Consider the following 71,723-nt stretch of genomic DNA (forward strand, 5'->3'; position numbering starts at 1 on the left):
ATGCCAGCAGGTTTACCCAATTCCCGGGTTTCTCACACAAGACACACCTTAAATACTGCTTAATAGTCCTATTAAGACTCTCTGTTTGACCATCTATTTGTGGATGGTATGCAGTACTCTTATGCAATTTAGTGCCCTGTAAAGTAAAGAATGGCTCCCAGAATAAACTAAAAACATAGGGTCCCTGTCAGATACAATGGTTTTGGGCATACCATGAAGTCGAAATATCTCTTTTATGAATAACTCAGCCACTATTTGTGCAAAATAAGGGAGAGGTAGAAGAATAAAATGAGCATATTTCGTTAGTCGATGAACAACTACCCATATAACTGACTTACCTTTAGAGTTGGGCAATCCTTCGATGAAATACATGGAAATATCCAACTAGGCTCCATCCGGTATTGGTAAGGGCTGCAGCAAACCGGGTGGTGAAATGGACTCGTAATGAGTTCTTTGGCACACATCACATTCCTCCACAAACTTCTTCACAAATTTTTTTGATACCTGGCCACATGAAGCTTCTTGAGACACGTTTGTAGGTCTTTAGATATCCAGAATGTCCCCCATAAACTCTAGCGTGCAACTCAGTTAATATTCTCTGTCTCCAATTACTCAATTCAGGAACAAATATTCTACCCTTATAGCACAACACATCTTCTACCACTGAATATTATTTCTTTGTTGACTATCCTGATTTAACTTCTAGCAACAGCTCTCTTGTATGTTGATAGTGCAAACAATCTTGGTGGAGTTCTAATAGAAAGTCATGGACAGGAGAAGAGATAGCAGCTATTGTCCTCAACTCAGCCTTTTTGGATAGTGCATCTAGTACCACATTATTAACTCCAGCCTTGTAATGCACAGAATAATCATATCCAATTAATTTCACCAACCATTTCTGTTGAATTGGTGTAGTGATCCTTTGATTCAAGAAGTGTTGAATAGTACGATGATCTATCACTATTCGAAAGTGATGAGCTATCAAGTAGGCCCTCCATAATTGCACTACATATATGACCGCTAACTTTTCTTTGTCATAGACCGATAAACCTATGTGTCGCTGAGATAATGTCTTGCTCATGAAAGAAATTGGATGACCCTCTTGAGATAAGACTCAGCCAATTCCAACACTAGAAGCATCACATTTGACAGTAAATTCCTTGGAAAAGTCTAGTAATGCTAGCACTGGGGTGCTAATCAATGCCCTTTTGAGTTCTTCAAATGCCTTGTCAGCTTCCTTACTCCACTTAAAATTGTCTTTTTTGAGCATATTGGTGAGGGGCTTGGCAATTATCCCAAAGTTTCGAACAAACTTTCTATAGTATCCTGCAAACCCCAAGAAACCTCGTAGTCCTTTCAAAGTAGTTGGTTTCTGCCACTGTGAAATGCTTTCAATTTTACTCGGATCCACAGCCACTCCCTTGCTTGACACCACATGACCTAAATATTCAACATGAGCAGCTCCAAAAATACATTTGCTAAGCTTAACCCTTCACTGATGCAACTGCAGTTTTTGAAGCACCAATGTAAGATGATGACCATGCTCCTCCATAGATGAACTGTAAATCAAAATATCGTCAAAAAACACAAGAACAAATTTTCTCAAATATTCTTTGAAAACATCATTCATTAAAGCTTGAAAGGTCGAGGGTGCGTTTGTAAGGCCGAATGGCATGACAAGGAATTTGTAATGGCCCTCATGCGTCCGAAAAGCAGTTTTCTCTATGTCTTCTGGTCTCATCCTAATTTGATGATAACCAGATCTAAGATCCAGTTTGGAAAATACTATTGCACCATGCACTTCATCGAGTAATTTGTCAACCATAGGTATGGAAAAGTTGTCCTTTATAGTTGCTGCGTTCAAGGAGCGATAATCAGCACACAAACGCCATATTCCATCCTTCTTTTTGACTAGTAACACTGGTGAAGAGAAAGGATTGTTACTAGGCCGCACTACCCCAGACTCCTGCAAATCCTTGACAATCTTATCAATTTCATTCTTTTGATAATGTACATACATATAAGGTCTAAAATTTATGGGAGCTGTTCCAAAAGCCAACACAATTCTGTGGTCATGAGACCTGTGAGGAGGTAATGAAGTAGGAATTGAAAAAACCTGCTCAAATTGCTTGAGAACTGGTGTCAACTCTGCAGGGATATTCTGAGGTGTATCATTTGATGCCAAACACTCTACCTACAATATCATAGCCTCAACATCCTTTTCCAGGATTCTCCTCATGACCTTACACGAGACAACACAAGATTCCTCTTGAAGTAACCCTCGTAAAGTATAACGAGTGCCCCCTTGTCAAACTTCATAGTAAGATCTTCAAAATTCCAAAGAATATCCCCTAAACTTTGTAGCCAAGAAGCCCCCAAAGTAACTTCACAACTTGAGACTGGCAGGACATAAAACTCAGCTTGAAAAGTGTACCCTTGCAATGTCATTTGGAAGCTAGGTAGATGTCCCATAGTTTGCATGATAGCACCACTGGCCACTTTCACATTCAATGGAGACTTTGAACCATAAAGCAACTTACCCTTTTTTAAAACTGAAGGGTGAATGAAGTAATGACTTGCTCTCGAATCTATCAGAACATGTACTTGCCTCTTGTGGCCAATTTCTCCCTTTAGCTGCATTGTTTCAGAATGTTCACCTAACATAGCATGCAATTGAATCAAGGGCTCATCCAATTTGTTGAGATCAGAGACTAACTCATCCGTAACATCAATTGCATTGTTATCCTTATTTACTTCATCTCCTGAACATACTTCAATGAGAAATGCTCTTCCCTTCCGACAATTATGACTAGGCTTAAAAGGTTCTTCACAAAAGAAACATATGTTCTTAGCTCTTCTTTCTTGATTCTCGGCTTGAGTTAATTTATTATGTCCCAACTCATTTTTGTTGACCACTAAGGGGGTTCTTGTACTCGACTTAGGGGTAAGAGAAGTGCTATTGGCAGGTCTGCTGATATTTGGTATCGATTTTGCAGCAGCTGAAATGAACTGATGCTTGTGACCAACATATTTTTCTTCATAGATTTTTGCCAATTCATAAGCTTCCAATAATGTTTTTGGATTCAAATCTCGCACATCCACCCTTATATCCTCCTTGAGACCACCAATGAAACAAGCTAACAAAGCTCCTGGGGAAAATCTGGGTGCCCTGCAAGAAAGCTTAGTGAACCGTGCCTTATAATCAGCTACGCTACCCACTTGCTGGAGCTTAGCTAGTGTCACTTGATAATCCACACTGTTGTAAGAACCAAATTGTCACATCATCAAGTCAGCAAACCCCGCCCAATTCTTGGGATAATCATCCTTAAATAAATGCCATATGTCTGCCGCTTCTCCCATAAGATGCATCGCTGCAATTGTCACCTTCCTATCCTCTGGAATTTGATAGAGAGCAAAATATTGCTATGCTTTATTCAACCAGTCCACATGATCACCCCCATCAAATGTTGTGAAATCAAGATGCATTTGCTTCATAGTAGGAAGCTGAGGATTATGTGCATTATGGGCATCAGGTGAATTGAGAACCATTTGGGCATACTAGGGACCTGGAGGAATGTTAGGTGACTGATTGTAAAACTGAGGGTATTGGGTTGTAGTAACAACATATGTTGGATGAGATGACAATGAGTTGATAGGCTATTTGGATCGAAGGTGGCTCACATTAGGGAAGTAGGGCGGGGCTTGGGAGCACAGTTGTGATGTAGTAGGCATAAAGTCAATATAAGACACAGGGTAAGGTCCAGAATATGTCAAATTGAATGAGCTTTGATGACTTTGTGGGTGTGGCAATGGAATATTATGAGCAACATAGTGTGGCTGTGAACTTATATTAGGCATATGAAAGTATTGTGGTGCTGAATAAAATTGAGAAACAGGTTCCATCATCAATGGTCCACTACTCAAAGTCATGCCAGTCGAGTAGCCCATCGGCAAAGAGACCATTGAACCAAGCAAATTAGGTAATTCCATACTCATCATATGTGTATTTGGGACACCATTCATAGAACCAGTCATAAACGAGCTATATAAAGGTAATATTGATAGGTCAGGAATTGTAGTATGAAAGTTACCCAAAGCTGAGCTCACGAGGGAAACTGGGGGGAGTACCAATGCTGGTGGTGACAAAGACGACGTCTTCGGAAATGACGACAATCTCAGTGATGGCAAACCTCCTACTTGAGAAGTACCAGCAACCTCACATGGGTTCTTAGGACCCACTCGCAGTTGACGAATTTCTTCGAGCAATTTTGAACGTAAAGCAAAATTCTGAAAGTGCATATACTCCAAGGACTCCTTGATGTCTTGAAAATTTGCCGACGTTTGATCGCGATGTAGCTGAAAATCCAACTCCAGTGGGTTAAGATCTTGATGAAGCGAAGAGGAAGAAGAACGAGGATGTGACGGCAGCGGAGGAAACTCTAAGCTACTGGAAGGTGGTGGTGGAGGTGAAGGTGGTCGTGGTGGCGGTGGACCACCCTTCTTCTGCCCCATGGAAGGGCTCTGATACCATTTAATAGGAGTCCCTGGGTTGAAAAAGTAAAAATGCAGAAGAATTGTGAAAGAAGAAAAACGACATAAGCAAATTAATTGATTATTACAGCAAGGGAAACATGGCTTATATAGTCCAAGAGTTCACAGCACCGTCATCCACAAAAGAGACAGTTGTCCTCACCTACAACATACATCAGTAACTAACTAAATGCACACTACACCAATAACTTAAACACACAACACTTTTTGCGCAACGAAAAAAACAAAAATCATTGTGTGATGAGAGAAAGTGAATCATACAACACGTTTAAAAAACTTGCATTGTATAAGGTTATTAAAATTCAAAAAAATTTAGCAAGAAGGTAATTGTACCACACTTACAAGAATGATCCATTGTGTGAATGAAAAAAAAAAAGAGCGGCAGATTTCCCTCACCATGACTGAGATTTGGCATTAAATTTGTACTATATTGTACAATAGAATAGTTATATCTGTTGTATGAGTGTAGCTTGCAAAATGTCATACAATAGTTCCTGTTTTTGTGTTGTCTGATCAAGGAAGATATATTGGAGGTTTGGATGTGCCTCCAAAAACCACTCATTCCCCCCTTAAAATTGAAACTTTGATTGCATAGAGCGGGAACTTCCCCTCCTTGCTGCCTCAGCTCAAACTTAAAGTGTGCAGAATCAGACAACATAACTTTATTTATGTGTTGTGTGATTCATGAATACAAAATAACAAGAGCCAACTGCCCGGTGTTTGACAACTTAAGTTAGGGCTAGCAACTTGTGTCTCCTACTTCATTTATTTCCAACGCCATACAAAACACCATGAAAACACAATTTCTTCATCAATCTCCTTCTCTCCCCGAAACACAGATACCTTCCTCTTCATCCACAACCAACCTTTGCATCCAACTCAAAAGAAAATCTCTCATCCAATCGAAGCGCGCCCAGCTCCTCACCTAAGTGCCCAGTGGATTTCACCCTCTCTCGACTGAAACCCATCCCTCAGATCCCTAATCATCAATTGGAGAACAATGGTGAAGCAATCTAAAGTCAAGAAATCGGAGAATTTGGGAAAGGGTAGGCTCACACCCATCTAGATCGCCTTCCTCGTCAACCAGTTTCTCTTTGATAACAGCTACACCGAAGCCTGCATCATTTTCTGAACTGAAGCCTCCTCACTTATCTCTACGCCTCCGATTCAAGAGGTACCCACATCTTTTTCTCCATCAATTTGGACTGAAATCTTCTAATATTTTTCTAATTTAGGGTTTTAATTTTTTTTTAGGTGCCGAAGAGCTTGCTAAGTTTTTTTGAGATTCTGAAGAGTCCAAAGCTATAGGGAGCAGAAGATGCTTCGCAAAGCCAACGGTGACCCAGACAAGCCTAACGAGCTTATGAGCTCCTCATCGAGCTTCATCTCTTCCCTTTAGTTTTTGTTCTTCCGACTATTATACGCAGATTGCTTTCGCTATTCAAGTGCTGTCTTTCTCCTTGTTATTTTTTTTTCTGTTGGGATTTGATTGTTTTGGTTATCACAGATTGATTGCATATATATATATATATATATATATATATATATGTTTACTTCCTGATTTGATTTTATTGATATGAGTTATCAGCCTATAATCTCTATTTTTACACAAAGTTGAGCATTGAGATTTCCCCATTTCTTTTGCCGCTTCATAATTTAAAGGGTTTTGTGCATTTTGTATAAGATTTATTCTTTATGGAGTTGGGTCATGGTGAATTGATAGGAGCACAATGTGCGACGATATTAATGAGTATATGCCCCATTTTAGCCTTGTTTCTCCCTTAAGTTTCGTGTTTTGAGTCATCGAGTCATTTTAAGAGTCTTGTAGAGTGTTTGGCGTGAAATAGGCAAAAAACGCAAAATTCATGAAGAATCCTAGCTCGATCAGGATCCCCACAGTTATGCTAAACTGTGGGCCTTAAGAGAGAATTTATGGGAGTATTTTTATGAAATTAAATTTTTTCAATTCCTTTTATTTTCTCTAAAAGAATTTAATTTTGTGCCCTTTATTAAATTAGGTTGCCCAAGCAATGAAGAAGGGAAATAAAGAGAAAGACGTTTTCAGTTGGGGAATAAATAAGAGAAAGACGTTTCAGCTTGGAAATTAAAGGAATTGCCCCATTATGAGAGGAGTTAAGGGCATAAAGGAGACGTTTCAGTTGGGAAATTAAAGGAATTATGATACAATCTCATACGTCCAATGATGAAGGGTATGATCGACAAAAGCCAACCAATGCTCCCCTATAAATAGGCAACGTCCAGAACAGAATTGGCATCACTTCCTGGCCAAAAAAATTTCCGAGACTCTGCCCAATTCACTCCTCAAACTTCCATCATCAACAAGACCGTGACCACCACCCATCCATCAATCCACGAAACTCCTAGGCGCTAAGTCAAGGATGCTCCACCACCATAGCAGAGACGAGTTCATCACCTTGTTGCCAAGCCGCTAAGGAAAACACTTCAAAGTGTAACTATGACTCTACTTACAATTTTTGTTTCGGTTTTGTGGGTTTGGATTTGTGAGTTATGTAATTGGAGACACGAAATTTTCAGAATATTATTATTAATATTTTTGAGATTTTCTGTTTATTATTGAGTTAATTTCGAGAATTCTTTTATAATGCATGTTACAATCTTATGCCTTTTTATGTGTTTAGGTAATTTTTAGCGTTAGGTTCATAAGTTTGCATGCTAGAATAATGGTGAGAGTTCTTGTGTGTTTGCTTAATTTTTCAAGAGTAATTGTTATTTGTTAAGACACTAAGTTAAACAAATAGCAATTAGTTCTAAAAAGTGGTAAAAACCATGTTCAATGGTTAGATGATTCTGAAAATTACGTGTTAAATTCTATGTGTAATGGTTAATTTACACGTGTGAGTTGATTCGAGGGTTAGATAATACTACTAGTTAAGAGAATTACGCTAAGTGTTTTTGAAAATTAGTAGTATTAGGCTTGGTAAGGACTTTTCCGATCCAATCCTACATTAGAACAAATTAGATAAATGGATTGATCCGCTAAGGCTTTTCATTTGGGATCTTATCTAGGCATTTAAGATGGACACATTTTTGTAGCATGTTGAAATGGATTTTCTGTTTTTACACTTAGTAATTTCCGAGTGGTATTGGTCTAGGTTAGGGAAGTCGATCATTGTATATAGGTTTATTTGTTTTGTTTTTATTTTAAGTAGATTAGAAACCAAATTTCAAAACCCCCCATTTTATTCTTTTATTTGTTAATTGACTTTTTTGTGTAGCTGTACCCTACAATCCCCGGACTGAACAATCCCTGCTTATCCTATACTGACAACTACATTTTGCAGGGTTAAATTGTGAGGCTAGTTTAGCCGCATCAATTTTTGGCGCCGTTGCCGAGGATTGTTAAAATCTCTTGCACGTAAAGTGTCATCGATTTTGTTGTTTATATAGAATGCATGCTAAAGTTTTGTTTTACACTTGTGGAATGGTGAAAAATTGCGATTTATGTTCGGCCAAGCTATAATTGTGATTTAGTTTAAGTTTTATGAGTGTTACGAAATTAAGCATGTCTTTTATAATTGTTGTACAATATGTAGAAGTATTTTTTGTTAGCATGTTGTAAATTGTATGTGTTTCACTTTGTCACACCCCGAATTCTGAAATAAGGATTCAAATCCGGAACATGACTAATAACAATACAAATAACGTTCTGAATTTTTCTCTCAGAAACAACCACTAGTTACACCTCTTGATATTACATAAACCAAATCCTCAAGCTACTTATTACAGCACACTCTCACCAAATCAAATTGTAAAACTCAAATGAGTATAATTCTCCTCACAAAACAAATGCTGTAAATCTAATACTAGTACTCTAAACTGCACGATCACTGCCTGATTCTCCTGACCTGTGAGATTACCCGCTACACAATTTGAATAGTGTACCGGGAATTGCAACAACACAAAACCCGGTAAGCTTTTGACAGCTCGTGAGTAAACAAGAAAGAACTATTGATTTATTATGTTACAATTCTTATAACTCAAGTAAACAATCAACAAACATTGCAGCATTAATATGTGAAATAACATTTGAGCAACACATGCTTGATCACAACTAACAAATATTGCAACATTAATATGTGAAATAACATTAAAGCAACACATGCTTGATCACAACTAACAAATATTGCAACATTAATATGTGAAATAACATTAAAGCAATACATGCTTGATTTTCTTTTCACAAACACCTTCACATATTCAAAATATATCATAGATAGATATTTGATCAAAATAACACAAGTACACTTCTCTTTTTAGTGAATTTTCAGATTAACTGGTAACAAATCACAAATCCACGTGTTAGGGACCGACGTACTATTCCCAAAACACGGGACAACCAGGTTGACTGGTATCAAATCACAAATCCACGTACTAGGGACCGACGTACTATTCCCAAAGTACGGGTAAGCCGCAGCATACCAAAGACACAACTAAGGTACGTATACCCAAAGTAGGCACACTTCCTAAGAGTATAATAGTGCACTATCTGAAGGGACTAGGGCCCACAACTTAACGTCATCATAACATCAAAACACATTTACCAGTAATTCACTTAAGCACGGGGTTGTTGTAATCACCCGGCTTCATAATTGTACTTTTCAGACATAATCAATTTCACAACATACAATCTTTATAATTTTTAGATTGTATAAATGTATATGTACACCCATATAACGAGTCATATTATTTCAAGACAAATCTTTACTTCTTAAAATAATTTCCACATATTCACAATTGGGCATATAAAATAGCTTTCACAGCACATGATCAACATTTCATTATTCAACAATTAAATGGGAGATTAATAGCTTGAATAATATCCAATCCATTCTCAATCATTTCATCATACCAATCACACATCAACCAAAATATATATTCCACGTAAATATATATATACGTAATCATCCGCTCAGGAATGACTACTAATACCAACTATAGTTCAAGTATAAAAACCGTGAAATTCATTTGTATAATAAAATCATTTTACTTACCTATGGACCGTAGTTGATCAAGTCCATATGATTTAAAACAAATATTTATTCCACAAATATTTTCACATAATTGAGATATTTTCACACAATTGCGACAAAAATAAAGTAATTAAATTTATTCGGTTCGTAATATGAACCATGTGAGGTTTACTCACCTCTAATCCAGCTGCGTCTTCTAAAAAGTCGAATATATCAATATTCCAAACGCTCGTCAACTCAAACCATCAAGTACCTAATCAAGTACGGTCTTTGCTTAGTACACGAAACACGAAATAAACTTAAACGACGATCCAATGGTCAGATTCTAAAATAAAGACGATCCAACGGTCGGATTCAAAAACAAAGACGATCCAACGGTCGGATTCGAAAATAAAGGTGATCCAACGGTCGGATCCTAATTATATGATGATCCAACGGTCGGATCCTCACGGATAGCCCTTAGGATCATCCTCCAAAATTATCACGAAGATCCAACGGTCGGATCTTCCTGAATCTTCCTTATAAACATCTCCACAAAATTATACGAAAATCCGACGGTCAGATTCTCACGAATCGCCTTCCGAATCACTGTTTCACAATTATACGAAGATCCAACGGTCGGATCTTCGCCCGTGACCTCACAAAGTCATCGGGACAGTCATACGATCAACATATTAAAATTTGAAGTAAAACCGATGGTCTGATCTTCACAGATCGTAAACCGAAGATAAAACGTAAAAACGTTAAATAGTAACGTCAAAACGTAAATCCACTATTTATCAACTTTTTCTAAAATAACCTTGTAATATATCAAAACGCTCGTATGGATGCGTAGATCATCGTCCAGATAATATAAACTCAAAATATGGTCCGACGCGCCGCCACAAGCGGTGGTCAGACGGCGGTCAACACGGCGGTCAACCAGCTCCGATGCAAAAGTTGTCAACTACAAACTTCTTCAAAATGAAGGGTTGATGAACTTTCATACCTGGAGCTAAGTCTGGTTCGGCCTAGATCGTCCTAGATCAAACTTTGAAGTTGGATTAAATCTCGGACGCACGATCAGATCCTAGATCAAATCAGGGATGTCGAAAAAGTCAAACCTTGATCTAGCGTTCTACACACAAAATCTTGATGAAAGACTTACATGGGGATGATCAGGGGGAGGAGGAGATCACGAAAATGGGAAGGATCGGCCCATGCATCGCCGGAAAAGTAGTTTTCCGGCCGGGTCCGATCGCATGAACTGAGCTTCTTCGATCCGGCTTTCGGGGCAGCGGCGGAGCAAAGCGACACCAGAGGGAGGTTGGGCTTGGAGCGGCGATCACGGAGAGGTCCGGGTCGTGGCCGGAGGAGAAGCAACGGCGACGCTGGGGCCGGGTCGGGTCTGCGAAAACCCGAGGGTTCTGAAGAGAGAGAACGGAGAGAACCGGGGGCCAAAATGCAAAAATCTGATTTTTTCGTCCTTAATGAAATAAATCCGAATTTTCTGATATTTATAGAAAATTTCCAAATTTCAAATATTCATAACTTATTCATACGAACTCCGAATATTGCGTTCCACATATGCACGCGATCATATCGACGAGCTCTACAACTTTCATGAAGGAAATTTTCCCAAATTCCATACGTATAAAAAGTCACTTTTTGAGATCCCCTAAATAACGTTCGATTTCGAAAATAAAATCGTTCGAACTACTTCCACAACTTCTCCAAGCTTCGTACTCGCTCCTAATACCGAGAAATCAATTCTAAAAATCCACGGAATTTAATTTGGATTTTTCGGGGTATTACACACTTAGATTAATATACTTAGGTTATGAATTTAGCTAAATACTTAATTGTTGTAAGTGTGTAAAATCGTATAAGTAGACAAGGGCCCTTTTGTTAATATTGGCCTAAACCCTTCATTAGTACCTTGCTAAGGTCTCTTGAGGTTGAGGGCGGCCTTTATTAGCACTTGGAGAACGGTCTAACACATAAGTTAATTTCTCAGCTGAGTAAGGGGCGCATACGGATGGTGTCTTAGGTTGGGACCCTGGGTGATGGGTTCAATTGGATCTCAGAGATACTATAGAATGAGCCTAAACCACTATGTGGGAGTAGCCAATAGGGGCCTAAACCTCAATGAGGGAGTAGCCTCCGTAGTATCACTAAAATGAGTCCTCCCTCTCACTTACCTCTTAATCTGGCCATTCGGCCTTCTGAAACAAAGGAAAGAGACTTATGTCTGGGCGACTATCCCTATATCGTATCTCACCAATAGTAGTGGTTTCTATTGGGCTCGACTTACAACTTGGAATCAATTGAGATATTAACTATGTTTATAATAAACTAAAAAAAAAGAAAATGTTGTGTGACCTGCTTAAGGTATATTGGATTAAACAGGACCTTGTCGAGGGTAGCTGTTCTATAGTCCCATTGCACACTGAGGTCCTCTATTCTAGTACCTAAGTATGTTACTAACACTTGATTTGGTCTTAAAGGTCCATGAATGTCCACTGTCTCTGATAAGACTAAGGAGCTCTTTGAAAAATTGGAACGTGCTAGGCAAAGGGCAGAACTCACTTTTTCAGACCGCCCTCCTCTAGAAAGGAGGGATTCTCAGGACTCTAGCTATTCAGGTTATAACTCCTAAACTATATCAACCGAGGAGACCAACAAACCTGACCATTCTGAAGAAGGAGAAGAACAAGTCTTTGAAGAGGAAGAAGAGGAGGTAACTGAAGAGGACGTTGCGTACACAGAAGAGGAAGAGCACGCCCGTGTTGAGCAAGTACCGGCACCAATGGCTGAGACTATTAGGCAACTGTCTAATCCTACAGGTGGGGATGCTGTGCCCTTATGTATTGCCTATCCAGAACCAGGAGAGGGGCTTAATGATGATTTTGAGTTAAAGAGTGGGTTTCTGCATCACCTACCCAAGTTTCATGGGATGAGTAGTGAAGACACCAACAAGCTTCTCAAGGATTTCGAGTTTGTCTGTGGGAAGATGTGCCCTAGAGGAGCTGATATCAATATCTTGAAGATGAAGGCATTCCCTTTTACTTTGAGGACAAGGCCAAGAGTTGGCTATTTGAGCTGCCTGCTGGGACTATCAACACTTGGGATAGGATGAAGGACTAGTTCTTTACTAAGTACTTTCCTGCCTCAAAGGTCACTGTTTTGAGGAAGCAGATTAGTGGAATTACGCAAGGACATGAGGACAATCTCTGCAATTATTGGGACAGGTTTAAGAGCCTTGTAGCATCATACCCTAACCATGGGATGAGTGAGGGGTCCCTCCTTACCTATTTTTATGAAGGACTCACCGCTAATGAGCGTGGTCTATTAGATGCTGCTGCTGGAGGATCCTTTATGGATAAGAGACCTGCTGATGACAAGGAACTACTTACTAATCGTGCACTAAACTATCAGCAATATGAGGGGGTGCTTTCCTCTCAAAGGAGGGTACATGAGGTGTCCACTAACTCTGCTCTTGAAGACAAGTTCAACAAGATGTCTACTCTGCTATCTCAAGTCTTAAACATTACTGAAGGAGGAGCAATGGCTCAAGTGTGTGGGATATGATCGACTCAAGGGCACCCCACTGATAAATGTCCCCAGCTTCCCTCTCCAGAAGGATGGGAATCTGTTAACGCCCTGGGGTATCAAGGAGGTCAAGGAGGCCTGAGGTACAACCCTTACTCCAATACGTACAATCCTGGGCTCAGAGACCACCCCAACTTTCGTTGGGCTAACAATGATAAACCTTGAGACCACCTCAAGGCCCAGGTCAGAATTCTCAGCGCCCACCAGGTTTGTTTTTTAGGCCTCAGGTACCTCAAACTTTTGGTAATCCCAATTCTATCCCTCTACCTCTTGTTTCTAATAATTTGAGTGCCCCTAATTATTATGAACTGTTGAAGTCCCTTGCTGCGGGGCAACAACAACTTAACACAGCTACTCAAGCTTTGGTTGTAGGACAGGCGACTCATTCAAAGGATATTGCAGAGCTCAAGAATCAAATGGGTCAAGTGGTGGATTTTATGCGTCGGATTGCTGAAACAGGGAAGCTACCAAGCAACACGGTACCTAACCCAAGGAATGAGCAAGCCCAAGCCATCATCACTAGGAGTGGACGCGTGCTAGTAGACCCTCCCAGAGCCCACAAGAAGGCCCAAGTGGTCCATAATGAAGAAGAAGACGTTGTGGAGGTGTCTAAGAAGGATGTTGAGAAGGACCCAACTACATCAAGGGTGGAAGTTGACTTGCCCCAAGCTGAGGCACCCAAAGATACAATTCCTAACTCTAGTGGTTTAGTTAAGACTAACCCAGTTGTTTCTATACCTTTCCCAAGTAGGTTTGCCAAGACAAAGAAAGATAAATCTGATCAAGAGATCTTGGAAATCTTTAAGAAGGTTCAAGTGAACATGCCCCTGATCGAGTGCATCAAACAAGTGCCTAAATACTCCAAGTTCTTGAAGTTATGCACCACAAGGAGGCAAACAAGAGAGAAGGAGGTGGTGAAAATGAGTGAGACGGTATCAGCCGTTATCTAGAGGAAACTACCCCCAAAGTTGAAGGACCCAGGGAGTTTTTCTGTTCTCTGTATCATTGGTGACACCAGGTTTGAAAATATGATGTTAGACTTAGGGGCATCCATAAATGTTATGCCTTATAATTTGTATGTGTCCCTAGGTCTAGGCCCTCTTAAGAGGGATAATGTTGTCATTCAACTTGCTAATAGGTCTAACAAATACCCTTAAGGGTATGTTGATGATGTTCTTGTGCAGGTAAACCATCTGATATTCCCTGCGGATTTCTACGTATTGGACATGGAGGAATCGCCCCTAAATACCATTCCATTACTTTTAGGGCGTCCCTTTATAAGGACTGCAAGAACGAAGATCAACGTGTACAAAGGGACTCTCACCATGGAGTTTGATGGTGATGTTATACGCTTTAACATTCTTGAAGCCATGAGGTACCCTGTATCTGATTTGAAACCTTGCTTTGCTATTGATGTAGTTGATTCACTCGCGTAGGTTTTCTCTAAAGCAATGGTTGAGGATGAATTGGCTCTGACCCTAGAAGAGGGGGTCGGATATGATGCAAATGGGAAACATATCCCCAAGGTTGAGTAGGACGTTGAGGAGCCTAGAGTGATCAAGACTGTGGCCTTACTGGATGCTCAGCCTATAAAGAGGTCAATTTCCTATTTGTCAATTCCGGTTTCTACTAATAAAATGCTACCTTCTATGGTTCAGGCACCCAAGTTAGAATTGAAGGTACTCCCTGAGCATCTGAAGTATGCGTACCTAGGAGAAAAGGATACCCTCCCAGTGATCATATCATCAATGATGAAGGTAGAGCAAGAAAGGAAGTTAGTGGACGTGTTGAAGAAGCATAAGACAGCCATTGGTTGGACTCTAACAGATATTAAGGGGATCAGCCCAACCACGTGTGTCCACCGGATCCTGTTAGAAGATGGCGCCAAGCCCACAAGAGAAGCCCAAAGACGTCTACATCTGCCCATGATGAAGGTGGTCCAAGACGAGTTGATCAAGTTGCTAGATTGTGGGGTGATCTACCCCATTTCTGATAGTAAGTGGGTCTCTCCAGTACAAGTGGTGCCCAAGAAGTCTGGGGTGACAGTGGTAAAGAACGAGGACAATGAGCTAGTGCCCCAGAGATTAGTGATTGGTCATAGGGTATGTATCGACTACCAGAAGCTGAATGCCACAACGAGGAAGGATCATATGCCCTTGCCTTTTATTGACCAGATGTTGGAAGAGGGGGAGGCCACTTGGTTCAATTGACACTCACCCAAGGAAGAAGAGGGCAAGTAAGGCACAAACCAATCATTGATATATAGAATCCCTCTCATGAGATTGTCTCTGATTATAGTTATGTCCATGAATCAATACTGGAGGACGCTCCGATGTTTGAAATGATTCTAGAGAACAAAGAAATCTCAAAGGATTATGAGAGTGCGTATGAGTTGATAGAAAGATCTTCCATACACATTGATGATATATACTATTGCTCAAGGAATCATAGAGCACGATGATATCGAACCACGCTCTGTTGCAAAATTTCAACAAAGAGCATATTGGCCTAAATGGAAAGAATCAATCCAGGCAGAATTAGATTCTCTGACAAAGAGATAGGTATTTGGTCCGGTAGTGCTAACACCACCAAGTGTAAAGCCTGTAAGACATAAATGGGTCTTTGTCAGAAAGCGTAATGAGAAGAATGAAGTCCTAAGGTACAAGACTCACCTTGTGGCGCAAGGTTTCTCACAACGCCCTGGAATTGACTACGAGGAGACATACTCTCCCTTAATGGACATTATAATGTTACGCTACTTAGTTAGCTTAGTAGTTTCCAAAGGACTGGAAATGCAGCTCATGGATGTGGTTACTACATATCTCTATGGAGATCTAGATTCAGAGATATATAAGAAAGTGCCTGATGGCCTTACACTATCCAAGTCAAGTGACTCTAAACCACGGAGTGCGTTTGCAATTAGGTTGAAACGCTCACTTTACGGATTGAAACAATCCGGGCGGATGTGGTATACCCGTCTAAGTGACTACTTGATTGGGAAGGGATATAAGAACGATGAATTATGCCCCTGCGTATTCATAAAGAAAACAAGCTCCAGATTTGCAATTGTAGCAGTATATGTCGATGATATGAACATAATAGGTACTCTTGATGAAATAAGAGAAACCGCGAGCTATTTGAAATCCGAATTTGAGATGAAGGATCTTGGGAAAACTCGATTCTGTCTAGGCCTGGAACTAGAACACCGAGTTTGTGGAATACTATTCCACCAGTCTGCGTATGTCCAAAAGTCAGGCAATTTAACATGGACAAAGCGCATCCTGCTAGCACTCCGATGATCGGTCGAAGCTTGGATGCAAAGAAAGATCCATTTCGTCTAAAGGAAGATGACGAAGAGGTGTTGGGAGCTGAAATTCCCTATCTAAGTGCAATAGGCACATTATTGTACTTAGCCCAATGTACTCGATCAGACATTGCATTCTCAGTAAACTTGTTAGCTAGATTTAGCTCAGCGCCAACGCAGCGTCACTGGAATGGTATCAAGAATATTTTCCGATACCTAAAAGGAACCATTGACTTGGGACTGTTCTTCCCCTAAGAGAGACAAGAGGGACCGCAAATGGAACTGCAATCCCCAAAGGAAATGTTGATGGCGAAAACGCCACTCACTACACCGAAACACCAAATGACGTTTTGGTTAGTTTTGCTGATGCTGTGTACCTCTCTGACCCACATAAAAGTCGTTCCCAAACTGGTTATATATTTACCAATGGGAACAAGGCGATATCGTAGAGATCAACTAAGCAAACCCTTGTGGCTACCTCCTCAAAGCACTCAGAGATCATTGCTTTACATGAGGCGGTTCGTGAGTGTGTATGGTTAAGAACTATCATTACACATATTCGAGGGACTAGTGGTTTGAGTTCTACCACTGAAGAGCCTACTTGCATTTATGAAGACAATGCAGCTTGCATCGAACAGATGAAGCTAAGTTATATTAAGGGTGATAACACAAAAAACATATCGCCAAAGTTGTTCTACAATCAGCAACAACAGGCTTTCCTCAAGATTCAAGTGAATCAAGTAAGCAGGTCTGAGGAGAATGTGACAGATTTGTTCACCAAATTATTGCCCAAGGCCATATTTGGGAAACATGTGAAAAGCATAGGAATGCGAAGACTTTCCAAGCTCCCCTGATTAATGTAAGTATCAGGGGGAGGTGTAGACGTCAGGGGGAGTCTAACACACACATGTCATACTCAAATGTAAAAGGTGTGTTGTGCTCTTTTCCTTCGACCAAGGTGTATTTTTTATCCCACAGGGTTTTTATTGTTACTTGGCAAGGTTTTTAGTGAGACAACAACTCATGCACCATTTCATCTTTGACTTGGCACAAGGGGGAGTGTTAAAGGAAAAACATATTATGTGCCTTCGTCAAAGAGATTGACTGAGGGGGAATCAAGTAATTAGCAATCACTCAGCATGGATCAAGGACCAATCAGTAGTTAATGTCATCATTATAATTGATATTTCCGTTGTAATTCTTTCCCTATATAAAGGGGCTATGAATGAAATGAAGAGACCATTCCAATTGTCATTTTACTTTAACAAAACATTCTTTTTAAGTTATTTTATGTAATTTATAAATACATTTAAACTATTTAATATTCATTTAAAAAATAATATAAATTCAAAACTAACTAAAATAGAGAGCATTGATGCAGATGTAATTTTAAAGTGGCTAGCTAAAATGACTTTTTAGCTACTTTAGCTAAAATGACTTTTTAGCTAAAATTTGACTCAAAAATGGCTAGTATTGCTAAAGATGCTCTTACGGCACAGATATTGTGTACGCCGTTAATAGATAACTAAATTTACAACACACATATTGTGCACACCGTTAATAGATAACTAAATTTACGGCACACATAAGATGCACGTCGTGAATGACCCAAATAAAGACATTTTGACGGCACACATGAGATGTGCTCCGTACATGACAACTGTAAAAGACCAGTTTTGTTGTTGTAGTGAGGTAATGTGCGCCTTAAAAGACCAATTTTGCTAGGGGTGGATTCGGTACAAAACTGAGTCAAATGTCCGATTACCGGCTACCGACCGAAGCTGGTCGGTTTTCTAAAATTCATACCGTTACCGTACCGCTGCCGTCGGTTACCGACGAGTCGGCATACCGAAAAGACGGTTTGATTCGGTTGAAATTTCGGTATAGAGATGAAGATGCAGGTCATTCTCCATCTTGTTCTTATTATTTGAATTGGTGGACCAATGGACTATTTGGACATGCATGTTCATCTTCTTCAATTTGGCTTGGCTTGCATAAATGGGATCTGCGATTTGGGTTGAAGAAGGTACAAATTCATATATACCTTTACTAGTTGCAGGAAGAATATAGCAAGAAAATCTTCACAGGTTGAGATCTCAGTAACACAAAACCAAAGAATAAAAGTAGCTATTAAGCCCAGAAAGAAGAAGAAGAAGAGAAAGCCCAGAATAAGCTAAAAAGTGGAAGATAATTTTCTGGAAGAAGAGAGAGAAAGAACAGAACAGAGAGGAAGGAGAAAAGACGAAGAGGAGAGTGGGAGGAATTATCGTGGGCCTCTGTATGTTGGAGATGTAATAAATATAGTGTTTGTACACTCTGCAATGAGAGAAGCTCGTGATCGAGTGGTTTGAGAGCATAATCTCATTACAAGAGTTCAGTGGTTCGAATCACCCCACTTACATTTTATCTATTTAAGGATATTTGTATATATATTAGTAAGGGTAGCTCGTGCTCCAGTGGTTAGGAGTGGAGTTTTCTTGCAAGAGGTTAGGGTTTTGAACCTTGCCTCTCGCTATATTTAGGTATTTATTCGATAATACACATACATACGGTCGGTACTGTATACTGACGGTATGGAGAAACTCATACCGTAGCCAAGCCGAATACAAGCCATCGGTACCGCTCAACCGAGCCGAAAGTCGGTGGGCTGAGTTTTAGGCCCAAATTGGTTTGGGCTGGTTCGGTTGCTTCGGCCCAATTTGCTAGCCCTAAATTTTGCTGTAGTGAGGTCTCAGTTCAATTATAACCTTAAATGTTTAACGTCATTTATTTGAAAAACAAAGCAGAAAGAAAGGTACCACTTTTGTAAGAGCATGATCGTTAAAAATAGCCTCATCTCCTTCACTGTTCAGAGCAAGATCCATGATCATTGAAAACAAGAAAAAATATAATCTATTCCTCACATTCATACAATTGCAATTGTGTAGTAATAACGGAAGAGGTAGTCTCTGTATGATTATGTTTACTCTTTGGGTTGTTTGGACGTTGAGGATTACAGTCTGGTCTCTAACTTTCCCCGGGTGGTATATGGTCCAAAGAAGGCCAACTTAACTTGAAAGAAGTAGGTTGCATCCTCAAGCCAGCCTTTTTGTGGAGCTGAATTCTTGAGTACTTAAAAACGCAAAGTACTGAGACCTGCAAACTGCTACTAGGGTACTTTTGTTTTGCTTCTTTGTAGTATGATCCATTTTGTTAGAACGATATGACGAGGTAATTAAGATAGATACGGTTCCTGTCTAATGTGGATGGGTAGTTTCTTTCGATGCAAATTCTTCCGTGCAAAAAAAAAAAAAAAAAAAAAAAAGGAGAGGTAGTGCAAGTGTCCAACTAATACCATTTCCAGAATGTATATGGTAATTTTTTCCAATTGTAGCACAATGAGTTTTTAAAATGAACAACCACAAAATACATTAATCCCTAAATATTGCTTGCCTCCTAAAGTTAAAGTTCCAAATACAGCAAGCATACAAAAGAAATCTCTTAACTACTTGATCATGTTACAAAACAAAATATTGATTTAAACATAGAATCTCATTCAAAATAGAAGCATGTTGTTCATAAATCAGAATCATATCAGGGCTTCCAAATTGTCTTGTTGGTTCCTGCTTTTGGTTCCATTTGGATCCCCACTTTTGCACAAGTGCCTCTTGGTGTTTTAAATGGTTTGTTATTCTTTGCATCTGACTTCCACCTATTGGGAATCCTGTTTACCATCAATGTAAACAGATGAGAAATTTGTTAGGGATGAGACCTTGGATTGTGAGCTTGAGTGAGGCTGGGGTAATGTTTGAGAAAAACTTGTGTAGATGAAGTTGGCTGAGAAGATGCATAAGTTTGGCCTTCTACTTTATCACCCAGTATTTCCTGCACAATATAAAAAATGAGTCATCTTTTCTTTCAAAAATATTTCAAATGCAGGTTGAGTAAACTGATGTATTCATTCAATACCTCAATTGTAGAACCATCATTTTGTGGTATCGCACCTAATTCAATGGTCACGTTGTTTGGATTCTCAAATGGCACCTACACCATTTTACCAAAGTCACCAACTGACATGCAGTTCAATCTCACTACCTCAACTCTTGTATCTTAAATTTATGTTACATTTCATTACCTGATTGACAGTACCAATATTTGTAGTTATCTCAATATTGTTTTCACTCACACTTGGCACCTGTAACATTTTATCAATTTCAACAATTTGCAAGCACTCCTAATATGACTTGAAGCGATATATTACTACCTCATTGAGAAAACTAGTACTTGGAGTTGTCTCAACATTATTTGCATTCATATATGGTACCTGTAATATTTAGCAGTATTTAGAAATTAGGTTGTCCAGAAACCAAAAGGAGGAAGATAGCTGCAATCAAACTTTGTTCTTTATCTTTCTAGCAATAAGAATTTTTAGGTAACAGAAACTACCTCATTGATAGAACTAGCCTCATTTGGAGTTGTTTGAACATTACTAGCATTGCGTCTTGCACAGGTTCTCATATTATGACCTTTTTTTTACACATGGAACATGTGATGTTCGAATAGTACCTCTTTGATAATTTGGTTGTTCCAGCAGGAGGTGGAAGCTCATCTAAACAACATAAAACATACATAATGTAAACAACGTGCAGGATTAGAAAAAGAGAAAATAAAATAATATGAAACTTACTTGGTTCTTTGTTTCTTGACATTTTTGGCCTCTCAGGTCCTCTTGTATACTTTGGAGGTGCAATCGGTATTTCAACCACATCCCATTCATCAACCCCAGGTAGAGGGTTTATCTGTGGTTCATAGGCCAACATGTACTAAAACATTTATGTTCATTGAACTGTGTGCTCATTAGACCAGTTCTGAAATAAAACGCAGAAAGAGATAATCTAACAGATGATGATTCAAGGCTCGACTAAAACCGCAGTTACTTAATGTAAAACCTAGTAGACAAAAAGAGGTAACCTTGTACTTAATACAATGCAGTTACTTAATAAAACACAGAAAGAGGTAACCCTGTATTTTTTTTATGGTTAATTTGTAAGTTCCAGTTCAGTAGATACAAAAGAAAACCCTAAATCCAATATCAATAATCAAACCAAACCCAATTTCTTAATTACGAAACCTTAAATCAAATGTCAATAACAAACCTAGACCTAATTTCTGAACCACTCATGTACTTAATCCATTAATAGTGAGAAAACTCATTCTTCGAAGGGAGCATGTTTAAATATGCTTACCATTATTTGGTTCTACCTCTCCATCGATTCTGAAATAGCTCCAATAGTTCACCATCACTAACTCATACCACGTTCAGAGATTTGCAATCTAACCTCTCCCTTTCTAAGATTCAAAAGCCTAAGATTTTTTTTTAAGATGTTGAAGAGACGTGTGTGAAACTTTTGGTTTGAATATAGGTTGAAATTTTCTGAATTTGAAGGACGAAAATAACCCTTAAAAAATAACATGTGAGGCGTCACGTGACCTTTTTAATAAAATAAAATAAAAAAGTGATAGTTAGAGTTAAAATTGAGTGACTAAAGTGAAATTTTATAAACATGAGCGACCAAAGTCGCTTGACAAAGTTGAAGTACTAAAAGTGTATGTTTTCCTCTTGATATGGAATCGATTTTCTTCGGCCAGAGCAAAGTGGATTATTGTTTTTTTTTTTTTTTGGTTACAAAAGGAGCCCAAAGAGGCCCAAAAACGAAAAGCGAGAATAGCTAGCTGAGGAACAGCAGCATTCCCAGTCCTTCTAGGCCTAGAAACACCATCAAAATCATCCAAAAAAAACCTGAGCGGCATGGGCAGGAGGATTCTCGAAGCATATGAGACCAGGAGCATGATCAATACTTGTTTTGGCCAAGGCATCAGCTGTCATATTGCACCCTCTGAAAATATGGCCGACTCTAAAGCTATCCAAAGTTGAGATGAAATGATGACAACCATTAACAAGAGATCCAAGGGGGTGCAGGGATAAGTCAGACCTTTGCAAGAGGGTAATAAGGATGGCAGAGTCAGATTCAATTTCCAGATTGGAAATGAGCATACTCCTAGCTATCTTAAGACCATAGTATAGCCCCCAGGCTTCAGCTTCCAGAATAGTACCAACACCCAAATTGATTTGAAAACCAGCTATCCAGTTGCCTAAGTGGTCTCTGATAACACCACCAGCACCAATCCTCCCAGAAGAAGATATTCTTGTGCCATCAACATTAAGCTTATAGAAATTTTCAGGAGGCCTAGCCCTTGTCCAAGAAAACATACTGAAATCGCAAGAAGTGGGCACTTTAGCTTTGAAAGCTGCAATTCTCCATGCATCAGAGGAGTCAAGAATGACTTTCCCAGGGTTGATAGGAAGATTGAAGTTTGGATCGAAAATCTGCCTGTTCCTCCATTTCCATATAAACCAACAGACACCAACAAAGAGATTACACCATTTGATACCTTTATGAGTAAGGGACTTGCAGTGCAGTTGAGCAGTGATCCAGCCATTCCAATCGAGGACAAAAGTGTTCGAGATGGAGCTGGGTTTAGGAATAGTGGACCAGATATGTTTCGATGTGGGGCAGTCTGAAAAGGTGAAGAAGAGTCTCATCAACAGAATTACAGATGGAACAAGTGCTAATATTGGTGAAGCCACGCGTAGCTCTTTGGATATTTGTCAACAACTTCTTGTGAAGAATCACCCATAAGAATGTCTTTTGTTTAGGAGGAATATCAAAGCTCCAAATAGTTTTCCAAAGAGGGTCAGTAGGCCTGGAGAGATCAAAAATTGAGTTGTAGGCATTACCAGTAGCAGCCCAGATTTTAACATCAGTAGCAGCCCAGATTTTAACATCATCCCCACACCCCTCAAAACCAGTCGGAGTGTTTATAGCCAAATCAACCAGATGAGTGGGAATAACAGAAGAGAGCAAATCAATGTTCCATCCAAACTCATCCCAGAAGTCACAAACAGTAGCATTGATATTTATTGTTGGGAAAAGAATAGTTTGAACTGGCATTATTTGTTTGGGAAAAAAAAAAACACGTATCAATGCATTTATGTAGACTTTGTAATAGAGTAACTTTACGATTTTTTTTTTCTTTTTATAAAGAAAGTTGCATGGTTTACCTTTTAGGATAAAAAAGGAAAATATATAAAAGAATGTCTTCAAAGTGGAGTTTATTTGTTCGTCACTTAGACCTAAAAGAGAAATATGTGAGTTTACGAGAGTTCATTTGGTTTAGAGTCGAATATATATCCTCATAAACCCAACTGAGTGAACTACGTACTATTGTTCGAGCGTAACTTTGTTAACCTAGAGGACTACATCCAAAGTCAATCAAGCATAGAGACCAGTAGGTGAAACGACAAGGCAGAAAATCAGAAATGGTGATTTGCAATCTCCCCTCAAACTGACATAGGGCACACGTTTTAACTCATAATTAGGTGCTTGTGAGTGCTTGAACTACCAGACAACAAGTTGAAAAATTCTGCAACTACGACATCATAGTTAAACCTAGCAAAAAGTGCTCAACTGAATGGTGCAGAATAGAAATCAACTCCCAACTCATTTCAATACAAATCTGCATGGTCTTCAAGTTGCAAAATACAACCTAAGCTGACTGCACGCACCATATGGTTGTTGACGTGATATTCCATGAAACCAATCCCTTGCTCCATGACATTCTCATTAGTACATCACACCAATTCACCCTTCCCACAGTTTCACCTAAACTCTCAATTGGAAGGAGTTGTATGCATGAGGCACATACTGAATGGATGCAATCAGTGTAATCAAGAGATACTGTACATTCTGATGGAGCTTGCCATGTTGATTCCTAATCCTGTCTAAAACTAGACCACTCTTTCTTACTGACTTCTTTTGGTTTCGCATTTCTGGAAGATGGAAGTGGCCCTGCTGATGGCATGCCCTAGAGGATGATAACACCTACAACAAAGAGAAACAAAAAACATATTTGAAAGTGACAATTGGCAGTATGCCACGGACATTCATTAGGAATCAGTCAGCCAAGACACTTAAAAACTTCGCCCGATTAAAGCATGCAATTTCAAAAGGGAATCCAACCTTGTTTCATGCATGAATAAAAAAGGAAGAAAAGTTGAGGGGCAGAAAAAACAGAAGAGAAAAGAGAAAGATTGTTTGTTTCCTTAATTTAAGAATCATAGAGGAAATACTGACTCCACTCAAAAAGTAAACATCTTGGTCATCATAACTATCTGTAATAATGTCATTTTTCATAAGATTTAAGATTCATCCGAAGGACATGGAAATGCTTGCAAAGAACTGAAAAATCCAGATTCTGTAAGACCATGTGCTCTTAAGGATTCATCTTGTGTAGTTAACTGAAATGGTAATGGATATTCTAGAACTTAATGACTCGGATGTTTCTGAAGATTAACTGAATCTCTTTTTAGAAGCATTTGAGAAAAACAATGCATCACTTCTGTGCAACAAGTGTACCAACAAATCAAACAATCCACCAACAGAAACAGTACCTTCAACATTGGACCAAGCAGATGGATTCCTCGACTGTTCTAGTTCTCGTGGGCTGGACCTGCTGCTAAATAGATTCTGGATGACTGTGTCTTCCCATGTCCCCTTTTTCATGCTATGCTCAAGGACTCCGACTCCCACCATTAAACTGATATCCGAGTGAAATCATGGGAATTTGTTCTACAGTGGTAAAATGGACAACAAAATTAACCATAATCCGAGGAACGTAAAAATCTAAGAATTTAAAGACCACATTCCCATGAAAACTCAAAGAACCTCTTAATCAATTTTCAGGATCTCATCCATTCTTCTACCCAAATGTTCTTTCACCTTCCAAATACAAAATATAACAAGATAAGAAAACTTATTTAAATGATAAAACTGAATTGGTAAAGATTCAATTAGCTGAATGATGAGCGAGTAGGACTTGAATCATATTTATGTTACATGCATACACTTCTTCAACCACAAGTACTTGGGGAAAGAATTTACAACTTAGTAACTTACACTGTCATAGGCCATTTCAGACAAGGGTTCGGCTATTGACACCCTACCAAATGCTCACTAAAGCCTCCATGTAAGTTCACAATTGAAAAAACAAAAATTGAGAAAAAGGGACTAAAATCCCACGCAAACACGGAAGCAATTGCTGCTACCTCACCCTTCAGGGAAGTGAGAAATTTGCACATAACCTGAGCCCCCATTGCCCAAAGGTGTATAAAGAGTTCTCTAAGGAATGATACAAATGTATGTGCATGTTGTTTGCATGCATGTCCTATCTATCAACAAAACATAGTTTGGAAAGACCACTACCTAGACATGATTAACTAAAGAGCAACAACTTCCCTAGAAATCAACACCAACCAACTTTGCACTTGATGAGCAACATCAGCAGCATACTGGCAGAGCTAGACAATATCAATACTTATCATAATGAAGAGAATAGTAAGTTTATCAGCAAATCGCAATCACACAGTAGTACATGTGAATGCTACTGTCCAGAGGCATCAAAATAAGTATGCTGAGTTCCTAACCTTGTGATGATCAAGGTGAAAGCAGTGACCTTCATATGCCCATTCAGCACCATCTGCCATAAGCCTTGGGCCCATGTTTTGTCCAGTGAGTCATCAGATTGTGCGGTGAGTCATCAGACTGTGAACGAGTGAACAGCAATCATTGGGTAGAAAACAAACTACTTCCTGTCATATGTCTCTTCACGCAGAAGCCCATTGGATATCCTGCTCAATTGATTGAGACTGAAACAATAAATATAAGAAGGAAGAAGAAGAACAAGGAAAAATAAGAACTAATGCACAATGATTTTGTTTTTTGGGTCAGATAGCAAGGCTCATTCTAACCCAAAAACTAATGCACAAAAGAAGAAAAGGAAAATGAAAAACTAACATGTAGCATAATAAAAGATTAAGCCTTAAGACACTGGTCAGTAACACTGTTTTATACTGCACCGTACGCACATTTAAATAGGAAGTAGATTCCCGCAACATATTAAGTGGTTTAACAAGCATCTGATATTTGACAAATTTCATGTAAAAGAATGGATTTTAGTATAATGTACTGTGGTAAGAAGGAGAAGAGAGTCAGAAAGACAAACCATCTGGCATATGCTATCCGATAGTTGAAGAGCTTCATCCCACCTATTAATTTTAATAAGCCCTTTGATGAGGTGGAAAAATGTACTCAGCTCTGGATAACCACCCAGCCTTATCATTTCTGCAAACATCTGCAGTGCCTTATCAGCCTTATTTGCATGTGATAGGTTCTCGATCAGTAAAGTATACATATCCTTGTTCACAGATGTAAAAGGAGTAGATGAAGAAATCTCTTCATGCAGCTCCAGAGCCACTTCCAGTCTTCCAGCCTTTACAAAATTATCAACCAAAACTCTGTATATGTGAACGATTGGCAATGAGTCGCACTCACTTATCTCATTTAAAAGCCCAAGTGAGGCTATGAATTCTCGGTTGTAACCTTCAATAACTTTACGGTAGCCTGCCAAATGCTTTGGCCAATATGTTTGTTTCATTTCATCCAAAAGTTTATGAGCTTCATCCAAAAGACCAATTGCACAGCAATGGTTTATCAAAACCTTGTAGGTGATAAAATTGGGAGCACAACCCTTGGAGCTCATTGCTTTAAAGAGCTCAAGACATTTGTCAATTTTGCCTGCTTTCCCAAGGCCATCTATCATCGCAGTGTAAGTCACAACATTTGGATTACATCCTTTTTCTTCCATCATTAGCATAAGCTTATAAGCTTCATCTGTCTTTCCAACCTTACAAAGGCCATCGACCATCTCTGTATAGATAACAACATTTGGTGAACAAGAGTTTTCTAACATTTTAGACAGGACTTTTAAAACAAGATCCAGTCTTTTATCCTTGAACAACCTGTCAATCAAAGAGCTGTACGTATACACATTTGGACTATACCCATGCTCTGACATTTTAGCAAACACCTTTTGTGCTTCATCGAGCTTCCCAGACTTGCAAAATCCATCTATAAGAGCATCATAAACAATGTGGTTAGGTTCACAACCTTCTACCAACATAGCATCCAATAAGTCACCGGCCTCTCTGACCTTGTGGGCTTTACATAAACCATCCACCAACGCTCCATAAGTATGAACATTAGGTTCTTTCAAACTCTGATCATCAATTTTGAAATACATATCAACATCAGGGACTTCCACATTACCTCTCATTCTTGCATAAATCAGGCAAGCCTTTTCAGTCTCTCCAGCTTTACAATGGCCATCGATCAAAGCACTATAAGTAATAGCATTAGGAATGCAACCTTGAGTCAACATCATCTCAAAGAGTTGATTTGCATCAGGCACCTTCCTTGCTTTAAGGTATGCATGTATAAGAGCAGTATAAGTTACCACGTTTGGTGCACAACCATTTCCTACCATTTCATTAAACCAGTTCCGAGCCTGTTCAATAAGGCCAGCCTTAGAAAAACTATCAATTAAGATGGTATAGGTGTAGACATCAGGAACAACACCGTTTTGCTTCATTTCTTCAAACAACAATAATGCTTGTTCTACCTTGGAGGCATTGCACAAAAAGCCAATAACTTTAGAGTATGTACTAGTGTCAGGAACAAAACCCTTGCTCATCATTTCATTGATGACCTTGTAGGCTTTGTCAAATTTTCCATGGCCACAAAGACATCGCACAAAATTGCTTACATTTACCTTATTTAAAACAACCCCTGCATTAAGCATCTCACCATAAGCTTTTTCAGCCATGTCTAGCATATCTAAGGTAGGTAATTCTTCGTGTCCACAGATACTACCAATCAAGATATTGTAAACCACATAGCCTGGCCAGCACCCACACCTGACCATTTTCTTTAGCAACTTATAAGCATAAGAGTAATCTCCTGATCTGCAATAAGCATGAACAAGAGAATTAAATATCCCAGGGCTAGGATAACAACCTTCCGTGATCATCATACTAAGAATTCTCTTGCACCTGCCAAGCTGTTTTTTCTTCAAACATCCACAAAGCAAAATCCTATAGGTTACAACATTAGGAATGCAAGAATTACAGCGCATTCTGCTCAACAAATCCATAGCTTCCTCAAAAAGTGAAGCCTCACACAACCCAGAAATCATCTTGGTATAAAGAACAGTATCGGGAACAAACTCTTCCTTCTCAATCAATGCAAGTCCCTCCTTCCACCTCCCAGCTTTACACAGGGCATGACCAAAACAACCTAGCGTATACTCATCCATCTTAAACCCCAACTCCAACATCTCCCCATGAACCAAGTGCGCTGTGTCCAGCCTATCAGCTCTCAAAAACACTTGAACCAATGCATTGTAAGTTGCTTGACTCGGCCTGTACCCGAAATCCTTAAGCCTCCCAAGCTCTTCCAAAGCTACATTCCACAAACCATTTCGGCAACACTTGCGAATCAACACATTAAGCAACTTCCCAAGCACCTCTCTATCATCACCCATAATTTCTCGCAAAAAATGCTCCGGTACTCTGTCGCTACTACCACACTCCAGTAACTCCAACAATGCATTATATACAGAAGCAGTATGACTATACCCAATTTGCCTACCTGCCCAAATGAAAAACTTGACACCCAACTCAGGACTCTTTACAAGACTCAACACCTGCACCACCAAAGTTTCATTCAGATTATCCCTAAACCTCCTAAGAAACTTGTGGGTTTCATCCCCAAATGAATCAGAACTATTCCTAATGGCATTAGAAATCAAAACGGCGTCGTTAGAACACTTATCGGGGTCAAGTTTCGGCGAGTGGCGCAAAAAGGCGAAGTCTTGTGCGGAAAGAGAGTGGGTCTCCGGCGTAGAGAAGTCCTGGGGATCGAGGAGGCCGTCGAGATTGTCCGGCGGAGAGGTGCAGAGGAATCTGGAGAAGAGACATTGTGGGTATGATTTGAGTGAAGAAACGAAGGATTGGGATGAGTTTCTAGAGAAAAGGGGAGAAGAAGAGATGGAGTTGAAGAGTATAGAGCTGAAGTGTCTTCTGCTCATTTTGGGTCATCAAGGTGTGGATGAGCGGTTGGTTACTTCAGGGTTTATGCTGGGGTTTTTGACAAACAATCAAAAAAGTACAAACGGTATATGTTCCATGTTCCATACTTCAGCAAAAAACAGTTCTTCAATTTTTTTAGGAATTTGTGTTTGTCAATTTTTTTTTTTTTTTTTTTTTTTTTGTGAGGTTGAACGCCTGTTTCTAATGAATACCGCTAAATAAGGACTAGTTGAGAACTTTTTAATTAATTATTTGGGAAGCCTACTTTTCGATTACATTATGGCAAATCAACCGTTAGATGTTTATTTATGTATGAGTATATCACTTCTGAAAATTTTCTTCTAAATTGTTAATCGTTAAGGCATCGAACTAGATTGAATCAATAGATGAACTAAATTTGTCAAACATGAACTGTTCATGTTCATAATTGATAAATCATGATTATGTATGTCTTAACGATTTTCAATTTGGTTGAAAAATTACATAAATGATTTACACATAAACATCTAAATATTTAATAGTTGATTTGGAGAAATGTGATCAAAAAGTAGGTCTAACACAAAAGTCCTCAACTAGCCTCATTTTAGTGGTCCTCACTAAAATGGCTCCCCTATTTTGAATACTGATAAAATTTTGGCGACGTTTGAAAGAATTACTTTTGAAAATTATTTTGTATAACGAAAATAGTAAATTGATAATTCTTTTTACCAGATTAAATTATTCATTTAGTAGATTTATATGAAAATAAATTATAAAACACATAATTTTTTTTTTTTAAAGGGGTTTGGAACCCAGCCTAGCTGGGAGGCTCAACCCCATGCCCAGTTCCATTTATTGAATTTAAAACTTGCATCGAGGGGAAGACATATAACCTGAACCCCGAGCTACATAAGTACTATTACAATAATCCTCGTAGAGAACATCCTGAATAATAGCAGGAGTCTCCTCTAACCACATATCATCAATACAAAACAAACTAGCTAGGTGTGCAAGCCTATCTGCAACACCATTAGCTTCACGGTAGATATGACGAATCCTAACAGATTGAAAAGAAGACATATAATCCTTACAATCATCTAGAATCCGACTAACCTCCGAGAAATTCTTTTCTCCGTTATTAAGTCCAGCAACAAGAATGGCAGAGTCGCTTTCAATCTCAATGTCAGACCAACCCTGATGAATACCAAGAAGTAGACCAGCTCTACACGCCTCAGCTCTAAACACATAATTTAAATGAAAATAATTTTTTTAAAATATGAAATCGTGCTTGGCAGCTTAATTTAAAAATGAAGTCGTAGTTCAAGCGATGGTGATCATTAGTGATATAGTCATTGATCTATCGTTGCTATTGTCAATTAGTTAGTGAGATAGTTGACAGATCATGTGGTTTTGGAGTCATCGTAAGGTGGTAGTAGTTAGTGAAAACGATGTGATCGATGTGATCTTAGTTGGTCGTTGAGATAATCAGTCGATCGATGTGATCGTCGGTTGATCAATCAGATTGCCTACTAGTTAGTGAAAACGATGGTTTATCATTGGATCATTATCGTTAAGATCACCAGTAATTGGTTGCCGATGTTTCTGGAGACGAGGTCGATGAGGTAGCCAGTCAATTGATGATGTTGTCGATCGGCTTGTGAAGTCGTCATTTAGTTCATTTGGAAGGTAGTCGGTCGATTAGTTAATGAGTTCACAATCAGTTGGTCAGTGATGTCTTTCATTAGCTGGTTGGTGATGTTGGTCAATTCATTACAAAGATTGCTAGTTGATCAATGAGATAATTGGTAAGCTTTCGCCTGATTCCGGCCAACTTTCGCCTGATTCCAGTCACCAGAATTTGTTGAAAATCTCACCGGAAAAGTTTTTTTTGCCCCCAATAGATGTCTATTGCCCCGATAGTCTATTGCCCCCTAATAGACGTCTATTGCCTCCCAATAAATGACTATCAGTCATGTATTGCCCCCAAATAGACGTCTATTGCCCCCCAATAGAACTTTCGGTAGCCGGAATAGGAACTAATCTTCCTAAAATTAGACAGATAAAACTTTGATTAAAGAAAAAAATGAATAAATTATATCAATTTTAAAACGTCTATTGCCTCTCAATAGACGTCTATTGCCCCCAAATAGACGTTTTGATTACCAAAATGAGAACTAATATTTCTAAAATTACACAAATATAACTTTGATTAAAGAAAAAAAAAGAGGAGATTACATTAATTCAAAACGTCTATTGCCCTCCAATAGACGTCTATTGCCCCCCAATAGACCTGTATTGCCCTTAACATAACACATTTTGTATCTTGTTACTCCAAACAACACATTTTGAGAAACCCTCCCAGGCACAAACCTCAAGGAGCTCGCGAACTTCAAGTAGTCCCTCAACAACCGTCTTGAAGACCAAAGTCATGGAACACCGCCGGAAGTTTAGAAAGACTTGGAATTCGTCGATGCTATACGCAAGGAAAAGAATTGAGACCCTATCTTGAAAAACCAAGAGGTCGAGTTATTTAAATCTGATGAAACTAAGGTTGAAGATGCTGGTAATGAAACTGAAGATACTAGTCTAGTGAAAGAGGAGGATAGCAAAACTAAGAAGAAGAAGAAGGTCTACTTGAAGGATGACGCGGTCCAATTGCAGAAACACCGTCGGAAGTTTGGAAACTTCGGGCCTCCGATTCTCTCTACAGCAATTCATGGATGATTCGAGGAAGAAAAGCGCAGGCAGAAGAAAAGCGGATCGAGATTTTTCGGGAACAGGCTGAGAGAGAGAGAGAGAGAGGCGTTTCGAGGAAGGAATGCCATTTCACCGGCGAGATCCCGGCGACTTGACTCCAAGCCCAGCCATAACTCCTGCTCTCTTGTCTGCAAGTAGTGGCTGAGACTCGAGCGGCTAGGCTGCACCACCTCCGAATCGGTGCCTCTGGTCCGTCTGTGAGAGAGAGAGAATTGATCTGGGCACCCATGTCTCTTCCCACACGGCCACGATCTCTTCCTTCATCTCCCTTCCGTTGCCGATGCTCTCCTCCATCTCCGGCCACACCTCCGCCGCCGGTTGGCAGATTTCGATCATCCCATGTCTCGCCAGAAAATTTATCTACGAGGGGAGGAGAGAGAAAGGAAGGAAAACGTTTTCTGACGTAGATAGATTTGTAATTCAATAATTTTTCGAACGTTAAAATTGACATTTTACTATTAAATGGGTTAGTGGGAATCTTAATTAGTTGGTGGGGTAAGTGAGAATGTTTTATGTAGAATCTGTGCTATGGGTAAATGACCCATAAATTTACTTTAAAAAAGAAAGAACTGAGGGCATAATAGACATTTCACCGTGACTTTTAAACGGTAAGGACCTATTGGTCTGAAATTTTGAAGTATAGAGACTAAACGTGTGAAATTAGAAGGTCAAGGACTGAAGTGTTTTATGGTCAAAAGCTCAAGGACTAAACAGTATTTAGTCCTACTTTAATTTAATCAAAGAGTTTTATCACAAACAGTTTCTAAAGTTTGGGCCACTCGACACTTTCATTCCTAACATTCTAAAACTATTACATTGGTACCTCAAAATTAATCTTGACATATTTTTGGTACCTTCCATTAATAACACCATTAACGCCTCCTTTTTGTTAAAGGCATCTTTGTCTTTTCCTCTTTCATGTTAGTTAATTGGTAGTTATTGTAAGGAAAAATGGTCGGTACAGTACCCCACATTTGCCTCCTTATAACTTTTGGTACCTAAGCTTTGAAAAATATCAATACAGTACCTAAGGTTCTTGGCCCGACAGAGGATTGGTACTAGCTCCGTTACGGAGTAGTTCAGAATTCAAAATGAGAAGGGTATTATCGTCAATTCCATTGTGGGAGTTTAACCTAATCCAGTTTCCCCCTTTTTCCCTCATTCTGAACCGTTCTCTCTCTTCTATCTTGAAAAGGAAAGGCAAAATGCTCTCTCTCTCTCTCTCTCTCTCTCTCTCTCTCTCTCTCTCTCTCTCTCTCTCTCTCTCTCTCTCTCTCTCTCTCTCCCTGTAAGGAATCTATACTGTTTTTTTTCCCAATTTTGTACAGAGATTCAATTCTCTGTATCCAAACATATAAAGCTATGGTAGGAAGAGTGTGGAGATGCTTTCGACTCGATGGGGAGCCACCACGATATGCAGGTAAAATCAATGGTCCCCCTCTCGAAAAAGTTATTCCATTTTACCCGAATTTCGTAGGATTCCCTATTTTGCAATTGTTTATGTCTTTATATGGTTGTGTCTTGGGTTTTGGGTGTTTGCTGTGTTTTTTTTTTTTGGGTTTTTGTCTCCATCTGCAATTTCTAATTAAGGTAGTCTCACTGCTATTGGGTTTAGGGTGGTTGGGCGAGAGTGAGTGAAGGGACGAAAGTACCCTGTAAATATGCTAGGTGGCAAGCTCCGTAATGGAGCTAAAGACAATATGTACCAATTCTCTGATAGGCCAAGAATCTCAGGTACCGTATTGAAATTTTTCAAAGCTTAGGTACCAAAAGTTATAAGGAGGCAAAGACGGGATACCGTACGGACCATTTTCCCTTATCTTAATTACTTCTCATTTTGCATATACTAGTATTATTTATGCTTTGCATTTTTCTTATGTTTAGTTAGTGATTAGTGATAATTATCTTAATCAAGACGATGATGAGTTTTGTGACCAGAAAAAAGATAGAGGGCAAGATGAAAATACCCTTGAAAAATAGAGGAGTTAACGGTGTTATTAACAAAGAGTACTAAAAGTATGTTGAACATTAACTATAAGGTACCAATATGATAATTTTAAAATGTTGGGAACCAAAATATCAAATGACTCAAACTTCAGGGATTGTTTATGACATTTACTCTTAATCAAATGATCAACGCGATACTACCTTTCATGTCGGAGGCACACGACAAGTATTTCACGAAAGTAGTATGAGTTGATAATTTTGCCAAATTGTATTGTATTTGGATTTGTGCAAATTTTTTTAAATGACATACTTTTTGAAAAGTCTAAAGAATCTTTAAAAATTTGATAGATTGCTATTGATTTCTTAGAACCATTGATTTTATCCATAGATTTTTTTTATTTACGAAAATCTATATAGTTTTATTGTGAACAAAAAATAAAACCAATATAACCTAAACGCAAAACAAGATAATATTTTGTTGTCTCTTCAATGGTCAAGTATTTTCTAGTAGACATTGACTCGAATGAATGATTATTATTCTGTTTTTTGGGCTCTATCCCTCCTCTTGGGCCATTCTAGGTTGTTTGCTTTGCTAGTTTTTATTTTTATTTTTTTTGTTACTTTTTTCTAGGGCTGCCACTTAGTTTGGTAATTACCAAACCGACCAAATACCAACCGATATTTTTAGTGTGATAAACCGATTTTTTGGTAACCAAGACAGATAAAACCGAAATCGAAAATTACCGAAAAATTTGGTTTGGTTTTGATAAATACCGAATCTACCGATTATCTAAATATTAGCTTTATATACTATGGTTTTCAATACACATACATGTATATTAAGAAATAAACATAAATTTTTTCATAATAGTATGAACATTACTACATATACTACATTAATAGTACATGTATTTTAAGTAACATAGTCAAAGATGGTTAAATAACCTAGTTTTATTGAAAATGACTCAAACTTGATGTCATATATACAAAAGAAAGCTATAGTTAGGAGATGAGTACAAAGTTTGCGACTATAAAATTGAAGAACCTAATTTTGTTCGTTCTAATTTTAATAACAAAGAATTAATTGTTTTAAAGTTGGTAATACCGAAAACCGAAATACCGAATTTGGTAGTTATGATTAAAAATCGAAAATTTTGGTTGGTAATTGGTAGCTCAATTTTGAAACCGAAAGTTTTGGTTTTGAAGTTGGTAATACCTATAACTGATTCGAACCGACCAAGTGACAGCCCTACTTTTTTCCTATTCTTTTGAGGTGTTTTTTGCTAGGACTACTTTCTTGTGGACTTGGTGTTTTTATCTTGTGTTTTGGGCTTTTGGCCTATAGCTTGGATTGTAGGGGCTTCCAGGAAAACCTTCTCTGCGTTAGGTGGTCCTTGAAGTTTTAATAATAAATTGGGATGAGAAGTTGGCCTGGATTGCTTCTTTTCCTGGTAGTGTCAACATTACTTGGTTTCGGTGCTGTCAAAGGCGGCTTTACATAGGCGTTCTATGTTCTAGGGCTCTTAGTAGTAACTAATTTCTGACTAGCTCTTAATAGAGTGTGTTATTTTGTAATGTTTGCCTCTCTACCTTTAATGAAATGATATCCCAATTTGATAAAAATAAATAAATAAATAAAAATAAAAGTCCAATTCCATTGAGACATGATCTTTTCCTTTTTTCTGACAATTTTTGAGACATGATCATATATATATACAAGAAGACTCTTGGGTATAATCGTATATCGATCTCCAAAGTTTTTATCTCTAAGAAAACTATCGCTAGGATTTTCAAAAATGTTCAAAATTTAAAAGCTATGCCTCCAATATATTGATTTCTATTATTAATTAATTTCTTATTTTCTTTATCCATAATTTGATACTAACTCTCAACATGCATCACACCACATGTGATACTCCCTACAGATAATGATTAAATAAAGCAAAAGATAATGTCCAAATAGGTAAAAACAATTATTAAATGAAACACACTGGTCAAAGGTAACCTACATTGGGTAAGACCAACTGATCATAACTCTACAGCAGAACACAAATTGAAAACAGCCATTGTAAAACACGCATATACTAACTCTCAAAACATGAATAGCATGAGATGGTCCATAGACACAAGCATAGAACCAAGCACAAGATAATGTCCAAAATAGGTTAAACCACTATTTAATAAATAGGGCACTTTGGAAAAATAAGCTGTTTTATAACCATCCACGTAATCTATAAAATGATCTCACACAATTGTAAAAACAACATACTTGCTCAGTTGAGCGCTTATTAAGGTTTTGTTCCCATAGAGAAATAGAGAAAGTTGCGATAGAATTGTCTAAACACCATGATGAAGAGGGCATTCAAAATAGGTTTGAAGCATGATGTATGCGCATGACTTCAAAAAAATTGAATCAATGATTTACCAGAGGTAAATATACTTGCAATTTCATTCTTGTATAGATACGTGTTTTGTGGTTAATTAATAAATAAATTTTGTGTGTGTGTGTGTGTGGGTGTGTGTCCATATCTTGTAGGGTGGTTCTCGAATAATTGTGTTAACATGCAATCCTAAAGGAAAAGGTATTTTTATTCAAATCTTTTTGGTAGAAGACTTATTAGTGAAAACCCTTTCAAGGTTGTCTAATATATATGTGTGAGAAAATTAAGGCCATAAATTTATTTAAGGTGCTAAGATCCAAACTTCATGAAGAAACAAGATTGAATGATAATAAAATATTACATCTTATTTTACATTCATTGACTTTACATTTCTGGTAATTCTTTAAGTTCCTGTCTCATTTCTGGTGATCCACGTTTGATAGTAGCATTTTAATGCGATGTTTTAATTATTATTTCCTCATATTTACTTAGTTATTTCCTTAAATAAATCATTATTGTTTAGGAAAGTTTCCATCTTTAGAAAGTTTCTATTTTTAGTAATTTTTATAAAAGTTCTCTATTTTCTAGGTACCTTGGAATAAATGGAGCTGAAATGAAGAAATGGAGTTTTCCTGGTCCGACTAGGAATCTCAGTCAACGCAGGAATCCTGATGAGGCTAGGAAACCTGAAGGCATTAGGAGACCACATGATGACATGGGAGATATTTTGGGAGATTAAATCTGATTTTTGCATGGAAAATCAAGGAGATTACGTGGAGAATATCAAGGGAGAATTTTAAGGAAGAAAAGATTCAAAACAAGTCCAGATTCGTTCCTCAATTCCCTCAAGATATGTTGGCTGAAATTAGAGAATAAAATCTGTAATTTTAATGTGAAAATCAAGAGAAAATCAAGGGGAGGACATTAAGGATAAAGCCATGGAGAGATTTAAGGGAGAAAAGGTCCAAAATGCGTCCAGATACATTGTCTAGGTTCATGCCTAGATATTTGGCCGAAAATGGTTAATAAAATCAGATTAAATCTTGGGAAAATCAGCAATAATATATTTGGAAAGATTATGGATTTATTTTGGAGCGTTTTGATTGGTTGAGTCACATGGCAGAGCCGACGTGGCATTAATTCATTGGTTGGAGCTGTGTGGTGCAACCAGAAAATTTCTTAGAAATTAAATTCATGAAGCATTGTCTTTCCCTATATAAACCCCCTATGCTACACCACAAATCTGCAATTTTAATGTGAAAATCAAGAGAAAATCAAGGGGAGGACATTAAGGATAAAGCCATGGAGAGATTTAAGGGAGAAAAGGTCCAAAATGTGTCCGGATACATTGTCTAGGTTCATGCCTAGATATTTGGCCGAAAATGGTGAATAAAATCATATTAAATCTTGGGAAAATCAGCAATAATATATTTGGAAAGATTATGGATTTATTTTGGAGCTTTTTGATTGGTTGAGTGATATGGCAGAGCTGACGTGACATTAATTCATTGGTTGGAGCTGTGTGGTGCAACCAGAAAATTTCTTAGAAATTAAATTCATGAAGCATTGCCTTCCCCTATATAAACCCCCCTATGCTACACCACAAAGGACACCTCTTCATTCAGAAAATTCTCTCCATAACGTCAAGTTTTCTCTCCATCCTCTAGTTTCAAGTCTCTGCGTCTTCAAGCAAAGAGAAGAAGAGAGGAAGAAGCCATGAAGCCTCCTAGCCGCCATCATCCACCTTGTGTTGTGAAGCTTTGGAGCCTTGCTTTCAAGATCCAAGACCAACGTCTCAAGCTTTCCACCATTCATCCTTCATGGTGTAATTCTATCTTATTCCTTATAACCTTTTTGGTTTTCTTTGTTTTGATTTCGTATGAACTTGATTTCTAGTTGACATAAACGTTAAGGGCAAAGTTTAAAGCCTATTTATATGTTTTGAAATAAAGTTGTGATTACTATATGTTGATTTATATGTTGCTTATGTGAGATTGCTTGATTGATTTTGGATTACAGAAAACTTTTGCATGTTTGTGTTCTTTGGTGGCCAACTTAGGATATATGCATGTAATTGGAGCTAATTTAAGTAGTGAAGGTTTTGGACAAAAGTCGAAATCAATTAAGGAGGATTGCAAATAGGTGAACTTATTCATAACTAGGTTATGCACTTTGGTTGACATCCTTTCTTTGTTCTTAATGCGTTGAATGTGTTCTTGATTAGCTAGCTTTCTAGACTATGATTGCATGTTCAATAGGATTGATTTAGGTGCTTTCACTTAAATTAATTATTCAAGGAAAGTAAAAAATGGGAAATCGTTTGCTTTCTAACGTTTCACATGGTCAACTTTTTTCTCATGACATAGAAGATCAACTGTAGGAATTGTGATTGGATTTCATTTATATGATTGTGGATTTGATATTTGTTCCTTGCATTCCACCCTTGTATATATGTTTTTACTTTTTCTTTATTTTATTTATTTTAATTTTCTTTTTTATAATCTTAGAACCCCCTTATTTGTGTGTACTTGTATATATTTCTAAACTTTATTTTATTTTTGTAAATAATATACTTTGTCTTATTTTAATTCTTTAGTTATTTTTGCAATGACAGGGGTACCCTCAATCCCCCGAATAGAACGATCCCTATTGTCACGCCCCTGATATTACACACATGAAAATCGATATATATAATCTCATAATTATACATGCGTGAATGTTCAGTCATCAATACAAATACCTGGAACATCTTTCCTTTATAACAAGTACATAATGATGCCCTGAAACCATCCGAGTTAATATGCACTTGCTCCATAGAGTCATATATTACACAAATTTACGAATTAAGTTGCCATCACAAAATAAAGCGTAAATGCTCCTCAGAGCTTACTACATAGCGGAAGTCATAACAATGGCAAAGCCAACAAAATTTGCTTCCTACCCGTTCAGCTGCCTATAGCTACCTCAGTTTCAGCCACGATTTTCCTGACCTGCAGGATTAACCCCTACACCAAAAGAATGGTGCACCGGGTTTCCACACAACAAAACCCGGTAAGCTTATGAAAGCTTGTATGAGTAACTCATGAACATCAATCAACAACTCACACACATCAGCTAAAGGAAACCATGCAGCCATGATTCCTTCTAACACTCCAAAACCTTTCCATCTAAAGGAAAACATAAATCACCGCTGTGACAATGTTCTATTTGCTAACTTAACCATCAAGAAGCAAATCAAGTCTCATCTAGACAATAAAAGAAGAATACTCAAGGAATTCTCCTTTTACTACATACTTATGAGTCTCCAGCAACCTCGACTGTCACTCCCATAATCTATAATGGCAGACAGACTATCGCCCTATTGAAATCGTAACCACTCGTCCGACTACAGACGTGATTACCTATTTCCTGCCTTGGTCACCATCTGTGACATGTGGTTTTAGACCCCGTCTGGTCTCAAATCAACATTTAGGTCACCATCTGTGCTCTATCACCATCTGTGCTCTGTCACCATCTGTGACACATGATCTTCAGACCCCGTCTGGTCATGAAATCAAACTTCAAGGTCACCGTCTGCAACCTATCACCATCTGTGATATGAAATCTTCTTAGACCCTATCTGGTCTTAAAGCTAAAAGTTAAATAAGTCGCAACTGACCTAAAAACGTTACAACATCTAACTTCGGCTTTCCTAACCCCTGCACACCATCTGTGACTCTTGGTACAAGGACCAATACATTTAAAATGAGTCACGCTTGACTCAAAAATGTAACATCAAGCTCAATACTTTTCGAACAATAGAAAACATCTTTTTCCACAATATTGTTCCCTGAAGAGTCACATTCAACAATAATATGAACATCATCATGCATATTATTATTCATCACTATCATCCACAAGGATATATATATACTTCACGTAAATATATATATACGTAGACATTCGCTCAGGAATGCCTACTAATACCAACTATAGTTTGCAGTTAAATAATTAACGCCAAAACGATAATGGTAATTCTGTTCATAACAAACCTTGTGAGATTACTCACCTCGAACTCCTGCTACGTCTTCAACAAAACACAAAGCCGCCAATTCACAAATAATCGTCCATTGTACTTCGTCAAGTACCTATTCACATACGTTTCCAATTTAGTGACTATTTACATTTGATTTAAGTTCGAAACCCCCTGTTTTGAACTAAAACCCCCAAAGTGGGGCCAATTGAGGCAAAACCACATCCGAGACCTCCCAAAGTCTTCGGAATACGTCCACGATCGATGTGACCAAACCACAAGTCGATCGGACGCTCGAATCCTCACGGATCGAATAAATCGATCGGTATGAAACTGTAAAAATCATAACAATTTCATACGAACTCCAAAATTTGCATATTATATATCGAAACGCTCGTATCAACGACTAGAACATATATAATACCACAAACAGTCCCATACATGACCGGAACACCGCCGGAACGCCGCCACCGGCCAAAACTCAATATTTCACAAAACTCCCAACATCAAAAAGCTTCATCTAAGCATGCTTGTGAACTTTCATAACTGGATTGAAGTCAGAAAACAAGCTTAAGGGGTCGAAAACTACCTCACAAGCTTTGGATTATTGCTCAAACTGAGTTGAACCGATTTCCACGTAAATCGATCAAAACAAACACCATAAATCGATCAGGAAGCCTATTCTGAACTCAACCAAGGAAGCATGAAGCTATGAAGTCGCCGGAGTTGTGCTTTCCGGCCGGGTCCGAAAACTCTAACTGTACAGCCTTGCAGCGCCGCACACGGTGGATCTCGTCGCTAGAGAACACCACAGGGATGACCAGACGGAGGAGGCGAACCAGCTGACCAAGTTTCATGGCCGGAGACCGTCGCAGTTCGCCTGAAAAGCCAGGTCGAGTCAGTCGAAAATCTTTGATACTGAAGGTATCGACCGAGAGAGAAAAGGGAGAGAAAAAAAACTTCCGGAAAAGGAAAGTGGGAATTATGAAAATAATTTCTGATTTTCCATATTTATACTAAAACGGAAACTTCTTCCGCTAGCCATAACTTTCTCATACGAACTCCGATTGACGCGTTCCGCATGTCCACGAACTCGTATCGACGCGCTCTACAACTTTCGTGAAGGAAGTTTTAGAGAATCTCAACATATAAAAAGTCAAACTTCACACGACCCCCTAAACTGTGAAATTCGAATAATTATACGTACAAAAACTATTCCACTTCACATACAACCTACGAATAAAGCACAATAACAATTATTCGTACAACTGGTCCATTATTAATTACTAAAATTAAATAACAGAAAACCAGGTCATCACACCTATTTATTCTATACTAACAACTACATGCAGGGTTAAATTGGGCGCTTACTTATAGCTGTATCAATTTTTGGCGCCGTTGCTGGGGATTGAAAAATCCCTTGTTTTTGTTCATAATTGTTGTTTATAAACAGTTTGAAACTTAGTCTAAATTAACTAGGATGTTTTTTATGTTATTGAATACGAGTTTTAATTGTAAGTTGTAAATTGAATAGAATAGGTGAAATTTCTTTTGTTAATATTGGCCTAAACCCCTTATTGGTGCCTAGTTCAGGTCCCTTAAGGTTGAGGGCGGCCTTTATTAACACTTGTTGAACTATCTTCATACTTATGAGCTTTTTCATCTTAGTAAGTATAGCCTATGTGGAATGGTGTCTAGGAAGGGGACAACGTTCATGACGGGTTTTTGAATCCAGAAGTGCTTACAAATGGGCCTAAACCATTATGTGGGAGTAGCTCATGCCAAAATGGATTCTGCCTCTTATGTTCGTCCTCCCCCACCTGGCTATTTCAGTAAGGTTGCCCAAAGGATGTAAAAGGAAATTTGTGTCTAGGCGACTATACTTGAGCCGCACGTCCACTTAATTTACCACTTGGAATTAGATTCGATATCAATAATATTTATAATATTAGAAAATGTTGTGATACACTAAGGTGAAAAAAAAAAAAAGCATTTGTGTAAATATTTTTCATATTTTTTTACTCACTTGTGTACTTAACTTGTGTCTTGTGTACAATGTACTTGTTAATTATATTTGTAGTTTGTAATTCATAGTTACTTGTTTTATATTTTGTTTTTTTTTGTTAATTATAGTCACTAACTTTATTTAATGGAGGTACCGTCTGGCTGAAAGAAGTTAAACTCAAGCGCTGCTTGGGAGGCAACCCAATTCAGAAGTAGCTGTGCTGCAGGAGTCAACAACACAGATTTGCTTTCTCTTTCCCTATTTCTTTTTATTTTTTTAAAAAATTTCTTCTTTTGTTTTTATTTTAGAATTTTTTTTTCGTAAATGCCTTCTATCTATGCTTGTTTGTGTTCATTGCATGCTTATGATTGATTACATTGAGGACAATGCAATATTTAAGTGTGGGGGAAGGGATTTATATTTTTGTCTTTTATTGTGAGTCATATATATTGAAAAATACAAAAAAATAGGAAAATTTCAACAACAAAAAATTAATTGTTTTTGTTTTTGGTTTTTGAGTCATATCCGCCTTTCAACTGTCTAGGATGATTCTATATCTCTGAAATTATGGCTAAAAGAGGATCACAATGTTGAGATGATTTTAACATGGTATTCTTTGGTTATTGAGATATATGAAAAGCATGTGCATGAGTAGTGGATATGGATTTCGTGACCTTGGTATAGAATATGAGCATGTTAAGATGAGTTTTGATTTATAAAAGCCCATGTGAGATATTTGAGCCCATGTCCCTTTTCTTGGAGTGATAAATGAAAAATTTACTCTTATTTTCTTGGCGATGTTTTGATGATCTCATTATTCTTCATTTGATTGATTGCTTGCCATAGATTAAGTTTGATGGACTAGAGAATGCTAGAATTCACTCTTGTGCTTGTTGAGACTTTTATCAATACATGGTCCTGATTCTGGAAAGGATAGAGGCACCCTAAGAATTACCACCATTCCCAAATAAGCCTATGTCCCTATTTTTGTGTACACATGTGTGCACTACCCCCTAGATAAACCCTTTTGAGCCTACATTAAGTCTTTTCTTTTATCACCCTTAAAATCCTTAACCCTAAAAGCTTAGTATAGTATCCTACCCTTTGTTCTAAAAACTTAGTGGAGCTATCTTTTGAGACTTACTACATGAGGACGTTAAGGATGACGATTTAGAAGATGTGAAAGTTCAAGTGTGGGGGTAGACTTGTCCATGAAAGAAAAAAAGTATGTGAAAGCCGTGAAAAAGAAAGTTAAAAAGAAAAATGTATACGGCTAGAAATGAAAGAAAAAGAAAAGAAAAATATGTTTATGGATTTTAGTCCCCCATATTTGGTGAGTTTGGAGTTTGCTTTGAATTGAAGGCCCACTATTAAAAAATTTGGTCTTTGTCCAGTTCACAAGAATTCAAGGGAAGTTTAGAATGAAGTTTGAGCCCAACATAAAGACACTAGACCCTTTTGTTTTGCCTCTATGGGGGTGACGTTTTTCTTTGGTGGATTTCTAGAAGTCTTTCTACATCAACATGAGCTCTGCTAGGTTTTTAGGATACTTTGTTAAATTCCTTACCTTTCATTTCTTAAAACCTTGAGCCTTGGCCCCATTACAACCCTTAAGAAGACCTTCTTGATCCTTAAGATGGGACAACCTTTGATCTGTGGAGATGAGTTACAAGAGTTGAACCTATGGCTTGGGTTCATATGTGCAAGTAGTTGATATCTTTCATGAGATCTTTGAAAGAAAAATATGATGTATATATGTGCTTTCGTTTCTTACAATATGTGATATACTTGCCATCTTTCACATATACTTGAGTGTATAAGCTTTTAAGCATTGCCATGATCTGAGAGAAGAAAGAGTGGATATACCTTGTGAGGATTTGAATCATACTTGTCTGAAACATGCTGAGCTCCACCCCATCACCATTGTTACAACCAAGTCCTACTTGTGTATGTGTGGATTATGTATTTCAATTAACTCTCGAATGCTTCAACATTGATTCTTGGTGGAGTGCTAATCTTGGTGTTCTGAAAGTAAGAGATTGCTGAGACTAAATGTTGAAGGGCAGTAGAGTCATTGTATGTTGTAATGTTTGAGTCTTTCTTTCTTTAAATTTCGTTGAGTCTAAGTTTATGTCTTTGTTTTGATTTTGCTAAGGGACTAGCAAAAGCTAAGTGTGGGGGAATCTGATAGGAGCATTTTAATGCGATGTTTTAATTATTATTTCCTCATATTTACTTAGTTATTTCCTTAAATAAATCATTCTTGTTTAGGAAAGTTTCCATCTTTAGAAAGTTTCTATTTTTAGTAATTTTAATAAAAGTTTCTATTTTCTAGGTACCTTGGAATAAATGGAGCTGAAATGAAGAAATGGAGTTTTCCTGGTCCGACTAGGAATCCCAGTCAACGCAGGAATCCTGATGAGGCTAGGAAACCTGAAGGCATTAAGAGACCACATGATGACATGGGAGATATTTTGGGAGATTAAATCTGATTTTTACATGGAAAATCAAGGAGATTAAGTGGAGAATATCAAGGGAGAATTTTAAGGAAGAAAAGATTCAAAACAAGTCCAGATTCGTTCCTCAATTCCCTTAAGATATGTTGGCTGAAATTAGAGAATAAAATCTGCAATTTTAATGTGAAAATCAAGAGAAAATCAAGGGGAGGACATTAAGGATAAAGCCATGGAGAGATTTAAGGAAGAAAAGGTCCAAAATGCGTCCGGATACATTGTCTAGGTTCATGCCTAGATATTTGGCCAAAAATGGAGAATAAAATCAGATTAAATCTTGGGAAAATCAGCAATAATATATTTGGAAAGATTATGAATTTATTTTGGAGCTTTTTGATTGGTTGAGTGACATGGCAGAGCTGACGTGGCATTAATTCATTGGTTGGAGCTGTGTGGTGCAACCAGAAAATTTCTTAGAAATTAAATTCATGAAGCCTTGCCTTCCCCTATATAAACCTCCCTATGCTACACCACAAAGGACACCTCTTCATTCAGAAAATTCTCTCCATAACGTCAAGCTTTCTCTCCATCCTCTAGTTTCAAGTCTTTGTGTCTTCAAGCAAAGAGAAGAAGAGAGGAAGAAGCCATGAAGCCTCCTAGCCGCCATCATCCACCTTGTGTCGTGAAGCTTTGGAGCCTTGCTTTCAAGATCCAAGACCAACGTCTCAAGCTTTCCACCATTCATCCTTCATGGTGTAATTCTATCTTATTCCTTATAACCTTTTTGGTTTTCTTTGTTTTGATTTCGTATGAACTTGATTTCTAGTTGACATAAACGTTAAGGGCAAAGTTTAAAGCCTATTTATATGTTTTGAAATAAAGTTGTGATTACTATATGTTGATTTATATGTTGCTTATGTGAGATTGCTTGATTGATTTTGGATTACAGAAAACTTTTGCATGTTTGTGTTCTTTGGTGGCCAACTTAGGATATATGCATGTAATTGGAGCTAATTTAAGTAGTGAAGGCTTTGGACAAAAGTTGAAATCAATTAAGGAGGATTGCAAATAAGTGAACTTATTCATAACTAGGTTGTGCACTTTGGTTGACATCCTTTCTTTGTTCTTAATGCGTTGAATGTGTTCTTGATTAGCTAGCTTTCTAGACTATGATTGCATGTTCAATAGGATTGATTTAGGTGCTTTCACTTAGATTAATTATTCAAGGAAAGTAAAAAATGGGAAATCGTTTGCTTTCTAACGTTTCATATGGTCAACTTCTTTCTCATGACATAGAAGATCAACTATAGGAATTATGATTGGATTTCATTCATATGATTGTGGATTTGATATTTGTTCCTTGCGTTCCACCCTTGTATATATGTTTTTACTTTTTCTTTATTTTATTTATTTTAATTTTCTTGTTTATAATCTTAGAACCCCCTTATTTGTGTGTACTTGTATGTATTTCTAAACTTTATTTTATTTTTGTAAATAATATACTTTGTCTTATTTTAATTCTTTAGTTATTTTTGCAATGATAGGTGTACCCTCAATCCCCGGAATAGAACGATCCCTATTTATTCTATACTAACAACTACATGCAGGGTTAAATTGGGCGCTTACTTTTAGCGTATCAACGTTTCAGAGTTAACTGCATATTTGTAATATCTCGTGGTTGTGGTGTTGACGGTCTAAATTCATGTAGTAGTGACAACTCAAGATTTTACAGGTGGTGTAGTATCTGTTCAAATGGTCACCTTAGTGCTCAGTAGAGCCTTTTAGGACCAAGGCAAATGAAGTTGATCCACCATACAGAAGGTTGATTGTGCACTCCCCCAGTTGAATGACCTTGAAGGTGAATTCTTCATCTAAATCCATCTAGGGGCCGCTCAAACTGAGAGAGTGAGAAATGTAGTTGGCTTAATTACTTGGTGTTGTGATACATAACGGGTTTTGAAGACACTTATGGTTACGGAACCTTAACAAAAGCATGACTGGATATGGCTTTTTTGCAACCAAACCAACTGTATTCATTCTTGATTTTGACTTGGTCAGATGGATGCACAAATCTTGCACTTCCCTAGAGTTCAGTTTAATTAGCTTTTGTACTGATTCCAACTGAGTTCAGACTCAGAGCAACTCAATACAGTCATTTTAGATCTGCTCGGTTTATATGGTTTAGATATTGCACACTATTTGCACAACCTCCTAATAGTATGAATGATATTTTGAACATCTCTATACTTTCATTTATTTTTAAAAGTTCTAATTGAATACCTCTAGATTTTGATGAAATTCATGAAGTCTTTTTAAAATCCTAATTGAATACTCTGAGACTTTTTTATGGATTGCTAAAGTCTATTTTGAATACAACCCAGATTTTTAAATTCCATGAATTTTTTTAATAGTTCCACTAATTCCATATACACAATTCCACATCCATAGACAAGTATGAGAAATTTTAGCATATATCTTTATTTTTGTTTCTCCAAAAATGTAACCACCCATTTATTCAGAACAAAAAAAAAAAAAACAAAATTTTTTTTTGGGTGGTACTATTCACACACTCATTTTCTCTATTCACCCACACACTCTATTTTTCTATTATTTTAATTCAATTTATTTTTACAAATTATCCTAACTACCCTCCCTCACAATTCTGATTATTTTTCTTTTTTCTTTTCTTTTATTTTGCCAGTCAATCATTGTCAAATTCTAAACCCTTATTTTCCCGCAGACAAGAACTTCAAAACTCTTTGTGATTCCTTCTTTTCTTTTCCATCAAAAATTTATCTAGCATAGTCATTCCATGTCTCTAATATGACGTTGAAGTTCAATTATGGCAGTGCAAGCAATTGCAATGAAGACATGGAAGAAAAATATGAATATAGTGATCATTCGAGCCCCTTTGAAGATTCTAACTCAAATTATTTGGTGTATTTTAATCTATTGCCCTCGATAAGTTTCTCAGCGATTTGGTGGATCTAGGAGCTTTAAATTTGTGCGTTCTATTCGTCTTATTTTGATTTTGGTATGGGCAGCGTGTTAGTCATGATTTTGACTTGAGTTGATTGATAATTTTGAAGTTGTTGACGCTTTTATTTTGTTTTTTATTTTTTTCTGGATACCTCATTGCGTATATAAATTGGTATCAAATTTGCTGTATTTTTTTTCCTGTCAACTTCAGCTTAATGTTGAACTTTTATTTATGGGTAAGTGTTCTTTCAATACAATTATCTAAAATACATTATTTATGCGTGTGTCTGCATTTGTCTAACCTCTTAGGTAAGTCTTGTTCAATTAATTTTGAACTATACTCCAATTTTTTTTTTTGTACCTAGAAATTTTTCAAATTTGCAGATTGAGTCTGAAAATTGCTTATTGCCAATCTATAAGAGACAAGAAACTTTTATAAGCTAGGTGCAATATTATTGGAACCCTAGACAACGAAGGAGTAAAGCATGCGTCTTACTCCCCCTACTCATATGAGGACAAATTTTGCAATTTAAATGATAACAGATTCATGATTGACTTTCGAAACAGAAAAAAGAAAAAAGAAAAATCATCAGAATTGCAAGGGAGGGTGGTTTGGGTAATTTGTAAAAACAAATTGAATTAAAGTAATAGAAAAAAATGGGTGTGTGAATAGCACCATCTTTTTTTTTTTTTGATAAAAAAGCTCAAAACAGTAATAGGAAAAAAAATGGTTTTTGTCGAAATCAAAAGAGAGGGGGAAATTGTGAGCTAAATAGGAAGTAAAATTGGAGAAGAGGAGGGAATGTAGAATCTTGCGTGGGGCAACCGCACGGTTACGTGGTGGGGCGGATCAATTCCTGTCTAGCAGGGGAGTGTTTTGTATATTACACTTTAGGGAGCAGAGAAAGTTTTGAAAAAGAGACAAAATTTTCTTTATTCTGATTGGTTGGGCCTAAAGGCTAAAGCCATGTGGTAGGGAAACTCCCACCTAGAATCATCTGTCTGAATTTGAGCCAATACCCATCTAGGTCATTTTTGGGGTTTCTTGTTCACGGATTGAATTCACTCTCCCGATTACTGGGTTCAGTAAATCCACGCAGTTTGAACGTTACCCAGATCTTTAAATCCAACAAATTGGTGTGTTTTATCAGCGCATGTACATCATTGTTGAATTTGGTTTTGCAGAGGAGTTGGTTGTTTTGAGATGGGTGATGCAGCAGAGATGCAATCTCCAAAAGAAGAGATGGTGGCATGTGTGAGGGCACTGGAAGATGCTTTGCTTCCGTGCTTGCCTGCCCGAGAGCTCCAAGCGATTGATCGTTCTCCCCACCCTTCTCATCAGAGTTAGTAACCATTACTTCCATCTCTACATGTTTCTTTTTATTTCTGATCAGATTTGTATGCCTGATCCACCCACTGATATAGCCTTATAAACATGTTTCTGAGTGTATTCAAACTCGTTTCGACAGCAAACTTAGTAATTTTCTTCTTTGGGATACTTGACTTTGTAACGGTGGATATTTGGAGTCAGAATGGGGGTCTGTCTTTGGTCCTGTGTCTGGTTAAGCATGCTTTCACCTTTGGCAAATGAGCATTCTAGTTTTATTGTTAATTTTGCAATGGAGGAGTTGGTCGATTTGGAAATCAAGATAGTTTTCTATTTCGATTTTTGAAACACACGGAGGATGAGAGTTTGTCATCGTTTAAGAAACTATGTTGAAATCAATTCTCAGATAACCAAGTGCTAAAGTTTTTAGTATTAAATAGTGGTTGGAGAAGAGAGAAGTGTATTCATATTCGTTTCAACACCAAAGTTAGTAATTTTCGTGTTGGGGATACTTGACTTTGTAACAGTTAATATTTGTAGTCAGAATGGGGGTCTGTCTTTGGTCCTCTCTCTTGTTAAGCATGCTTTCACCTTTGGCAAAATGAGCATTCTAGTTTTAGTGAAAATTGGCAAATTTGCAATGGAGGAGTTGGTTGATATGGAAATCAAGGTAGTTGTTTTTCTTCCAAATTTTTTGAAACACAGGGAGGATGAGAGTCTGTCATTGTTTAAGAAACTATGTTGAAAACAATTCTTAGATAACCAAGTGCTAAAGTCTTTAGTATTAAATAGTGGTTGGAGGAGAGAGAAGTGGGAAATTACATAATGTAATTGTGCTGGGCTAATAGAAATTCTTCATGAGAAACTCAGTAGTTTGGATTATGTCCGTTGGATGTGTTTAGGATATGAATATTGAAAATGGTTTTGTCTGAGTAGTCATCACCTCTTTAAGCCAATCCAATACACTAAACAGTAATGCATATTGATTGATCTGTAGCAAATATCTTATCCTGCATTTGAGGTCTTTACATTTGAATGGGTCCAATACTGTTTTTCTTTTTTATGAAATGGGTCCATACTGTTGGTTCTTGAGATTCCTCTCTCGATGAAATTACTGTTTCATTAATCTGGTTCTTTTATTTGCAAGTGGTTGGGATTGTATTGGAACTCTTGATGGGAAAATATTTGACCCCATCTGGAAAGTATCATTGTAGTGGTTAGAGACATCCATGAGCCTTTCATTTTACGTTTCTACAATGTTTGAGGTTTTTTTTTTTTTTTTTTTTTTTTGACTTTGTCAAGGGGAACCCAAAGGCTTCCTAGGCCCAAGATAAACCCCTTCGGCGCATGTGAAATGCTCCAATTGTGCATTGCAGCACAGTGCCTGGCCACTTTGACAGCTTTACGTTTCTACAATGTTTGAGGTTTAGTCTGCTGGTATAATTTGTTTGTGGAATCAACAGCTTATAGAGACTTTGTTTATCAATCAATTAATTTAACTGAATGCAGACCGAGAAAAGTTGAGTCTTGTGTGATCTTGGAGTGCAGACTGAAAAACAGTTCAATGACTTTACCTTCCTGCTTCCTCTAATGGTGTTTATTTTCACTTCTTCAGTTGATGTGGAGAGACATGCCAGAGACTTTATGGACGCTGCCAAAAAGCTTCAGCTGCATTTTCTTGGTCTGCAACGTGATGACCAGCCAACAAATGCTGAACAACTTAGAAAGGTTAAACCATGGTTTCTAGTTTACCCTATGGGCCTATGATTATTGGGCCTTGCGTTCTTAACTGTGGTGCATTTTCTTTTCTCCAGGAGATTGCTGTGATGGAAGAGGAGTTGAATATAAAGACTGAGATCATCAAGAAGCATGAAAGGCTAATCCAGGGGTGGAAAAAGGAGCTAAAAGACCAATTGAACAAGCAAAATAATGAGCTTGAGAAGGTGTAGTTACTTGAGGAAGATGTAGTTTCTAAGTTGTCATCCCATCTAAGGTGGAAACACAATACAATACTGGTAATTCTATCTGCTAAATGTAAACTGATTGAGAGAGGCGGAGCTAGAACCGATGACTTTGACTTCAAAGCAGCCGAATCTGAAGTGTGTCTTGATTTTCCTGCTGTTGGTTATCACTTTTCTAGGGTTCTTCGCTTCTTTTGTATAAAACTAATAGTTTTTAGGTTTTCATTTTGTTTTTGAGAATGGAGTACCTATTTCAAATTATTGTATTGGGATGAGAGATACATAGGAGAAAAACTGAATTTATGGGGATTTTGATTGCACCTTCGAGCTTGTTGATCATTGATGTATGAAGTACATAATTGGTTTTGTATGCTCTTCTTATTAAGGGCAGTATGAACCTCTCGAGTCCAAAAAATTTCAAGGAAGAATTTAAGAATTTGGCCATCGACCATCTTTGTATGGAGAATTCTACAATATATTAATGTATCAATACAAAGTAAACTATATTTGATACAGAGGTAGACTGGCTTCATATATAAGTAGACTAGTTTGACTTGAACTCAAATTAGTTTACTCCTGTATCGAGTAGTTTACCTTTATTTCAAACTAATCTTTTTGATATATTGGCCCATTAATATACCATAAAAAGTTGACAAAAAAACAATATAGCATAAACGAAGTCTTTTCGTATCATAAGTAAAAGTGTAATTTTCGCAGTTTTCCACTTTTCCAATATAACATTGGCAGACAGGTACTTTATCATCCACACCCAACGACCAACTTCAAGTCTCCACTAATAAGTGGCCTTTGTGTCCCTCTCCGTTTTTTCCTCCATTTTTCAAATTGGAAGGTAAACTTTTCCTTTATTCCCTACCAATCAGTCACACTCAAGCCCACACCAGCGCATCTTCCGGGTCAAAAGATTACGCAACAAGCAATCTTCTACTCTAATGTCCAATCTGTCACCGTCAAGAGTCTAATTCAATTGTAGTATATATGTTCTTATAAATTTCATATCTGTATGTCTACTTTATACAATTTATTGCAAGTAGGAGTCCCACAAGTCACATATATTAATATATAACATATGCATGCAACAGTCTTATTATTATATGCACATCAATCACTTCAAGTGGCCTAGTTGTTCGTGTTTAGTTGGATGTGGTCCCCAACCTAGGTTCGAACCCTAAAGCTATCAAAGTGGCCAGACACTGTACTGCAATGCACAGTTGAAGCATTTCACATACGCCGAAGAGATTTATCTTAGGCCTAGGAAGTCTTTGGGTCCCCTGACAAAGTCAAAAAAATTATTTTATGCACATCGATGATTTAAGGAATGAATCATATTCCCTGTTACCAAAAGTTTTTTGGGTACAAACTTTTCCTTAACCTTTGTGTGGTGGTCGATCATAATGCCCCTGCGAACTTATATCATTCCATCACTGCAGTCTTGTAGAGTAGGAATAAACGACTAGGCCTCTTTGATATATGATTATATTTACATGGAAATGATACCGCTAATGTATTAGTATATTAACGTGCCGTATGATATGACTACGGAATTTCGTCATGTATTTTATGGTAAAACTCGTGGAAGAACATTTTCCAATAATGACAATAGTTGGAGACAAGATGAAAAGCATTTTGCGGAGCCAACATTGAACGGCTGCAAAACACTGTCATACAGAATTTGGGGTCTCTGCTCAGCCGTTGGTTGCTTCACTCTCTCATGGATAAAACCTCGTTTTCACAGTCACCTCCATTCAAATCGAGTTCTTGACTCGTACGCAAAAACAAACACAAACTGCCTTTTGGGGTTTTTGATATTGAGTTGGATTGATTCTTTCCATTGGGAAGGAGTTGACCTTTCTGCAAATGCGTCTTTTTTGAGTTGTTAGCTTTCTCTCAGTTTTGAGTTTCTTTGAGTTTTGATCTTTCTGGGAATTCTGTGTTTTGTTGAATATGAGGAATTTGAGAGAGTTGTGGGTGGAGAAGACATTGGTCGGTCTTGGGTTGGGCCAGTTTCTCTCGCTTTTGATCACTTCCACTGGCTTTTCATCCTCAGAGTTGGCTAAAAAAGGTTCTCTGTTTTCTTATAATGTGTTTGTGAATGATATATCCGCATGCTATTGCATATTTCTATTCATGCCAATATCACCTATTCATTGTTAAGCTTGATACAGTTTTGGGTATTGAAGTCCATTCATAGATGAGTTTAGTTGGTTCTGAGTATATATGTATGACCCAATTTTACAGTCCAATCCCATTATTGCTTGGAGACTCTTAACTGTTTACATTTCAACCAAAATTCTAATGGAACTCTTCTCATTGTGATGTATATGAAGTTTTGTTATATCATGTAATCCTCCTGTTTACTAATTTTGTTTCTCATATTCCTTGTCCATTCAACATTTAAGCTCTTCTGAAGAGGATTCTGATTTCATCTGATGGGTTTTGTAGGAATTAATGCCCCTACTTCGCAGTCTTTCCTGAACTATGTCCTCTTAGCAATTGTCTATGGAAGTATCATGGTTTACCGGAGGAAACCACTTAAGGTTGTTCTTTATGCCTCACACTTGAGTTTCATTTGAGACACTTATATTGAACTAAGATATCATATGCTCAATTTTTATTGCATAGTAAAGGAGCAGACTCATAGGAAGACTATATGCAAGGTACTTGGTAATAGTAAAAGAGTCCAACGCTCTAGGAACAGGGGTGTATAGACTCGACACTATATTGACTAAACAGAAGACCCTGTAATTGGCCTCATGTTGGAATCTTGTAGTACAAATTTCTGCAAAACTAGGATACAACCTACCCATGTCATCTTTGTCAAAAATTCAAAATGTTGCATCTCAAGCGTAATAAGAAATTCTTAAAGAAAAGAAAAATATTAAGAATCTTTGTTCCATGCAGGATATTACATGACTGACTTTGTTGGTGGACTTTATGCTTATGATTTGTATTAGTCTTCCGTGGCTTTTCATCTTAACACTGGATATTATGGGTTTATTTCAAGAAATGCGCTGGTTTAACTGCCGCAAGAGTTTATACATGAACCTTAAAACATTATTTTCATAGGTTGAATTATGGAAGGATAAAACTACATGCTCTTAAATAAATGCTAAAGACTTGTTTCTCTTTTTGGAAATTGTGCAGGCTAAATGGTATTACTATGTTCTTCTTGGGTTGGTAGATGTGGAGGCCAATTTTCTAGGTCAGTATCTATCTCCGCATATTCTTAAAATGTATTTTATTTGCCGACTATAACTTTTTTTGTTTTGTTTTAATATTTACGATCGCACTTGTATTTGTTATCTATGGAATTCTGAGGATATGTTCCTACTTGGGAAATGCATCTTATTATTATATGATTAAAGTTACTTTGTTTCTTATCGTTTTCCTCTATAGTTTCCTTTGGATTGCTTTTTCAATACATTGGATGCCTACGACTAATTCTGCTCTCCGATTGAAAGAGTTTTCTGCATACATTTAATTGTTTCAATGTCTATCTGAGGAAATGAGCTGCCCAATGTTCTTTTACTTCTATGGAGTTGCAGGCTTGGTTAACATGATTGATTATTTTACATGTTTTTCAAAATTGTAGCAGTAACTCCAGATACTTGGTTATGGCTGCCTATAGACAGAAACTAACTTCCTTTAGAATGAAGAGACGAGTAGTGAAACATTTGAGGGGCAAAAAAAATAATAATAATTCAACATATATATGCAGCAACTAAATGGCAACTTTTGAAGTAGAAGTACAGTGACCGAATAGTCAATTTTTATGTGTATGACTGTTATTTCTTGAATCTTCACTTATAATAAAAGTTCTGTGCCTAGGCTTTTCAAAGTTGTCACTTTGAAGTAAAAAAATTATTTGCTAAAACAATGTTATCTGGTAACTGCTATCATGTGTTGTGCAGTGGTGAAGGCTTATCAATACACATCTATAACGAGTGTAATGTTGCTGGATTGTTGGACTATCCCATCGGTCATGCTTCTTACTTGGGTTTTCCTCAAAACAAAATACAGATTTAAAAAGATAACTGGTGTGGTGGCCTGTGTTGCTGGCCTTGTCATGGTTGTTTTCTCAGATGTTCATGCAGGCGATCGAGCAGGTAAAAAAAAAGTCCCGTCAAGTGTAGTGTTTTGCTGCATTCTTTTTTATATTTGCTTGATTTAAAGCTAAAGTAGACAATGTAGTTACTCGTAAAATATCAAACATTTATGTGATCTGTGGTTTTCTGATGGTATATGCACGGTCATGGCTTGTAGGAGGGAGCAATCCCCGTAAAGGTGATATACTAGTAATTGCCGGTTCTACCCTGTATGCTGTCACTAATGTCAGTGAGGTAAAATACACTTTTTATAAGTTGCAGGAATGCAGATCATGACTATTTCTCTTTGTATATAGATTCTAAAATGCAAAGGATGAACGTAAGGAAACTTTTCATATAGATCCTATTTTGATTCTATGTTTGCATAGCTAATGCTTGATACTCATTCCCCTTGCAGGAGTTTCTAGTGAAGAATGCTGACAGAGTTGAACTCATGTCCTTGCTGGGCTTTTTTGGTGCCATTGTCAGTGCTATCCAAATGTATCCTTTGATGGATGTAGGCTTCTAAGACTTTACTGATTGTGAGTTCATGTGTACTGGTTGTCTATTCCGATTGTCTTATACTCAATTATGCTTCTTAAGGTGATCTAATGCTTGGGAAAATGCTTATTCTAAATAGAACTTGCTCACCCATGTTTGAAGCTGACTCGCTGTACTTTATTTTACGTCTGATTGCAGTAACTTGGGCTTTCAGTTTCATGAAATTAAGAAATTATCAATCACAGAGTTCTGCTCAATGTTTTACACGTGTGTGTCAATTTACAAGTTGTAACCCCTTAATGACTTTCAATAGAAGCATTTTAGAACGTAACGAACTCAAATCCATCAAGTGGTCATCTGGAGCAGTATGTCTCTCTCTCTCTCTCTACACACGCACACATCACACACACACACACACACACACATATATATATATATATACACTTAATCATATATATTTTATTGTGGATTAGTTCGCTTAACATATTTAGATTTGTATATTCTACATCTCTTCATGCGTGTCGTGAGGTAAAACGTGAATACAGTTTCAGAGAATTTAATTCCATGCCTTAAATTTGTATGCTTGCTTACGCAGAAAATTGACACTAAATATGTGAAGTAGAAGTGTGCCTCTATATAGGAAAGAAAATTGCTAAAATGTGGGTTACATAGATCTGCTGTTAGACTTATCACTACACCAGTATTTACATTTTTGGCTTCCTCTTAACCCAGGTTTTAGGCTTCCTTTGAACCGAAATAATAAATAAATAAATCTTCTCACATTAGTTTTTTAAGCGCACTTGAGACCAGACTTGAGACCAGAAAGTCTTCTCTCACATTTTTATTTTTATTTTTTTAACACCCCTGTAAATCTCTCTCCTTTTAGCCAAGAAAGATTTGACTTGAAGTTTTCTGTCCTTCTATAACAGATTTTGAGAAACTCAGGTTAACATTCACTTGGTGTAAGTTATCAGTATCTAGGATAGAGTATGTGCAAAGACATCGGGAAATAAGGCTATTGGATTTTGGGGCCAAAGTTATTATAGCTGGTGTATGTTGGCCGGGTATTTGATATCCAAAATGTGTGTTACCTTTTGGGGTTTGAATCCTTGGATCTATGGAGAAGCAGAACAGTAGAGCATGTCAGTTTGGGGAGCCAAAGTTCACTAGAGTCCTCTGACACAACTGTGCCTTCTGCAGTGTTACTATATATTCACTTCTTCATAGGGGAGTCACGGACCATTGTACTTTGTATTGCATTTGATCAGCTGACCTGGACAGTTTCAGTCGGCTTGGTTTGTCATGAGAAGGTTTTGGTTTTAACCCCTGTCCTCACATGACAGATTAATCAAATCATGTGTGAGAGAATTTATTGGGGAGAAAAATACTGATAGTTGATAACTGTTGTGATATGTAAAGCACAGGGTTACTATTATTTTACATGAATATGTAGAAGTCTGTGCTTTAATATTGTCAAATTAAATTATGCTTCCATTTTGAATGATCTCTTGTTTCAATTTCAGGTATTTCCTTTTGTTGGATTTTCATTGGCTATGTTCCTCTTTTACTCATTAGTCCCAATCTTACTTAAGGTACGGGTCTGAGGTTTCCTTAAACTGGTATTTCCTTCACATTTTCTCTTTTGCTCTTCTTTTGTTCCTAGTATTAGAAACATAGCTGAATGCTGTATGACCTTTTCCTTTTATTAGTTTTGATCATAATTGTGTCCAATGACTCATTATAACAGCAGCTTTTACAAGATTTGTTCAGTAGTTTAAGAAAGACAAGTATTGCCTAGCAAACCAATGAATATAGCTTGGAATGAGTTGTATGATATAGAACATTCTATAGTAAATTTTGTTTGTCCTTTGCAGATTAATGGGTCTACGATGTTAAACCTGTCATTGCTGACCTCAGACATGTGGGCCGTCTTAATTCGCATTTTTGCTTACCATGAGAAGGTCTGCACTACATAGGCATCATCATTTTTTTTCACCTTGAATAAGTAATGTATATTAGAATTTGCAATTCTAAGCCAAGAATCCTGTCTCAGGTTGATTGGATGTACTTTGTGGCCTTTGCAATCGTTGTTGTTGGGCTTGTTATTTATTCATGGTACGTAAGGTTTTTCTTGTTTTTGTTTGTTTCTCCTGGATTTTGAATGAACATCCTAAATGTGAATTGCTCGAGCCTGGCTCATACTGAGCTTGTTTTTGTACTTTTCAGCATGTCCATCTTGAACAATCCGTTCTTCATACTTGACAATGAGATAATTACAACTGCACACATATTTGATCTTTTCTTCTTCTTTTTTTGGTCTGTGCATACATATTTGATATAGGAAATAACTTGGCCTTGTGAAAAAAATAAATGGATATAGTATTAGCGGAATTGACAAACATAGGTAGAAGCTTAGTAATCATATTAGATGTCAGCTCATCTCTAGAAAATAGGACATTGCTTGTCACTTTGTTGTGGTGTGATCAAAAGCTTTTGTAGTGTGAAGTTTTTCTTTCCCTGTCTCCATATTATGTTATCAGACTATTGATGTCTCTATCATATGTTGTCCTCGCAATTTGATGCAGGGGTGACAAGGAAGAGGATCAACGCTGGGCTGATGTTGCGGATGAAGATGCAGAGAGAAGCAAACGTTTTGACGAGGAAGTTGGTTCAGTAAGTCGAGGAACAATGGCTGGGACCTCAAAAACAGGGGATAACAGCAAGGATGAAGCTCCTACTTGCTCTACAGAAAGAGTAATTGTTGACAACAAGAGCATAGGAAAAGGTGGACAGGGGAAGAAATCATGATTTGCGATCTTCCCTCTTCTTGAAAATTCGAGGCCCATGTCTACACTACTATGAAGACAGAAGATGATAAAATTCATAGCGTTGTTATTTGAACAGTAATATGAATAAATGGCTGTTTGAGGCATGGAAAAGGAAAACTGTAAATTCATAATTTCCTTTTGCCTCAAATTTTGTTCTTTATAGCCTTTGGGGTTGGGGATATATTATAGTATTGATTCATAATTTGTTTAGTTGCCTGTGATAGATCTCTTTTTGTTCACTCTATGATTACTACGTGGGGTCTATTTCTATTTCATTCCACAGAATACCCATCTGTTTTATTCCAAAGATTATTGCGCAGTCCCTTCTTTCTCAAATCATTGGTAGATGAAAGGAGCACACGACTGTGGTGTCAATCATAACTGAAGTCCAAAACAAAGGCCTAGCAGCGCTGAAGTAATGGGAAGAGACTAAAGAAGACAAGAGCATAAGCCCTGGTATTTAGGAAACACAAAAAGAATCCCAGTAATTAGAAAGAAAATGATAGAAAATGATGATTTGAAATGGCTGCTTGTGTTTTTATAAGCCTTATAATTTTTTTTTTCCTCTTTTCTAGGGACTTCCTCACTTTAAAGATAATTTTGTGTAATGTTTTGCAGTATGATAATAATAATAATAAATTATTATTATTATTCACACAAAATGGGAGTGTGAATAATAATAATAATTTTAAAAGAAAAGAGAGGGCGAGTAATTGAGTATCATCTCCTAAGACACCACCCACCCCTTCCACCTCCACACCATCATCTCTTTTCGCCCATTAGTAACTGTAGTACCTGACAAAAAAAAAAAATCACTTTAGTACCTGAAGTTCGGACCCCGACCCAACATTAATACCTAAAACACTGTTGGCCGTTACGGCGTTAGCCAAGTGGCAAACTTTGAGAGATATTTTCGTCCCTTTCACTCAATCTCTTCTTCTTCCTCTCGCTTTCTTCGTTTTCTTTTCCTCCCGACTTTCCTTGTTTCTCTCAATCTCTTCTTCTTCCTCAAGCTCAGATTTCCAATATATTACAACTCAATTGATTAATCTTTTGCTAAGAAGAGAAAATTGACATAAACAAAACAAAGAAAGACAACTATCGACACCAAATTTTATGCAGCACCAACTTCTCCATACCTATCCTTTTGATATACAGAGAGTATTCAAGAGAAAATTGTTCAGTGAGGAATTCCTGAAAGATTGATCATGTTCAGCTAATTAGGCTAACAACAATAGCTACCCTTTCTCCCTCGTCCACTACATCTCTTCTTTTGAACTAATTTGGTGAATCTCTTTGGTTAACAAGAAACACAGTAATACCTTTTGATACCCATACCCAGCAGTTGTAAAATTTCAGTTTTGTTCAGGTCTTGATACCTCTCGCACATCTCATCTTTTCCACATGACCATGCCAATCAAATCTCGCAGCACAATCCACCATTCTCCGTCGCCGTCGCCATAACCCTCGCTCAAACTTTGCCCGAAACAAGGCTGAGAGAGAAAGAAAGAGGTTCGTACTCGGCGGCCATAGAAGGAGTTTTGGTCTGAAATTGGATGAGTTTGGGTCTGTGGTGGAGCCAGATAATACCCATTGCTTCACCTTCATTCCCCAATTTCATCGTCTCTCTTTTCAACTCTTAATGCTCAATCTCCACATGAATATCTCGAAATCAATCCCAGGAGGTGGTTTGGGTCTGTGGTTTTCTTTGCGTTTTGTCTAATCGATATGAGTTTGGGAGAAGAACTATTTCAGTTTTTCTTTTTCTTTTTTAATTGGATTTGGTTCAAGAACATGAAAATTTTCTGGGTTTTGATTTTATGATTTTGTGTATGAGTTGTGTGAGTTGAGATCGGGAAATGTGGGTGGGAGGTGGCGAAGATGGTGGTGTGGAGGTGGAGGGGGGTGGGTGGTGGCGGCAAAGAAAGACATGGCTCCTCTCTCTCTGTTTTTGGTTTTCAAGGAGAGGTGGAATTTGGAGGTTGGAAGAAGAGTATGAGAGGAGAAGAGAAGGTGGAAGAGAAAGGAGGAAAGAACTCAGAAAGGGAGATGTTGTGCTGGTAATTTGAGAAGATGAAGATCCGGGATTCATACCCAATTCAATTGAAGATTTGGGATCTGGGATCAGACGTGAGACATTTTTTTTTTTAAATTTAAAATTTTTAATTATAAACTTAATACTAATTTCAAATTAATTTTTTTTTAAATAGAAACTGAATTTACCCATGTACCCTTTAATATATGTCAGTCTGTTAATGCCGTAACGGCCAACAATGTTCTAGGTACTAATGTTGGGTCGGGTTTCGAATTTCAGGTACCAAAGTGATATTTTTTTTTTCAGGTACTAAAGTTACTAATGGGCCAAAAGTCGGGTACTGTTTGCATTTTTTCCCCTAATTTCTTTCATATTCTCCTTCAAATTCATTTATTACAGACAACTTAAAAAATGTTTAATAATTACAGGATCCATTTCCTCAAATTACTTTCTTCTTTTTCTTATTCTCTAAATTTTTTTGTTGCAGGAATTAATTAATTATTTGAAAATAAAATTGATCATCGATATGCAACTCACCTAAGTAGTAGAATCAACAAACAAAGATTTTTTTTTTTCTCAACCTCTAAATAAAATTTACTCTATGTTACATGAAAAATTCTAAATAGTTTTTCAATTGGTAGCTTAATGAGGCTAGAGAAGAAATTTACTTTGAAATGAAATGTCATTTTAAATTTAGCAATGAGAATGTTGTAATTGATGATATATCGATGCAGATACTGTGAGGACAGGACTATGGAATCTTAGGTGGTTGTGCATAGTGTTGTAGTTGTGCATAATTGTTGTTGCATTAGTACGTGATTGAAACAGGTGAGATGTTTAGATTATCTCCAAGTGGGATGGTAGGATGCATTTGAATTGCGATATTAGGTAGGGTACCTGTATCCATTATTGAGCTAAGTATGTTGTATAGTGAGACAAGAACAGGTTGTTGCGAAATGAGATTTGGACTTGAGCTTGGTTTATGCGTACTTGTGGGATTGGTGCGTGTAAATTTCGGGACGAAATTTCTTTAAGGGGGGTAGAATGTGATGCCCCGGAAATTCATAATTATTTTCTGAGGATTTTTCCAGAATTAATTTTATAACTATTGGACGGTTTCGTGGCTCGTGGATGGAGCGGAAGTGTTTCGGGCGAATAATTAATTGAAGAATATGGTTTTAGGGGGGTTGCCAAAGGTTGACTTTTTATTCGTTGGGATTCTCCGAAAACTTCCTTCACGAAAGTTGTAGAGCGCGTCGATACGAGTTCGTGGACATGTGGAACGCGAGAATCGGAGTTCGTATGAGGAAGTTATGGCTATTGGAAAAAGTTTCCATTTTGGTATATATAGGAAAAATCAGAAATATATTTTCATTTCCTCATTTCCTTTTCCGGAAGCCTTTTTTCTCTCTCTCTTCTCTCTCGTCCGCTCCCTCAGTATCGAAGAAAACCGCCTGACCCGACCCGAACCCGGCCGATCCGACCCGACTTTTCCGGCCAACTGCGGCGGTCTCCGGCCTTGAAACTTGGCCAGCAGGGTCGTCTCCTCCGTCTGGTCGTCCCTCTGGTGTTCTCTTACGGCGATTCTCCGTCTCGGTGGCAGTTCAAGGCGGTGCAGACTGGAGAAATCGGACCCGACCGGAAAACACAGTTCCGACGTCGGCACGGCTTCGATTTTCTTGGGTTGAGTTCAGAACAAGCTCGCCGATCGATCCTTGGTGGTTGTTTGGATCGATTCACGTGAAACTTCGATCAACTCAGTTGGGATTACTGTTCACGGCTTGTGAGGTAGTTTTCGATCCCTTAAGCTTGTTTTCTGACTTCGAGCTAGTTATGAGAATTCACAAGCATGCTTAGATGAAGAACTTTGATGTTGGGAGTTTTGTGAAATAATGTGTTTTGGCCGGTGGCGGTGCACCACCGTCTGTGGTGGCGTTCCGGCGGTGTTCCGGCCACTTAAGGAACTGTTTTTGGTATTATATATGTTCTACTCGTTGATACGAGCGTTTCGATATATAATATGCAAATTTTGGAGTTCGTATGGAATTGTTATGATTTTTACAATTTCATACCGATCGATTATTCTATCCGTGAGGATTTGAGCGTCCGATCGACTTGTGGTTTGGTCACATCGATCGTGGACGTATTCCAGAGACTTCGGGAGGTCTCGGATGTGGTTTTGCCTCGATTGGCGCCACTTTGGGGGATTTTAGTTCAAAACAGGGGTTTCGGACTTAAAATTGGTTATGAATCGTTACTGATTTAAGATCATTGGTGAATAGGTGCTTCTAAAAGGTGAATTGGACGAGTTGTTGGTGATAGTGTACTAGTTCGGTTCTGTATAGAAGACGCAGCGGGATTCTGAGGTGAGTAATCTCACGAAGTTCATTTCACGAACGGGAATACCCTTATTATTTTGAGAGTTATTTAGTTAACTGCAAACTATAGATGGTATTAGTGGCACTTTAGAGTAGATGATTACGTGTGTGTATATATATATTATGGGATGTATATATATACATACGTATTCATGTATTAGTAGATATATGTTTACGTGAAATATATATGTTTTGGTGGTTTGTGGATTTATGAAAACAATGTGCATGAAATGATGCTTTTTATTGTTTTGGGGTGTGGCTTTTGGAAAACAAATGATTTGTGGAAATGATTGATTTCGATTTGTTTTGAAAAGCGTTGAGATTTGAGAAAAGTGTTGAGATTTGGGTATGAAAACAATAGGCATGAATTGATGCTTTTTATTGTTTTGTGTTATGGCTTTTTCGGAAAACAATAATTATGGAAATGTTGATTTCGATTGTTTTCAAAAGCGTTGTGATTTGTGTAACATTTTGGGTCCAATGCGACTCCTTTAATGTTTTGCTCCAAGGGACATTGCGGCCCGAGGATCGAAGGTCTGAGACCTTGGGCAGAATACCAGGTGACCACGTCTTTGGCCGGACGAGTGGTTACGTTTTTCAGTTAGAGCTCTAATCTGTCTGCCATATAGGTAATTCATGGGGTAACGGGAATTGGTTATTTACAACTCATGACATTACGTATTTTTAGGGAACAAGGTGTGAGTTGCTTCCTTATTAATGGTTTTTAAGGGGACAAGGTGTGAGTTGTTTTCCTTATTAACGTTTTGATAGAAATCAAGGTGTGAGTTGCTTTCTATGGTACGATAATGGTACATTTGATAGGAAACAAGGTGTGAGTTGTTTTCTATGTTTTACTGATAGAAATCAAGGAGTGAGTTGCTTTCTATGTTTTACTGATAGAAATCAAGGTGTGAGTTGCTTTCTAGGGTACGCTTATGGTACAACTGATAGAATTCAAGGTGTGCGTTGTTTTCTATGTTTTATTGATAGAATTCAAGTGTGGGTTGTTTTCTATGTTTCGTTTTAAAAGGAAACAAGGTGTGAGTTGCTTTCTTTTATTTCGATTTGAAAGGAAATTAAAGTGTGAGTTATTCTCCTTTATTTCGTGTTTTAAGGAATCAAAGCGTGAGTTGTTTTCCTTATTTTTGGCGTGAGTTGTGTGTGGTTTGAGTTACTCATACGGGCTTGCAAAAGCTTACCGGGTTTGTTGTGTGGCAACCCGGTACACTATTCAAACGGTGTAGGGGTTAATCCTGCAGGTTAGGATAATCGGGGCTGAAGCGGAGGTAGCGCCTTTGCGGTTTTACGGTAGGATGCCATTTTTGTAACTTTACCGTTGATTAAGGACTTCCGTTGTATAGTTACTCTGAGCTGCATTTAAGTTTTATTTTGTTGTTAACAATCTATTTCGTAAGCATTGTAATATATAACTCTATGGAGCGAGTTTATATTAACTTTGAGGGTTCAGGGCATCAATATCTGTGTAAGTTAAAGGGAAAAAGATTCCAGGTATTTTGTATTGATGACTGGACGTTCACGCATATATAATTATGGGGTTATATATATCGATTTTCATGTGTGTAAAATCAGGGGCGTGACATAGTTACTAATCTTATTTGATATGGTATTCCAAATTGGGTTTTTCTTGAAGCAAATGAAGGAATGAGAAAAAAAAAGGAAAAAGGATAATTCTCTACTTATGTATTTTAAAATATACATTTATTAAAAAAAAAAATCAATAAAAATTATTATTTAATTTCAACCATTAGTTGCTATATGATCAAATAATCTAGAATCAGAGATTTAGGTGGCCACGGATCCGTTCCCTTCATCCTTTATGTCTTAATCAATTTTTTTTTATTTTTTTCTGAGCATCTTTTTTTTTTTTTTCTTTTTCCCTCCTGTTCTTCGTCTACTCTCTTTCTCACAGACCCAATTGAAGAATTTTGTTTTTGGTTATGACCAAATCCAGTTTGAATGTTTGATTATCCAAAGTAACAAAGTCAGTTGGATCTAAATCTAATAGCACCCACTTATGTTTATCCAAATCATTGCATGAAAATGATTTAAACCAACAGAATTGGATATATTTCACCTGACCAATCAGCAACAGCTTTAGTTAAAGTTGAATTCCTGGGGAGACTCAGCTCCTCCACATCTCTCTCAGCCCAACATCAAATCAAGACAACCATGCTCTGGGTTCATCAAATTCATCAAGGAAAGAGAAACAACAGACGAGAGAGAAAGAGAGAGAACAGATCTGGGATTTGCTTTTCTGTAATTGTTACATCGTCGTCTTTCTTCCCCAATTTCAACTACAACTACATGAAATGCGTTATGGGACCTCTAAGAAAGATTTATATTCGAATCAGTTATTTGTTGTAAGTAGGTTGTGATGCCGCTATAGTAATTGATCCTAAGAGAAGACCGGATAAGTCTGCTCTATGGTCTCAGCCCTCATCATCAACGCTTTTGTTTGTTTTAATTTTGGGATTATGGATTTGCAATCAGGTTATTAGTTTCTGAGATTGACAGAGTTCCATTTTAATTTTTTTTTCTTTCCCAATTTGTACAGGATCAGAATAAACAAGTTGGGTTCCTTAATGATGTTTTGGGCTGATTTCTCAGTTTCTTATGTTTGTTATTGATTACAAATCTATAGAAAAATAAATTAAAAAAAAAAAAAAAAAAGGGTCGTGAGTCGTGACCACTTACTCAAATAAGGCCCAACATTTCCCCAAACACCCCACCTATAGATATTTGTGCTCACTTACTCAAACTAACAAGGACACGATGCTTTTGGGCTCGGGAAAAAAAAATAAAAAATTACAAACGTGCCACTACTCACTAACCCCACGACTCTTACCAATTTTCTCTCTCTTACAAGTCAAAACAGTTCAAACCTCCTTCCCTCCATAGCCGATTCACTCTCTCTCTCTCTCTCTCTCTCTAAGCCTGCGTAAACGACCTCGATACTCACCGAACACCTGTGATTAACATTCAAGCTCCGGCAACGGTTCTAGTTTCTCCGGCTTTGGAAATATCGAAAGAAGTAAAAATTGAATTTCCAACTCATTTTTTCAAATTTTTATGTTTTCTGCGGAATCTATCACATAAATGTTCGATTTAAACTTGTTGATAGCTTCAAATTGGTTCATATCTGTGAAATCTGTGATATTGACTTTGCATGTGCGAAATCTGTGAAATCTGTGAAATCTAGGGTTTCTGGTTCATATGTGTGAAATACTGTTCTGAAAGTTGTTTTTTGTTTATAAACTGTTAATTGAGTGAAAACCTTAAAAATATAACATTATTGCCCCCCAGTAGACTGTGTATTGGGTGCTAATGATCACTGCTCTGTTTATTAAAGTACACTAATATGCTATTTGAATGAAAATGGAATGTTTTTTGGTGGTCTACTGGGGGCCAATAGACAGATTATTGGCCCCCAGTAATGTTTTGACTGTGATTCATTAATCACCTGTAATTAGGGATTTGAAAGTTCTTCTGTTTTTCTGTGATTATTAAAGAGTTGTGGTCTGTGAATGAATGAAAATGGAGTGTTTTTTTTGTGGTCTACTGGGGGGCAATAGACAGATTATTGCGTCCCAATAATGTGGGACTTTGAGAAGTTATCTGTTGTTTTCTGTGAAATAAAGTGCAATACTCTGTGAATCATAGACAGTGGTGATTTTTTTGATGATCTAGTGGGGGGCAGTAGACACATTATTGCCTCCCAATAATGTTTTATTTGGGGTTAGTCATGTTCTGTTATTGATTATAAAATGATCATTTTGGTTTTGTTTGTGCGCAGAATGGCTAGACCGAAATTCACCTTGATGAGTAATTTTGAAGAAGATGTCCATAGTTCAGAGAGTTCCGATCAAGGTACTGAGACACCATTTGACCAGCCACTGCAAAAAAACGTAGAACAAATTAGAAAGAGGAAGCGACAACAGGCAGAGGACATCACCGATTAAGAATCTGCAGAAGAAGAGGTCAATGAAGATTTGGAACAATCAATTGAAGAAGAATCAGAATCGGAAGGCGAATAGACAACAAAGAGGTTTGTAATAAAAACAAGACAATAACAAAAAAGAAAAACAGTTCAAGAAGAAGACGATTCAGTCGAACAAGAAACAAGGAAGTGGAGAAATGTTCAATCGCCGAAGAGTAAATGGAAGAAGCCAAGGAAAGGGACAAAGAAGAAGAAAACTCTGAAGAAGGAGGTCCAAAAAGCTAAGATTGAACGCAAGCAAGAGAAGTGCACACTCAGTTTCTTTTGGAGAGTGGTAGATGCACACAAGGAGAGAATACCAGAAGAAATAAAGGAAATATTGAGGGGTACGGATTTTGGTGACACGATCGAACCATTCTGGCAAGACAAGATAACCGAAATCCAGCTCCATAATGAAGAGGACCTCGAGCTGATAATGAGGCACTTCGAACTCAAGGACAAGAAGTGGAAGTTTGGTGATGTTGTTATGGAAATAACAGAAGAGGACATCACGACTTTGTTTCACCTTCCTGCTGAAGGAGAAGTATTCAACTTGAACAAGAGGGTGGTGAGGGACGAGATGGAAGACTCCCCTATATTTGGTAGCCCTTTGAAGAAGCAGGCTATTCTGAGAATAGAGGTGGAATCAAAACTCGTAATTGAGTTGACAAGCCGACAAAACAGAAAGACGCATGGAAGATAGCCGTGTTGATGATCATGTATCTCTTCAACACATTCTTCTTCAGCAGAACTAGACTCAGATTATGTGGGATATGGTTGCCATTTGTGAACGCATTGGGACCATAAACATGTACAATTGGCCGAGGCTGATTCTGGACTTCTTAATGGAAGGGCTGCAAAAGTATAGGAGAAACAGTCCAGCTACAATGAATGGATGCCTTCTTCTCATTTACTACAGGTTCCTTGAGAATAACTGGATCCCGGGAAAGCAGAAGGAAACTCCAAGATTTGTCCGATGGTCGATAAAAGAAATATTTAACTTGGAGTAGCTGTAACGTCCCGAACCTGAATTTACCGGTTTACTAGTCATTTGGACGGTAAACAGCCTTTACTTTCACTTTTACTTTCGGTTTAGTACTTTTTGTGGCCCTAAAAGTTGACCTTTTGTTCGGGTCAAAATTTGAGGAAAGATTCTTCATGGAAGTTGTAGAGGACGTTAAACCGAGCGCGTGCATATGTGGTGCGTAAAAATCGGACTTAGTATGCGAGAGTTATGGCCAAAAATGTGAAGTTACTGTTTATGGTAACTTTTGATAAAAATGGAAAGTTACCCGGGTAGGTTTCCATTTCCGGAAACCACCCCAGCTCTTTCTCTCTCCTCCCCCCCCCGAGCTCTCTCTTCTCCGGTTCGACCCTTTCCTTCCTCCCTCCGATTTCCGGCGATTCCGGCCACCAACCGGCGTGCCACCGGTCACCAGAGGAGCGCTTCCTCCCTCCGAGCACCCCAGCAGCCTTGGTTTTCCACGATTTGGCCGGAAAACCACGGATCGAAGCCTAAACCACTCCGGCTGCAGTTTGGGACTTTTGCCGATTCCCGGCGATTCCGGCCACCTCCGGTCCCCATTTCTTCGTCGAAGGTTTGGTTTTTACCACTGATCATTTCCCCTATGGTCTTGTAACGCGATTTGAAGTGTAGAGGCCGGATCGAATTAGGGTTCTTGAAATTTTCTGGGTTTGTGTTCTTGGATTGATTTCGACTGTTTCTAGTTGTTATTTGGGAATGTTGTAGTTGAGAAGTTGAATCAGTGTGTTGAGTAGGTGCTGCTGCCAAAGTTTGGTGGCCATCGGAGCTGGTGGCGGTGGCGGCGGTGGCGGCGGTGCCGCCACTGTGGGCGGCGGTAGCGGCGGCTAGGGAAGCTTTTTAATTTCATTTTCTGGCTAGTTAAATTCTATAATTATCATAGGGCATATATGTGAAGTTTGGTGAATTTTGGAGGAGTTTGGAATTGTTTGTGAATTTTCGAAGTTTGGAGTTTTGTGGTGGAATCATGGGACATCCGGCCGTCGGATTTCCCTCGTTTTCATTATTGGAATATGTAAATTGAGGAATTGGAATTGTGGAAGAGATTTGGGGTGAATTTGAGAAGTATTGGAGATAGAGATTTTCAGGTTTCGTTTAGGTTCGTAATTATTTTATCGAATTGCCGTTTACGGAAATTTAATTGTGTACAGGGCAATGTTGCGAGCTACGGCTAGATAAAGGAACTCGTTTGTGTGGTCACCCAATAGTACTGTGAGTGGACCTTTGATTTTAATTGATGCATGCAAATTAAATTCCGCATGTTTTAAGATATTGATTTATCAACTTATTTATCGAGCATTTTATTTTGTTTGGTTTATGATTGATTTATTGGTTTGAACATTTGAATTAAATTTCGTTATGCTCGATTTGAGGACTTTGACTCATGCGGATCAATTTATACTATTTATTTATTTCTACTCGACGATTTGAGATTATTAATGAGTTTCGAGGAAGTATAATTTTATACTTATTTATACCTTACTTATATTTGAACCTGAGTTGAGCTTGGCGTGCGGGGTCACGTCTTTATACATTTGGATTTTTACTTTGTGAAATAAGTGGGGAAATTATACAGTTTTGCTTGGCTTTCGACTATCTTCTTTTTCACCATACGCGGGTCATGTGTTTAGGTCTCCTCCTCACTTACTTTGTGTTTGTGGGTGGCAGTGAGGTAGCTTTCTCCTCCTCACGTGGGTGGTAGTCGAGGTTATATTCTCCTCCTCGCACAATCTATGTGCGAATGGTAGTTGAGGTTATTAGTTCTCCTCCTCGCACAATCTATGTGCGAATGGCAGTCGAGGGTAGGTAGAGCCTGAGGGGCTCCATTCCCGTATGGTGAACCCATTTCCCCTATGTTCTTTGATTGTTGTTCTTAGCTAGCGGGGCTAGCTCGATTTTCATTTAACCAGCGGGGCTGGTCTTGTTTTCCTTGAGTATCGGAGTTCCAACTTTTTCTTTTAAATCATATGGGACTAGCGGGGCTAGTCGGTTTTTATGAGTGGAACTCCTTTTGTTTTACTTTCGTTAATCCTTGCATGCATCGGGAATTTCTAAAAGAAATAAATGTGGGAAAGTATAAAATCCATTTGGTTTATATTTGTTTATTTTTGTCCACTCACGCTAACGTTTTTATGTACTTTCCCCTGGGCCCTTCGTTTTCAAATGCCCAGTTTGCAGGCGTTATTAGTTGAGGTCGGGCGTACGTGGTTCGAGGCATAGTTGACGAATAGCTTCCGCACTTCTTTGTTTGGCTCTGATCTATTGTGGGTTACTGTTTTGGGTAGTCCACTTTAGGGGTGACTCGACCAGTTCTCGGTAGAGTTATCACTAAGGTGGGCCCCGCAGGGCCACCTCGGGTTCCAGGGTGGAATCCGGGGCGGGTCCTGTCAGTAGCTTTACAGGAATGAGAACTTGGCTGTGGTAAGCAAAACACAAAAACATTAAATGCATGTACATATTTCATTATTACATCGAACTGACTCATAAATGTAATAGGGTCTAATCAAAGCTAGACCATGGTCTACAAATCTAGGACTGGAAGACCTCGAGTTGGATGATAAGGAGCAGGACACTCCAAGCTTTGACAACTGGGTAAGTATATCATTCTGAGCTTGTCTACTTCCAATTAATATTGGGGGCAAGAAACATTATTGGCCCCCAATAATGTCTTGACCCTGGTTTAGTTATTACTTAAATCATGTCTTTCAAAAGAAAACTGATTTTTGTGTGTTTATTTAATACATTGGCCTGTGAATCATTGAAATAGAAGCTTTTCTGGTGGTCTATTGGGGGACAATAATCTTTTTACTGCCCCCCAATAAACACAATATTGGGGGCCAATAACTTTCAATTTTTTGTTCTATTATTTGCAGGTGCCCCAGGCAAGCCAAGCAGAAGAGGAACAAAATGAAAGGCTAATAAGGAATATCAAAGAACTCATCAGTGAGATGGAGGCAGCCATCAGTGACACGAATCCCACCAAAGAAATGAAGGCAAAGCTAGGAAAGCTTGCCAAAGCTAATGAGGACCTGAATGCACAAAACAGGGATTTATGGGCCAAGCTAAAGCTAGCCGATGAGAGGATTAAAGGCCTAGAGGATGAAAAGAGAGCCAAAAATAACCTCATCAGGGCTCTGTACATTAGGCTTGGAAAGGAAAAGGGAGATCACCCTCCACCACAAAGTCAGCTTCAGATAGTTCCATTTACGCACAAAGTGCCTTAAGATGAAGTCAAGGAAGAAACTCCAAACTTTGGAGCAAGTGTGGGAGAGGAAACACATTATGCAGCCAGTGTGGGAGATGAGACGGAGAAGGTGATATCAACATTTCCTCTCTGTATGGAACTACCTGAACAACAAGAAGAAAGCCGAAAACAACCTTAACAACCAGAAGGTGGGAATCAAGAAGAGGAAGAATGTCTTGATAACATCGTAAGGATGATTGCTGGAAAAGAAGAGAAGGTAGAACTTGGAAAGAAAAAATAGAAAGAAAAGGCCCAAACCGAACAACCAAAACAGAAGAAAAACGTGGAGATCCTGTCTATAAAGAAGAATGT

The 71,723-nt window shown here is 37.9% G+C and overlaps 4 protein-coding genes and 1 long non-coding RNA gene across 11 annotated transcripts; 2 read left to right on the forward strand and 3 right to left on the reverse strand.

Moving 5' to 3' along the window:
• Positions 1–1,114: 1,114 nt before the first annotated feature.
• On the reverse strand, positions 1,115–4,512 carry LOC112199106. Its single transcript, XM_024340164.1, has 5 exons — positions 3,682–4,512; positions 3,440–3,504; positions 2,248–3,256; positions 1,540–2,194; positions 1,115–1,440 (listed from the first exon to the last, which is right to left on the reverse strand). The coding sequence occupies exons 1-5, from the start codon at positions 4,510–4,512 to the stop codon at positions 1,115–1,117; spliced, it is 2,886 nt and encodes a 961-aa protein (XP_024195932.1).
• Positions 4,513–8,284: 3,772 nt separating this feature from the next.
• Positions 8,285–9,800, reverse strand: LOC121052447. The gene is made up of 2 exons (XR_005809090.1): positions 9,740–9,800; positions 8,285–8,453 (listed from the first exon to the last, which is right to left on the reverse strand). It is a non-coding gene; the product is annotated as an uncharacterized LOC121052447 (long non-coding RNA).
• A 14,019-nt stretch (positions 9,801–23,819) lies between these two features.
• Positions 23,820–29,656, reverse strand: LOC112195756 (pentatricopeptide repeat-containing protein At1g06710, mitochondrial). Of its 7 annotated transcripts, XM_040518533.1 has the most exons (7): positions 29,600–29,656; positions 26,560–29,541; positions 25,982–26,185; positions 25,761–25,846; positions 25,224–25,277; positions 24,950–25,127; positions 23,820–24,380 (listed from the first exon to the last, which is right to left on the reverse strand). In XM_040518533.1, the coding sequence occupies exons 2-3, from the start codon at positions 29,479–29,481 to the stop codon at positions 26,162–26,164; spliced, it is 2,946 nt and encodes a 981-aa protein (XP_040374467.1). In that variant the 5' UTR covers positions 29,482–29,541; positions 29,600–29,656; the 3' UTR covers positions 23,820–24,380; positions 24,950–25,127; positions 25,224–25,277; positions 25,761–25,846; positions 25,982–26,161. The 7 variants fall into 7 exon arrangements, with proteins under 7 accessions (XP_040374467.1, XP_040374466.1, XP_040374464.1 ...); XM_040518532.1 differs by lacking the exon at positions 25,761–25,846; XM_040518530.1 differs by having other exon boundaries at positions 24,950–25,277.
• A 19,277-nt stretch (positions 29,657–48,933) lies between these two features.
• On the forward strand, positions 48,934–51,731 carry LOC112198028 (mediator of RNA polymerase II transcription subunit 28). The gene is made up of 3 exons (XM_024339036.2): positions 48,934–49,338; positions 50,938–51,050; positions 51,137–51,731. The coding sequence occupies exons 1-3, from the start codon at positions 49,200–49,202 to the stop codon at positions 51,269–51,271; spliced, it is 387 nt and encodes a 128-aa protein (XP_024194804.1). The 5' UTR covers positions 48,934–49,199; the 3' UTR covers positions 51,272–51,731.
• Positions 51,732–52,879: 1,148 nt separating this feature from the next.
• On the forward strand, positions 52,880–58,931 carry LOC112200247 (solute carrier family 35 member F1). Its single transcript, XM_024341277.2, has 11 exons — positions 52,880–53,363; positions 53,744–53,838; positions 54,446–54,503; positions 55,213–55,407; positions 55,565–55,641; positions 55,805–55,887; positions 56,201–56,252; positions 57,411–57,479; positions 57,762–57,848; positions 57,941–58,002; positions 58,473–58,931. The coding sequence occupies exons 1-11, from the start codon at positions 53,246–53,248 to the stop codon at positions 58,693–58,695; spliced, it is 1,119 nt and encodes a 372-aa protein (XP_024197045.1). The 5' UTR covers positions 52,880–53,245; the 3' UTR covers positions 58,696–58,931.
• Positions 58,932–71,723: the final 12,792 nt, after the last annotated feature.

This window comes from Rosa chinensis, chromosome 4 (genome assembly GCF_002994745.2).
Source record: "Rosa chinensis cultivar Old Blush chromosome 4, RchiOBHm-V2, whole genome shotgun sequence".
NCBI classification, from domain to species: domain Eukaryota; kingdom Viridiplantae; phylum Streptophyta; class Magnoliopsida; order Rosales; family Rosaceae; genus Rosa; species Rosa chinensis.

Excerpts from the sequence above, each read along its gene's own strand:
- LOC112199106 (XM_024340164.1), bottom strand. The coding sequence starts at position 4,512 with ATGGGGCAGAAGAAGGGTGGTCCACCGCCACCACGACCACCTTCACCT. Across the intron at positions 3,257-3,439 it reads GGGGGTGATCATGTGGACTG|TGTGGATTATCAAGTGACAC; the intron begins GTTGAATAAAGC and ends TTCTTACAACAG. Across the intron at positions 2,195-2,247 it reads GGAATCTTGTGTTGTCTCGT|GTAGAGTGTTTGGCATCAAA; the intron begins GTAAGGTCATGA and ends ATGATATTGTAG.
- LOC112200247 (XM_024341277.2), top strand. The coding sequence starts at position 53,246 with ATGAGGAATTTGAGAGAGTTGTGGGTGGAGAAGACATTGGTCGGTCTT. Across the intron at positions 54,504-55,212 it reads TGTGGAGGCCAATTTTCTAG|TGGTGAAGGCTTATCAATAC; the intron begins GTCAGTATCTAT and ends TGTGTTGTGCAG. Across the intron at positions 55,642-55,804 it reads CTGTCACTAATGTCAGTGAG|GAGTTTCTAGTGAAGAATGC; the intron begins GTAAAATACACT and ends TTCCCCTTGCAG.
- LOC112195756 (XM_040518529.1), bottom strand. The coding sequence starts at position 29,481 with ATGAGCAGAAGACACTTCAGCTCTATACTCTTCAACTCCATCTCTTCT. Across the intron at positions 26,186-26,559 it reads CGGATAGCATATGCCAGATG|GATATCCAATGGGCTTCTGC; the intron begins GTTTGTCTTTCT and ends TCAATTGAGCAG.
- LOC112198028 (XM_024339036.2), top strand. The coding sequence starts at position 49,200 with ATGGGTGATGCAGCAGAGATGCAATCTCCAAAAGAAGAGATGGTGGCA. Across the intron at positions 49,339-50,937 it reads TCCCCACCCTTCTCATCAGA|TTGATGTGGAGAGACATGCC; the intron begins GTTAGTAACCAT and ends TCACTTCTTCAG. Across the intron at positions 51,051-51,136 it reads ATGCTGAACAACTTAGAAAG|GAGATTGCTGTGATGGAAGA; the intron begins GTTAAACCATGG and ends TCTTTTCTCCAG.